Below are 60,948 nucleotides of genomic sequence, written 5' to 3' on the forward strand. Positions count from 1 at the left end.
CACTGCCTGGGACGGTGCAGATGATGCTGCAGTTTTCTGACATGAAAGGACATAATGACGATAATGATTTTGATGACGGTGATGTTGTCGCAGTTGTGGTTGTCCCAAAACTAGGCCTTTGGCCTGCTTATGAATGGTTAATGGCTATGATAATGGTACTGCTGATATTATCATTAGTGAGGTATTTAGAGATGCCTCTGTGACCCTTTCAGGCCCCTAGGCCTAGGACAATATCTATTTGTTACCTTTGTCCTCCTCTAGATGGCACAGCCTTCGCCTGTGGACCCATCCTGTGAAAGAAGCCTCACAGATCCTCACTGCTCAGTGTTGTGTCAGATGCAGTGCTCTGCTTCTGGATCCCTCCTTCCCTCTCCTTCTCTCGCTACACTGTTTGGCCTCTTTCGCAGGATTATGTGGATAGTTGGACTGATTGATTAAATGGACAGAGCTCTGCTGCTGTAAGCTGCTCTGCAGTGCAGTGACTAGGCAGGATTTTGAGATTCTTGGTAATGAAATGTTGTCCTGTCTAGAGGCCGACCGATAAATCGGTTGACCGATATTATCGGCTGGTATTAGCCTCTCACTGAAATATTTTATTTCACAGATCAAGCACTGTTGTCGCAGTTGTGGTGCCGAAATTTGGACTTTGGCCTGGTTATGAATGGTTAATGACAATGATAATGGTACAGATGATATTGCCAGTAGTGAGGTAATTATAGATGCCTCTGTGACCCTTTCAGGCCCCTAGGCCTAGTACAATATCTATTTGTTACCTTTGTCCTCCTCTAGATGGCACAGCCTTTGCCTGTGGACCCATCCTGTGAAAGAAGCCTCATAGATCCTCATAGATCCTTCAACGATTGCCTGAGTAGGGCGATCTACGAGCTGCTCATTGAACATCATTCAGTGGTGATATTACACGGCGTGAGAGAGTGGACATGGTGGTTTGACGGTGAGTAGCTTGACACAGCCGGCGACAGCATATTTGAACAAGTAAATCATCAAAAGTACACTTCAGCAAGCAAGCAGCCCTGTCCTGATCATATGCTTACTTAGTTAACGTTATCTGACTAGCTAGCCAGCAAGATAGTTAGGCTAGCTAGCGAGCTAGCAATCTGTGCTACTTTTGTGCGAATACTGGACGGGCGCGAAAGTAAACACTGACTCATCCTTGGTGCAAAAATAACACAGTTAAATACAGACGCTGATATCTAGTGGTAATATTACAAACTGCATCTTACTACATTTCAGCTGCATAGTTTGTGAAGTTGTCGACGTTGCAGTTTCAGATTTACTTTGAGACTAAGTTTAATTCATTCAGCCCTCCTTGTTTATTAGTGTGCTTGTGGCGCTTCAACACAAACACTTCTGCATTCTTATCCACTGCCTTAGACACATGTTTAAGTTGTACCTAAGAAGGTAAACTGAACACGTGTTTGTATTTCTATAGAGGAGATCGATGCCTTTTGGTGGTTATCATGTAAACCAAAAACGAAATGTTTTTAAATAATGTTAATTTTAATATTTAGTCAAGAAATCATAATTTTGAGTATTTGTTGACCTTTTTGGAGCACAATTTATGGAGAAAAAAGTATGTTTTTCATTGGGCATACCTGGAACCAGTTACAAGTTCTGCATTGGAGCTGTTGTGTCCTGTGCAGTCATATTGTCGGTGCTGAACCTTGCCTGTAGGATTGTAGAAGAGATGGGGGTCCTTCTTAAAGTTGTTTTGATAATTTGGTTAGGAGTATACTATCCTCTCACACATTTATCAATTTTGTCAGTGTGATAATAATGTTAGTATTTGTCGCGTTATGAGTTCTGGGCTGAGGCTGTGAGTGCATGGGGCCATTTCCCTAGCTTCTAACTGAGCGGGGTGGCCTGATAAGAGAGTGTGAGTCATAAGCTGCTGCAAACCGACTCATATATCTATTATTTAACTAACTCGGTGGATAATTATTCCACTGTGTTGTTCATGGGGAATGGGAGGACATCTAGGGCCTTGGATACTGTACATACTGTTACAAGATACATTGCTGTCAAAGTATTCATACCCCTTGACTTATTTCCCATTTTGTTGTGTTAGACTGCATTCAACATGGATTCAATATAATTTTTTTCTGACCCATCTACACATAATACCACATAAGTGAACATATGTTTTTAGAAATGTTAGCAAATGTATTGAAAGTGAAATCCAGAAATATCCAATTTACATAAGTATTCACCTTTGACAGTGATTACAGCTGTGAGTCTTTCTGGGTAAGTCTCTAAGAGCTTTGCACACCTGGATTATGCTACATTTACATTTATTTCAAAATTCTTCAAGCTCTGTCAAATTGGTTGTTGATCATTGCTAGACAAACATTTTCAGGTCTTTGCCATAGATTTCCAAGTAGATTTAAGTCTGAACTGTAACTCGGCCACTCAGGAACATTCAATGTTGTCTTGTTAAGCAACTGCAGTGTAGATTTGGTCTTGTGTTTTATGTTATTGTCCTGCTGAAAGGTGAATTCATCTCCCAGTGTCTGGCGGAAAGCAGACTGAACCAGGTTTTCCTCTAGGATTTTGTCTATGCTTTCCTCCATTACATTTATTATTTATCCTGGAAAAACTCCCCAGTCCTTAACAATTACAAGCATACCCATAATATGATGCAGCCACCACCATGCTTGAAAATATTAACAGTGGTACTCAAACAGGATGCATGTTTTGAAATATTTCTGACTGTGAGTCAGAATCCCAGAGATTTTCACTGTTTCTTGTTCAAACACATTAATAGACGCATGTTTGTATGCTCAGCAGTACACACTTTTAACACACTTCTCAGACTCTCACTTGACGTACAGCAACATACATACTAGTGAGTGACGCAGGAAAGACACACTCTCGTATCTTTCTTCCTTTAACACGTGCTACAGTGTCCTGTACATGGAATTCCTGGGTGTATATGAGATTAGTCAAGGTCACCTTTCCTTGAGAGAGCAGGGACATTCTGTTTCCGGAGTGTGTGTGTGAGCGTGTGGATGAGCGAGAGACCATGCTGAGGTGTGACAGTGTGTGCATGTGCAACTGTACCGGTGTGTGCGTGATATACATAACCATGGGGTGTGTGTGTGTCCAAGGTGTTAGATTCCATCAAGGATGTAAAGAGCTTTTACTGTGACTCCCACAAAGGTGCAAATTTATACAGGCGGTCACTACAGATGCTAGACATGAGAAGGATAGATAAGCATATGAGGCTTGATGGTAGATTAAGGTTTTCCCTACTTCTCTGTCTAGCTTCCTCTCTCGCTCACACTCCATATCTGCCCTCCCTTTCTCCCTCTCTTCCCCCTCTGTCCACATGTCTCTGTCCCCCTCTGTCCACATGTCTCTGTCCACATGTCTTTGTCCCCCCGGATAGCATATGAACACATCATAAGCCATGGCAAAATGTTTAGAATTACAGGAATTATCTTTAAAACGGCAATATTTTATCTTTGCCTCATGGAAAAATATGTAGAATAATTGGGGGGACCTAATGGTACCTTGCAGGGGGACCTCATGAAATTGCGGTACGTCATTGTCTCTCTCATCAGCTTTGAAGCTGCTTGCGAGCTGCTGTACCTGTCTGATGCTGCCCGTACTTTTGGCTGAGGATGGTGTTATATAACAGGGCTCAATAAATCCTGTATGAAAGCCTTGTGATGTACACACAGATATACACTTTTAAAAATATATATAGTATGTGGACACCCCTTCAAATTAGTGGTTTCGGCTGTTTCAGCCACACCCGTTGCTGACACGTATATAAAATTGAGCGCACAGTCATGCTGTCACGTCCTGACCTTAGTTCCTTTTTTTATGTCTCTATTTTAGTTTGGTCAGAACATTCTATGTTTTGTTCTGTGTGTTTGGCCTGGTATGGTTCTCAATCAGAGGCAGCTGTCAATCGTTGTCTCTGATTGAGAACCATACTTAGTCAGCCTGTTTTCCCACTATGGGTTGTGGGTAGTTGTTTTCTGTTTTGTGTGTCTTCAGCTTACAGAACTGTTTTGTTTCGTTCACTCTCTCTCTTTGTTGTTTTTTGGTTATTTTAGTGTTCAGTTTATTTGTTAAAATTAACATGGACACTTACCACGCTGCGTTTTGGTCTAATCCTTCCTATTCCTCATCCGAGGAGGACACGATCGTTACACATGCAATCTCCACAGACAAACATTGGCAGTAGAATAGCCTTGCTGAAGAGCTCAGTGACTTTAAACGTGGCACCAATGTTCCCTCTAAACTGCACAAGTGCTGGATGCCATGCAGAAGAAATATCAGCTCGTGCAGAGAAGCACAAGATTGAATTTCACTCAATTTAGAGATCTCTTTAGAACTCAATCAACATTTCCCTTTACTGTGGAAATTGTGATCGAATCAACACAATATTAGTCACTTTCAATGTAAAATACTGAAACAAAGCAAACAATGCCAGACTTGGTATGCAAAACTAACTATACAAGAGATTTTGTTAAAGGCAGAACGCATCGGATTAGGATTCTATTGCATTGACAGGCACGACTCAGACCCGTACTCTACACAGACCAGTGCGCCATAACCAATCAGAGCTGAAGTAGGCCTACTGTATATGCAACTAGACCATTGCCATATATGGATCTGTGTCATTCACTTTGAACTGGACTGTGTTTACAGCATGAGCGGTCGTGAGGAGATGCGCTTGTTTTGAGATCAAAGCTAGAGCTGCACATTTGTTCATATCCTTTGCTAGTGAGTTATTAGCCCAGTTATAGACAATTTGTAGTCAGCAATAGGGGAGTGATTGCTTCTTACAAGGGCCCAAAACGTGTGTATTTCTAGATATCTTTGAAAAGTGAGTCAGGTAAAGAGCTTTTTTTGTCTTTAAAGTGGCAGTGTTCTATTTTGAGACAGGCTTGAATAAGCTAAGTGACCAATAGGCAGAGGGTAGCATAATTTTTATGCTTCTCTGTAGTAATGGTATAGGAATAATGATGCATTTTATTTTGTAGAGTGGTTTCTTGAATCAAACAACACAACAACATTTCCAGTCACCTCCTTGTCTGAAGGACAAGTGGATGAACAGGTTAATGTCAAGCCCTGCATGTTTTTTTTACAAAAGTCTCATGGAATGTAGGCCTCAATTGAACACCACACATTGGCTGCTACTGTAGGCTGGACAATAGAACAGCTATTTCCATGTTAAAATATTATGGGAAACATTTTCTCCATTGTTTTTTAAAATCAAATCAAATTTTTATTTGTCACATACACATGGTTAGCAGATGTTAATGCGAGTGTAGCGAAATGCTTGTGCTTCTAGTTCCGACAATGCAGTAATAACAAGTAATCTAACTAACAATTCCAAAACTACTGTCTTGTACACAGTGTAAGGGGATAAAGAATATGTACATAAGGATATATGAATGAGTGATGGTACAGAGCAGCATAGGCAAGATACAGTAGATGGTATCGGGTACAGTATGTACAAATGAGATGAGTATGTAAACAAAGTGGCATAGTATAGTATAAAGTGGCTAGTGATACATGTATTACATAAGGATACCGTCGATGATATAGAGTACAGTATATACGTATGCGTATGAGATGAATAATGTAGGGTAAGTAACATTTATATAAGGTAGCATTGTTTAAAGTGGCTAGTGATATATTTACATCATTTCCCATCAATTCCCATTATTAAAGTGGCTGGAGTTGAGTCAGTGTCAGTGTGTTGGCAGCAGCCACTCAGTGTTAGTGGTGGCTGTTTAACAGTCTGATGGCCTTGAGATAGAAGCTGTTTTTCAGTCTCTCGGTCCCAGCTTTGATGCACCTGTACTGACCTCGCCTTCTGGATGATAGCGGGGTGAACAGGCAGTGGCTCGGGTGGTTGATGTCCTTGATGATCTTTATGGCCTTCCTGTGACATCGGGTGGTGTAGGTGTCCTGGAGGGCAGGTAGTTTGCCCCCGGTGATGCGTTGTGCAGACCTCACTACCCTCTGGAGAGCCTTACGGTTGAGGGCGGTGCAGTTGCCATACCAGGCGGTGATACAGCCCGCCAGGATGCTCTCGATTGTGCATCTGTAGAAGTTTGTGAGTGCTTTTGGTGACAAGCCGAATTTCTTCAGCCTCCTGAGGTTGAAGAGGCGCTGCTGCGCCTTCTTCACGATGCTGTCTGTGTGAGTGGACCAATTCAGTTTGTCTGTGATGTGTATGCCGAGGAACTTAAAACTTGCTACCCTCTCCACTACTGTTCCATCGATGTGGATAGGGGGGTGTTCCCTCTGCTGTTTCCTGAAGTCCACAATCATCTCCTTAGTTTTGTTGACGTTGAGTGTGAGGTTGTTTTCCTGACACCACACTCCGAGGGCCCTCACCTCCTCCCTGTAGGCCGTCTCATCGTTGTTGGTAATCAAGCCTACCACTGTTGTGTCGTCCGCAAACTTGATGATTGAGTTGGAGGCGTGCGTGGCCACGCAGTCGTGGGTGAACAGGGAGTACAGGAGAGGGCTCAGAACGCAACCTTGTGGGGCCCCAGTGTTGAGGATCAGCGGGGAGGAGATGTTGTTGCCTACCCTCACCACCTGGGGGCGGCCCGTCAGGAAGTCCAGTACCCAGTTGCACAGGGCGGGGTCGAGACCCAGGGTCTCGAGCTTGATGACGAGCTTGGAGGGTACTATGGTGTTGAATGCCGAGCTGTAGTCGATGAACAGCATTCTCACATAGGTATTCCTCTTGTCCAGATGGGTTAGGGCAGTGTGCAGTGTGGTTGAGATTGCATCGTCTGTGGACCTATTTGGGCGGTAAGCAAATTGGAGTGGGTCTAGGGTGTCAGGTAGGGTGGAGGTGATATGGTCCTTGACTAGTCTCTCAAAGCACTTCATGATGACGGATGTGAGTGCTACGGGGCGGTAGTCATTTAGCTCAGTTACCTTAGCTTTCTTGGGAACAGGAACAATGGTGGCCCTCTTGAAGCATGTGGGAACAGCAGACTGGTATAGGGATTGATTGAATATGTCCGTAAACACACCGGCCAGCTGGTCTGCGCATGCTCTGAGGGCGCGGCTGGGGATGCCATCTGGGCCTGCAGCCTTGCGAGGGTTAACACGTTTAAATGTCTTACTCACCTCGGCTGCAGTGAAGGAGAGACCGCATGTTTTCAAAAAAGTTATTTAGTCTGCCTGGGAGCAAGACATCCTGGTCCGTGACTGGGCTGGGTTTCTTCCTGTAGTCCGTGATTGACTGTAGACCCTGCCACATGCCTCTTGTGTCTGAGCCGTTGAATTGAGATTCTACTTTGTCTCTGTACTGGCGCTTAGCTTGTTTGATAGCCTTGCGGAGGGAATAGCTGCACTGTTTGTATTCGGTCATGTTACCAGACACCTTGCCCTGATTAAAAGCAGTGGTTCGCGCTTTCAGTTTCACACGAATGCTGCCATCAATCCACGGTTTCTGGTTAGGGAATGTTTTAATCGTTGCTATGGGAACGACATCTTCAACGCACGTTCTAATGAACTCGCACACCGAATCAGCGTATTCGTCAATGTTGTTATCTGACGCAATACGAAACATCTCCCAGTCCACGTGATGGAAGCAGTCTTGGAGTGTGGAGTCAGCTTGGTCGGACCAGCGTTGGACAGACCTCAGCGTGGGAGCCTCTTGTTTTAGTTTCTGTCTGTAGGCAGGGATCAACAAAATGGAGTCGTGGTCAGCTTTTCCGAAAGGGGGGCGGGGCAGGGCCTTATATGCGTCGCGGAAGTTAGAGTAACAATGGTCCAAGGTCTTTCCTCCCCTGGTTGCGCAATCGATATGCTGATAAAATTTGGGGAGTCTTGTTTTCAGATTAGCCTTGTTAAAATCCCCAGCTACAATGAATGCAGCCTCCGGATAAATTGTTTCCAGTTTGCAGAGAGTTAAATAAAGTTCGTTCAGAGCCATCGATGTGTCTGCTTGGGGGGGATATATACGGCTGTGATTATAATCGAAGAGAATTCTCTTGGTAGATAATGCGGTCTACATTTGATTGTGAGGAATTCTAAATCAGGTGAACAGAAGGATTTGAGTTCCTGTATGTTTCTTTCATCGCACCATGTCACGTTAGTCATAAGGCATACGCCCCCGCCCCTCTTTTTACCAGAAAGATGTTTTTTCCTGTCTGCGCGATGCGTGGAGAAACCTGTTGGCTGCACCGCTTCGGATTGCGTCTCTCCAGTAAGCCACGTTTCCGTGAAGCAAAGAACGTTACAGTCTCTGATGTCCCTCTGGAATGCTACCCTTGCTCGGATTTCATCAACCTTGTTGTCAAGAGACTGGACATTGGCAAGAAGAATGCTAGGGAGTGGTGCGCGCTGTGCCCGTCTCCGGAGTCTGACCAGAAGACCGCCTCGTTTCCCTCTCTTTCGGAGTCGTTTTTTTGGGTCGCTGCATAGGATCCACTCCGTTGTCCTGTTTGTAAGGCAGAACACAGGATCCGCGTCGCGAAAAACATATTCTTGGTCGTACTGATGGTGAGTTGATGCTGATCTTATATTCAGTAGTTCTTCTCGACTGTATGTAATGAAACCTAAGATGACCTGGGGTACTAATGTAAGAAATAACACGTAAAAAAACAAAAAACTGCATAGTTTCCTAGGAACGCGAAGCGAGGCGGCCATCTCTGTCGGCGCCGGAAGTAGGCCAATCTGGTAGGCCTACATTATGATCAAATAGCCACAGTAGCCAACTGCTAAAACGAACTTAAAGCGGGTACAGCCTCAGTGTTCACAGTAAACGCACACCGGAAGTTGTACAGAATGTTTACAACGCTCAAGTTTGCGTTCAGCAGACCTGAAATTTGCTCAGTGATGCAAAAGATTTGAGGGAACATTGTGTGGCACCACCATAGGACGCCATCTTTCCAACAAGTCAGTTTGTCAAAGGTTTGCCCTGCTAGAGCTACCCTGGTCAACTGTGAGTGCTGTTATTGTGAAGTGGAAACGTGTAGGAGCAACAATGGCTCAGTCACGAAGAGGTAGGCCACACAAGCTCACAGAACGTAACCGCAGAGTGCTGAAGCACGTAAAAACAGTCTGTTTGTTGCAACCCTCACTACCGAGTCACAAACTGCCTCTGAAAGCAACGTCAGCACAACAACTGTTCGTCAGGAGCTTAATGAAATGGGTTTCCATGGCCAAGCAGCCGCACACAAGCCTAAGATTACCATGCGCAACGCACAGCTTCGGCTGGAGTGGTGTAAAGCTGGCCGCCATTGTACTCTGGAGCAGTGGAAACGCATTCTCTGGAGTGATGAATCACGCTTCACCATCTGGCAGTCCAATGGATGAATCTGGGTTGGCGGATGCCAGGAGAACATTACCTGCCCAAATGCATAGTGGCAACTGTAAAGTTTGGTAGAGGAGGAATAATGGTCAGGGGCTGTTTTTCTTTTTTGATCTAGGCCCCTCAGTTCCAGTGACGGGAAATCTTAACGCTGCATTGTGCAATGACATTGTAGACGATACTGTGCTACCAACTTTGTAGCAACAGATTGGGGTAGGCCCTGTCCTGTTTCAGCATGACAAAGCATGCATGGGGGCATTGTCCGGCACCGACAGAGATGGCCGCCTCGCTTCGCATTCTTAGGAAACTATGCAGTATTTTTCTTTTTTTTATGTATTATTTTTTACACTGTTACCCCAGGAAATCTAAAGTCTTATTACATACAGCCAGGAGGAACTATTGGATATAAGAGCAACGTCAACTTACCAACATTACGACCAGGTATATGACTTTCCCGGAGCGGATCCTCTGTTTGGTCCACCACCCAGGACAATGGATCAGATCCCAGCAGGCGACCCAAAACAACGGCGCCACAGAAGGTTTCAGGCTTCTGGTCAGGCTCCATAGACCGGCACATCGCCCACCGCTCCCGAGTATACTACTGGCCAATGTAGTCTCTTGACAACAAGGTAGACGTCTCTCTGGAAGGCAACCCTTGCTCAGATTTCATCAGAGATTGTAACAGTCTCTGTTTCACGGAAACACGTTATCAGAGTCGGTACAGCCACCTGGTTTCTTCACGCATCAGGAACAAACATCTCTCTCTTAAGAAGGAGGGCGGGGATGTATGTCTTATGATTAAGGAGTTGTGGTGTGATCATAACAACATACAGGAACTCAAGACCTTTTATTCACCTGACCTAGAGTTCCTTACAATCAAATGCAGGCCGCATTATCTACCAAGAGCATTATCTTTGATTATAATCACAGTCGTGTATATCTCCCACCAAGCAGACACCTCGACGGCCCTGAAAGAACTTCATTGGACTCTATGTAAACTGGAAACCTCATATCCTGAGGCTGCATTTATTGTAGCTGGGGATTTAACAACGCTAATCTGAGAACAAGGCTCCCTAAATTTGATCAGCATATCGAATACACTACCCGGGCTGGCAAAATTCTGGATCATTGTTACTCTAACTTCCGCAACGCATACAAGCATTCCCTCGCCCTCCTTTCGGAAAATCTGACCACATTTTGTTGCTCCCAGCCTAAAGACAGGAACTAAAACAAGAAATGCCCATGCTCAAGTCTGTTCAATGCTGGTCTGACCAATCTGAATCCACGCTTCAAGATTGCTTCGATCACATGGACTGGGATATATTCCGGATAGAGTTGGACAACAACATTGATGTATACTCTGATTCGGTGAGCAAGTTTATTAGCAGCTGCAACGGTGATGTTGTACCCACGGTGACTATTAAAACCTTCCCCTAAAAGAAACTGTGGATTGATGGCAGCATTCACACAAAACTGAAAGCGCGAACCACTGCTTTTAATCAGGGCAAGGCAACCGGTAACATGACCGAATACAAACAGTGTAGCTATTCCCTCCGCAAGGCAATCAAACAAGCTAAGCGTCAGTATAGAGACAAAGTAGAGTTGCAATTCAAGACACAAGAGGTATGTGGCAGGGTCTACAGTCAATCACGGACTACAAAAAGAAAACCAGCCCCATCGCGGACCCCGATGTCTTGCTCCCAGTCAAACTAAACAACTCCTTTGCTTGCTTTGAAGACAATACAGTGCCACCGACATGGCCCGCTACCAAAAACTCCTTCACCGCAGCCAACGTGAGTAAAACATTTAAACGTGTTAACCCTCGCAAGGCTGCCAGCCCAGACGGCATCCCTAGCCGCATCCTCAGAGCAAGCGCAAACCAGCTGGCTGGTGTGTTTACGGACATATTCAATCAATCAATCCCAGCCTGCTGTTCCCACATGCTTCAAGAGGGTCACCATTGTTCCTGTTTCCAAGAAACCTAAGGTAACTGAGCTAAACGACTATCGCCCTGTAGCACTCACTTCCGTCATCATGAAGTGCTTTGAGAGACTAGTCAAGGACCATATCACCTCCACCCTCCCTGACACCTTAGATCCACTCCAATTTGCTTACCGCGGCAGGGTAGCCTAGTGGTTAGAGTGTTGCAAGTTCAAGTCCCCGAGCTGACAAGGTACCAATCTGTTGTTCTGCCCCTGAACAGGCAGTTAACCCACTGTTCCTAGGCCGTCATTGAAAATAAGAATTTGTTCTTAACTGACTTGCCTAGTTAAATAAAGGTAAAATAAAAATACAAAATAAAATAGGTCCACAGACGACGCAATCAAACTGCACACTGCCCTAGCCCATCTGGACAAAAGGAATACCTATGTAAGAAAGCTGTGCATCGACTACAGCTCAGCATTTAACACCATAGTACCCTCCAAAATCATCATTAAGCTCGAGACCCTGCGTCTCGACCCCGCCCTGTGCAACTGGACTTTCTGACGGGCCACCCCCAGGTGGTGAGGGTAGGAAACAACATCTCCACCCAGCTGATCCTCAACACTTGGGCCCCACAAGGGTGCGTTCTCAGCCCTCTCCTGTACTCCCTGTTTACCCATGACTGCGTGGCCATGCACGCCTCCAACTCCCTCCCTATCCACATCGACGGGACAGTAGTGGAGAAGGTGGAAAGTTTTAAGTTCCTCGGCGTACACATCACGGACAAACTGAAATGGTCCACCCACACAGCGTGGTGAAGAAGGCGCAACAGCGTCTTTTCAACCTCAGGAGGCTGGAGAAATTTGGCTTGTCACCAAAAGCACTCACAAACTTTTGCAGATGCACAATCGAGAGCATCCTGTTGGGCTGTATCACCGCCTGGTACGGCAACTGCTCCGCCCACAACCGTAAGGTTCTCCAAAGGGTAGTGAGGCCTGCACAACGCATCACCGGGGGCAAACTACCTGCCTTCCAAGACACCTACAGCACCCGATGTCACAGGAAGGCCAAAAAGATCATTAAGGACAACAACCACCCGAGCCACTGCCTGTTCACCCCGATATCATCCAGAAGGTGAGGTCAGTACAGGTGCATCAAAGCTGGGACAGAGAGATTGTAAAACAGCTTCTAGGCCATCAGACTGTTCAACAACCATCACTAACATTGAGTGGCTGCTGCCAACATACAGACTCAAATCTCTAGCCACTTTAATAATTAAAAATTGGATGTAATAAATGTATCACTAGTCACTTTAAACAATGACACTTTATATTATGTTTACATACCCTACATTACTCATCTCATATGTATATACTGTACTCTATACCATCTACTGCATCTTGCCTATGCCGTTCGGCCATCGCTCATCCATATATTTATATGTACATATTCTTATTCATTCCTTTACACTTGTGTGTGTATAAGGTAGTTGTTGTGAAATTGTTAGATTACTTGTTAGATATTACTGCATGGTTGGAACTAGAAACACAAGCATTTCGCTACACTCGCATTAACATCTGCTAACCATGGGTATGTGACCAATCAAATTTGATTTGAAGTCCATACAAAAATGATTTATCAAGATCGGTGTGGAGGAACTTGATTGGCCTGCACAGAGCCCTGACCTCAACCCCATCGAACACCTTTGGGATGAATTGGAACGCTGACTGCCAGCCAGACCTAAATGCCCAACATCAGTGCCCAACCTCCCTAATGATCTAGTGGCTGAATGGAAGTCCCCGCAGCAATGTTCCAACATGTAGTGGAAAGCCAGAAGAGTGGGCTTTTATAGCAGCAAAACGGAGACCAAGTCCATATTAATGCCCATGATTTTGGAATGAGATGATCGACAAGAAGGTGTCCACATACTTTTGGTCAAATAGTGTAGGATTTTAGTTTGAGCCAGTTTGCTACAGCAGGAAAATAATCCTGCAGCAACAGGAAATGTCAATTATTATGTGGATTATAATTAATGGACATTTTTTGGGGGGGTTGGTATGAAAAATGTAAGGGAAAAACAAGTCTGAAATTTCAAAGTGGAAATTACAAACTTCAGAAGCCTTTTTTGAAAACTCAAGTACACAAGTTTTTAATTTCCTGCATTGCAGGACAATTAAGATCCGACATCTGTAGTAGAAAGTATTGCCTCTGCCTCCCTCCCAGTCTACCTGCTCCCGTCAGACCAGGGATAGGTCTAGGCTGTATCAGAGAGGAAGAAGATAGGAAAGGCTTTTCCAACATTCCACAGAGTTCCTATTGTTATCTTTGCTCTATTATTTTGTGTGTGTGTGTGTGTGTGTGTGTGTGTGTGTGTGTGTGTGTGTGTGTGTGTGTGTGTGTGTGTGTGTGTGTGTGTGTGTGTGTGTGTGTGTGTGTGTGTGTGTGTGTGTGTTCCATATTTAATCATGTTTTCCACATCAGAAGGCCTTGATTGCCCCAGAGGGTTTGATGTTGCTTAGTGACAGCCATTAACAGGGAAGCCATCATGGACACAGGTGTGTCTTCCTTCTGGGTGGCACTGATTAATTTCTTCCTTTGTTTCTACGATCTTTGATTGTTCTTTGTCTGTTGTTTTCATATCAGCTTTACTTTTATAGGGCTACTCTTATTTACACAACACATGAATGGATGAAATAGCGATTTGTATTTCTCTATTGAATGCCACATAATTAACATGTGATAGAAGGACCTTGTTAGAGCAATGCTTAGTGCAACAGATAATTCAAATATATCACATCAGAGCATTAGGCCAGTAACCAAAAGGTCACTAGTTTGAATCTCCGAGTCAACTTGGGGAAAAATCTGTCACTGTGCCCTTGAGCATGGCACTTAACCCGAATTGCTCCTGTAAGTTGGATAAGAGCATCTGCAAAAAAAAAATGTTTTTTACATTTATTTAACTAGTCAAGTCAGTTAAGAACAAATTCTTATTTACAATGACAGCCTACCGGGGAACAGTGGGTTAACTGCCTTGTTCAGGGGCAGAACGACAGATTTTTACCATGTCAGCTCGGGGATTTGATCTAGCAACCATTCGGTTACTAGTCCAACACTCTAACCACTAGGCTACCTGCCACCCCTAAATGACTCAAATGTAATAGAAATGTTTGCGTAACTGCACTGTTTGAGGTAAGTACCTGGTTAGGCAGCGGCGTAGGTGAAATTGTTGTCTTCTTTCTATGTTGCGTGCTGCTCTCCTACGTGTGTATTAACTGTATTCACAAGAGTTAACAGCTGTTTCAACCACTACGTCACACTCTGTGGGTGTTTATAGGGTTATCAGTGATGAGGTGAGGTGATAACCAGCTGGGTCTCTCTCTGTAACAGTTTCTCTGTCTCTCTGTAACAGTTTCTCTGTCTCTCTGTAGCAGTCTCTCTGTCTCTCTGTAGCAGTCTCTCTGTCTCTCTGTAGCAGTCTCTCAGTCCCTCAGTCTCTCAGTCTCTCTGTATCAGTCTCTCTGTAGCAGTCTCTCTGTCTCTCTGTAGCAGTCTCTCTAGCTGTCTCTCTGTCTCTCTGTATCAGTCTCTCTGTAGCAGTCTCTCTGTCTCTCTGTAGCAGTCTCTCTGTCTCTCTGTAGCAGTCTCTCTAGCTGTCTCTGTCTCTCTGTAGCAGTCTCTGTCTCTCTGTCTCTCTGTAGCAGTCTCTCTGTAGCAGTCTCTGTCTCTTTGTCTCTCTGTAGCAGTCTCTCAGTCTCTCTGTAGCAGTCTCTCTGTCTCTCTGTAGCAGTCTCTCTGTAGCAGTCTCTCTGTAGCAATCTCTCAGTCTCTCTAGCAGTCTCTGTCTCTCTCTAGCTGTCTCTCTGTAGCAGTCTCTCTGTCTCTCTGTAGCAGTCTCTTTGTAGCAGTCTCTTTGTAGAAGTCTCTCTGTAGCAGTCTCACTGTTTCTCTGTAGCAGTCTTTCTGTAGCAATGAGACAAGTGTCTGTCTGTCTGTGTCTGTCGCAGTGGACACTGAGTTGGTATCTGTCTCAGGCTGTCTGTCTCTCTGGGTGGCTGGCTGGCTGACTCTTTGTCCGTCTGTCTATATGACTTGCCTAGTTAAATAAAGGTAAAAAAATAAATAATAATAAATAAATGAATATATAGCATTGCAGGCTGAGTGGGCGTCTGTCTGGCCAGCTGGCTGGCTGGCTGCTGAGGGGTGATTCAACATGGTTACTCACTCTACACTGCAAGGTTGGGACAAACAGTACACTGCTGCCCAACCCTGTCAGGCAAGGACAGAGGAAATGGGGACAACATAAACTACAGCGTAGCGTTGTCTTTGAGAGTCTGAAGGACTGGCTTTTCTCACATAAGGGTAGGGACATTTTTCATGATCAGAAACGCAAAGCAGAGGGACAGAGGAAAAGTAAAGGAATATGGGAGTGTGTTTTAGGAGAGGGGATGACAGATGAGGAGGAGGTCAAGGAGAGAGCTCTGTGCCCACACAGACAGAAGGATGGGTGGGTTTATGGAGAAGCCTGAGGGAGGTTTAGGGGACAGGCTTATGGTGCACACTTGGCTCCTGAACTCACTAAATCCTGTGTTCTATTATTAATGGGATTAATCCCCTCTTTCCCTTCATGCACTCCCTTCATGTACTCTCCCTCATCTACCTCTCCTATCATACCTGCTACCTCCCCAATCAGGTCTGTCTCTCTCAATCATCACTGCTTATCTCCACTGACTGTGCAGGGCCAAGAGGTTATGAGGAATAGACATACTGGCACATTGTTGACCTTGAGACCCATATCTTATTTTGCAATCGGCATTTGCGCAACATTGCAATATATTTAAACTTGAGCTTTGAAAGCATGTTAATTAGATCGTTTCGAAGGACCGCAACAACTGTCGCAGGGCTTTTCTCACTTAGATTGTTATTTATCACTGAATCAAATCCATAAACCATTTGCTGTTGAAGCACAAACACTGCTCTCTACCGTCTCCGGCCTGTGGCCAGACTAGCAAGTGGTGATTGGCTGACTCTCCATGCTGCTCTGTCTGGCTGGGCTGATCCCAGATATGGCCATCCCTGGCTCCTGTCAGCTTGTCAGCACAGAGCACGAAGCTGAAACATCTATAGTTATCACCAAGGTAGTCAAGCAGGTGTGTGTGTGTGTGTGTGTGTGTGTGTGTGTGTGTGTGTGTGTGTGTGTGTGTGTGTGTGTGTGTGTGTGTGTGTGTGTGTGTGTGTGTGTGTGTGTGTGTGTGTGTGTGTGTGTGTGTGTGTGTGTGTGTGTGTGTGTGTGTGTGTGTGTGTGTGTGTGTGTGTGTGTGTGTGTGTGTGTGCGCGTGCGTGTGCGTGTGCGCGTGCACGATTTACTAGTCAAAAGGATAGTAAAACAAGGGAAATGCTCCCACATGAGGACAAAGGCTATTTTAAGTTTAAGGGTTAGAATTAGGGGTTAGGGTTTAGGGAAAATAGGATTTTGAATTGAAATTGATTTTAGGTCCCCACGAGGATAGAAAAACAAAACGTGTGTGTGACCTCACTGACTTATTCATACTTGAAAACAATTGCATGATTTGTTGGTTCAAAACAGTGTGTCATGCCTGGTCCACAGTGACACAGAGTCAGTGCCTGTTTGTGTGTTTGTATAGAACTCACTGTGTTCATTTGTCTGTTTTCCTCTCTCAGGCTGGCTGTCACTGCAGAGCTGAAGCTGCAGAGTGAGAGAGAGACACAGAGATATACGAAAAGAGAGGGCGAGAGAGGCTGTCTGGCTCCATGTCTGCCCCTGCGCCTTCCACCCGGAGGTCTGTGTCGGGCTCACGCAGGTACAGCACCGCATACACACCTACACATCTGAAACTCCTACTCTCTCCCCACTGGGCGCAGATGTCAATTCAACGTCTATTCCACGTTGGCTCAACGTGGGTGGCAGGTAGCCTAGTGGTTAGTGTGTTGGGCCAATAACCGAAAGGTCACTGGTTCGAGCCGCCAAGATGAGGAATCTACTGATGTGTCCTTGAGCAAGGCACTTAACCCTAATTTGTTTCCGTGGTGCTGTACTTCTATGGCTGACCCTGTAAAGCAACACATTTCACTGCACCTATGTGGTGTATGTGACAGTCAAAAACATAATTGAAATGACGTGGGAACAATGTTGATTCAACCAGTCTGTCCTCATTTCTCTAATTCATCCTCTATCGCTCTCCTTTCATCTTCTTTTTAGATTACCTTCACACTCTTATGTTCTCCACTTAACCCCGTCTCTTATATAAGTACACCCTCATTTATTTTTGACTCATCTGTTTAAAATCCCTCGTACTCTGTTTTACTAATCTCCCTTTTCTATTGAACAGCCCTATTTTCCTCTAAATCCTTCTCTTTTTAACTTTTTCAGTCAACCTCTTAGTCAACCTCTCTCTCTCTCTCTCTCTCTCTCGCATCTCTCTATTTTGTTCTCCCTACTTCATCCATTTTGTCTTCTTATCATCAGCCACAAGAAATGGTCAGGGGTGAAGAATGTGGGTATGTCCCTCCCAGAGAACCCGTTTAATGATGTGATGTCTCGCTGAGTATTGAATGCTGTGTGTGAACTTGTGTCTGTCTTTATTGCTACAGGGGATTATCATCTCCTGGGAGAGCTGAGGCTCAGTTTTGCGTCAGTCCCATCAGCTGCTGAGCTCCATAAGTGGTTACAGGCCAATTTTCTCTCTCTCTCTCTCTTTCTCTCTTTCTCTTTCTCTTTCTCTCCTCTCTCTCCTCTCTCTCCTCTCTCTCCTCTCTCTCTCGACACAGTTGTCAGCACTTTAGAGCTTTGCTTTTCTTTCTTTTTTTTCCAACATGGTTGGTTTGACCATGTAACTGCTTTGTCGGCTAAAAATGAATGCAGGGGTGTGTTGGGATTATGGTAAGAGTTGCTATAAAAGGAGTGAATGATTGGATTTAACACACTGCAAGTATATTGTGAACTTGCACTCTGTCTATTTAAAGTTGTCTTTATGTTGATACTGTATTTCACTTCAATGAATTACTCATGTCCAATGTCCTAGCTACAGCGCAAGAGTAGCATGAACTCTATTAGGCTTGGAAAACTGGAGCAAAGATAGAACCCAGCTCTGGTCCTTTCTGTCGTCTCTCTCCCTAGATTCAACCCTCTGAAGGCTCTGCAGCCCAAACGGCGCTTGCAGCAAATGCTGTCGTCCTCCTCCTCGCCCGTGCCTGTACCCGTGCCCGCGCCCCCTGCGTGAGACACCCTTCAGTTATACTGTCCCAGAGAGCATGCTCATGTGCCGTAGTCATAGCTGGACAGACCGGCACAGACAGAGATCCATTGATCTTTGACATTCACTGATAAACCCTCCAGATGCACCAAACAGAATTGCTGGTACAGTGACGTACTGTATGCCAATATTATAGCCAATAGCTTGATGAGGTGATTGACTGATTTAACAGAGCATTTACTGAAGAGTACTGCTGTTAAAGTAGTAGTGCTGGCTGGTCAGTCACACTGGACAATCTCTCAAACCATCTTCAAATCTGACTGTAGTTATTGTGTGGTAGTTTATAAGAGCAGGTCTCTCTGTCCCACCACATTCTCGTCTCACTTCTTGCAACCACTCTGTATAGGAGTATTCCTCACACAGCATCAGCACAGCCTGCATACACATCATAACACCAGCTTGGCCCACATCAGGCACGTTCACACCAGGGTCCAACTCAAAGGAGAAGAGATGTAATGATGAACTGAAATTGTGCCGAACCTTATTTAGCCCACATATTTTACATTTTCTAGACCTTTCTTTCCAGGCTTGCTTCCCCTGCATTTTTTCAGCTTGGCCCTTTTCTGTTTGTATGCTGATGGCCTTTGTCATAACCTGACATAACCCTTCCTAAAATAAAACTGCTCCCAACAGCTGGTTCTATCTGTTTGGCACTGCTTATCTCCTCCCACCCAGTCTGGAAGCCAGTGATTGGGCAACACTACTGTCCTCCTGTCATTGCCTGTCATTAGTCAATTTACCAATTTGTCAACAGACTAGTACAGGACAGGAGTTGCCCATCACAGTGCCCCTTCCCATTCCTTCACTAATAAAATGTAGAAACTACATGAATATGACTTCAACTGAATTTCATTCTACTTTCTTTCGTTTTCTTCTTCTCCCAGTTGTTAATTCTGCTGACTTTTTTTTTTGTTTCTTGCTCTGATGTTGTTTTTAAGGGTTATGTGAGGTAGGAATTTCCCCAGATTGCAGGCTGTAATTGTGCATCTTTTTGGTGTGGGCTCTGATGCCACTGCTCACCTTTCGTCCTGAGGGGGACAGAAGGGGGACAGAGTAAGAAGGCAGAAATGTGTCTGGTCCACATGTCAGCATCTTAATCATGGTTGAATCATTTCTTTGTTTAGGGGAATGATGTTTAGATGAAGTCATCTTCAGATGCCCTGTTAGCCTATATCAGACCTCAACAGGGCAAGTTCATGTCTCGTTAGTAGTTGTAATCTGCCTATGCTCTCTCTCATTAAAGAACAAATCTGCTGTATTTACACACATCAGCGTAGAGGGATCTCCCAGAGCCAAGGATTAAGTTCTAATGAGCCAGTTTTTAAGGAGAAGTAATATTTTAATCCATTTCATTCTAAATTAATTTCTCATTCATCATTAGCCAGTGTTTCTGCTCTGAACAATCCAGGCTATGGTCTTTATTTCAATTTAAACAGTCTCACTATCAAACTAGATAGGTACTCACTTTTCTTATCCCATGATTACCATTGTTGATGTATTTGGCCAACACCAACCTGACAACAAGCCCTAAGTACTATTGATGTTTGTCACTGGGTTCTAGTCTGACAGACATCACTACCTCCTCACTGTAATAGCTTGTTGTCTTTGGTCAGGTTTGACTACTGCAGGTTCATAGAACTAGACTACATTCCAATGGAGACAGACTATATGGTTTCAATGCGCCCAACGGAACGAGGATATCTCACTACCAAGTCTCCGGAGCGGCACTGTCGGTTAGCACAACTCTCCTTTTATCCCTCTCTCTCCGTCAATGTTTTGTTGTTGTATCTCTCTGACTTCGTGCCGTAGGCATGTGCAGTGCATTCAGAAAGTATTCATACCCCTTCCCTTTTTTCTACATTTTGTTACGTTAGACTTCTTCTAGAATGGATTGGATAATAGAATGGATAATAGTTTTTTCCCTCATCGTTCTACACACAATACCCCATAATGACAAATCGAAAACAGGTTTTCAGGTTTTCAGAAATACCTTATTTACATAAGTATTTGGAATCTTTGCTATGAGACTCGAAATTGAGCTCACGTGCATCCTGTTTCCATTGATCATTCTTGAGATGTTTATACAACTTGATTGGAGTCCACCTGTGGTAAATTCAATTAATTGGACATGATATGGAAAGGCACACACCTTTCTATATAAGGTCTCACAGTTGACAGTGCATGTCAGAGCAAAAACCAAGCCATGAGGTCGAAGGAATTGTCAGTAGAGCTCCGAGACATGTTTGTGTCGAGGCACAGATGGGTACCAAAAGAATTCTGCAGCATTGAAGGTCCCCAAGAACAAAGTGGCCTCCATCATTCTTAAATGGAAGAAGTTTGGAACCACCAAGACTCTTCCTAGAGCTGGCCGCCCAGCCAAACTGAGCAATCGGGGGAGAAGGGCCAATGGTTACTCTGACAGAGCTCCTCTGTGGAGATGGGAGAACCTTCCAGAAGGATGACCATCTCTGCAGCACTCCACAAATCAGGCCTTTATGGTAGAGTGGCAAGACGAAAGCTACTCTTCAGTAAAAGGCACCTAAAGGACTCTCAGACCATGACAAACAAGATTCTCTGGTCTGATGAAACCAAGATTGAACTCTTCGGCCTGAATGCCAAGTGTCACATCTGGAGGAAACCTGGCACCATCCCTACGGTGAAGTATGGTGTTTTTCAGCAGCAGGGACTGGGAGACTAGTTAGGATCGATGGAAAGATGAACCGAGCAAAGTACAAAGAAATCCTTGATGAAAACCTGCTCTGAAGCAAAGGTTCACCTTCCAACAGGACAACAACCCTAAGCACACAGCCAAGACAACGCAGGAGGGGCTTCGGGACAAGTCTCTGAATAGCCCGGCCAGATCCCAGACTTGAACCCGATTTGAACATCTCTGGAGAGACCTGAAAATAGCTGTGCAGCGACGCTCCCCATCCAACCTGACAGAGAATGAGAGGATCTGCAGAGAAGAATGGGAGAAACTCCCCAAATACGGGTGTGCCAAGCTTGTAGCATAATACTCAAGAAGACTCGAGGCTGTAATCGCTGCCAGAGGTGCTTCAATAAAGTACTGAGTAAAGGGTCTGAATACTTATGTAAATGTGATATTTCATACACTTCTTTTGCTAACATTTCTAAAAACCTGTTTTTTTGTATTCTGTGTAGATTGAGGGGGAAAAAAACAATGTAATCAATTTTAGAATAAGGCTGTAACAAGATCTGGAAAAAAAATCTAAGGGGTCTGAATACTTTCCGAATGTTCTGTATTTAGTCTTAATGCCAATATATTGAATGACAAATGTATATTGTCATTCAATATGCGTTTTAAAGTCTTAATTGGACCTTCTGATAACTTGTTCTGTTGTTGAGCATCACTAGATGTGGGATGTTAGAGCGTTATGGTCCATGGCATGTAGATTGAATCCAGGTACTTTCTAAACTATCACATGCAAGCTGATCTGTTGTTGGCTGGGAGTAACCTTTCACCTTTTGGCATTCTCATGTATTGATGAGAATTATTTATTGACGATTGAAGTTCTACTTTGTCTTGGCTTTTGGTTTTCTTGACTGCTTTCATCTACTCAAAGTGCATGGCATCTTTGAGCCATCGTGTACTATCATCTATGTTGCAGAGCATACTGTATGTCCTCCTTCATCGTGGCCTTTTAATGTATGTCTGTCTTGGCACGTTTTGAGTCTGTGTTTTTTAGTGGGCATGTTTGCGGGTGAGTTTTTGGGCATGATTTAATGTTGGTTGAGTTTTATTGAGGCAGGATTTGTTCTGGTGTTTGATAATGTCAGTTAATAGTACTCTGTCTGTCTATATTGCCTGATGTATTAACGGTCCCTCTCACTCTGGTACAGAAGGACAGCTGCCCCAGTCAGCAACAGAGATCCCTATGGCAACGCCTCTCTCAGCAGCAGCAGCACTAACTCTGGCTCCTGCAAGGGCAGTGATTGCAGCCCCACCAAGGGGTAAGACAAAAATTGGCTACCCCATCTATCTATAAGACTAAGGGCTCTATTCAATCCGCATCGAGGAAATTCGGCGTCCCAGTGTGATTGAAATTTAAAGGCAATGTTTCCGCATTAGCTGAGACGGCATTCAAGGTAAACGCTGCCAATTTTCCGCTGTAGGAACTTATCTTTGCATTTCTTCAGCGATACAGATTGAATATAACCCTATGGCTAGCCTGCTACGCCCCATGTCAGTATCATTCTCCTACATGGGAGAATGAGTGCCTACTGCAAAGTAGCCTACAAAGTGTTATGTTTTGTATTATAAGGACACGTAATTAAAAGGTCTTATAACTTGTTAGAAGAATGTATGAGCCGTAGCCCTTGACACTGATCAGCGCCTACATTGGAACGCAGTGGCTGTACATGTCGTCAGAGTTCAGGGTCTCCGCTTCACAGCTCTGTATGGGTTTTGACTGACAGCCGTTCTGAACTTCAGCACCGCGCACGACAAGGAGTTGCCCCCATCCCTCCCGCTAATTGGGCAACTTCTGAAAAATGCTTGTTGTCTGAGTGAGAGAAGGTGTAAATTACGAGGACTCTCTGTATTTTGAAAGATGAGATGTTGAAGATTATAATAAATACTGCTTTGATGTCATGCAAGCAAGCTGAACACACGTGAGGCCAAATGTGCACTCCACATTTACATATCATAAAACTCATGTCGTATACAGCGTCAACATTTATGATCACTATGTTTGATGTACAGTTACAAGGTAACATGGCGTCGTTATACCCTGGGTTGTCCTGAACAGAACGAGCCTATGTTTGTTGTACTGTGAAGAAAATCTGCGGTGGACCTCGCATCTGAATACACTCATGACTCTATTCTATTTGCACCAAAATTACGATCCGCTTCTCTTAATTGCCTTGTGAAAACCTAACACTGTAAGAACGTATTTCGACGGGACAGTAGTGGAGAAGGTGGAAAGTTTTAAGTTCCTCTGCGTACACATCACGGACAAACTGAAATGGTCCACCCAGACAGACAGCGTGGTGAAGAAGGCACAGCAGCGCCTCTTCAACCTCAGAAGGCTGAAGAAATTTGGCTTGTCACCAAAAACACTCACACACTTTTACAGATGCACAATCGAGAGCATCCTGTCGGGCTGTATCACCGCCTGGTACGGCAACTCCTCCGCCCACAACCGTAAAGCTCTCCAGAGGGTAGTGAGGTCTGCACAACGCATCACCGGGGGGAAAACTACCTGCCCTCCAGGACACCTACACTACCCGATGTCACAGGAAGGCCATAAAGATCATCAAGGACAACAACCACCCGAGTCACTGCCTGTTCACCCCGCTACCATCCAGAAGGCGAGGTCAGTACAGGTGCATCAAAGCTGGGACCAGGAGACTGAAAAACAGCTTCTAGGCCATCAGACTGTTAAACAGCCATCACTAACATTGAGTGGCTGCTGCCAACATACTGACTCAAATCTCTAGCCACTTTAATAATTTAAAAGTGGATGTAATAAATGTATCACTAGTCACTTTAAACAATGCCACTTTTATATTATGTTTACATACCTTACATTACTCATCTCATATGTATACACTGTACTCTATACCATCTACTGCATCTTGCCTATGCCGTTCGGCCATCGCTCATCCATATATTTATATGTACATATTCTTATTCATTCCTTTACGCTTGTGTGTGCATAAGGTAGTTGTTGTGAAATTGTTAGATGACTTGTTAGATATTACTGCATGGTTGGAACTACAAGCACAAGCATTTCGCTACACCCTCATTAACATCCGCTAACCATGTGTATGTGACAAATAAAGTTTGACATGAATATTGGAAAGTCATGTTGGAAATAAAATTATGCCCACCTGACCCAGATTGCAATTTTATAATGGAACATTTTTGGATTGTTTCAACAACAACAGTAATTGTGTGAAGTCTGGGACACAGGGCTGTGTTCCAAACAAAATAAATATAAGTCTGCTTGCTCTAGAACGGCACCACTAGGAGAGTAAAAAAAAGAGCACCTTATAGTTGAAGACTCTTCTTTGAGTCATAAAGGTGCATTGAAATGACTTGAGAACTGTGCACACTTTGGAGAGGTGTGTGGCCACTTGGAGACGCCAGTTAGACCTCTCACTCAAGACAACAAAAAATGACAAGGGTTTATGTTGTACCTACCCCCAAAGTATTTTCAGATTTCATTATCAACAAATGTGGTGAAAAGTACAGTAAATGTAAAATGTTAATAAAATCAACCGTGTAATGTTTGGATTCGGTCTTGTGTTACATGAGCTGTTGTGTCCTCAAATTTAGTCTAATCATTTCCCCGTAATCTCTAAACGGTTCCCTTTTTAATTGCTACCATGGGTATGCATATGCTTTCCATATTTCTTCTGTAAGAAACATTTCAATCTATCGCTGTCCATATAGGCCAATTCCAACGAGTGTAAGGGGTTTTAATAATGTCTTATAATTCAGCTTATAGAAGATAATGGATTCCAATACATCTTTGTCTCTCCTGTTTCCTCTCTCTCTTTCTCCAAGGCGTCACATGAAGGCATACGCCTCATGTACAGATAACCATGGCATCCGCCCCCCTCCCCCAGAGCAGTACCTCACACCCCTGCAGCAGAAGGAGGTGTGTATCAGACACCTGCGGGCCCGCCTCAAGGAGTCAGTCGACAGGCTGCAGGACAGGTGAGACACAAAAGGACACACTGGAATGATTCTCTAGCCAAAAGGAAGATCTGGACTCGGACCATTACATTTTCCCATTTACTCTGGTCTCGTTCAAACAAGTACATTTTCATTTGAGCCTTTTTTGTTTTGGAAATATTATGCTCTTTGAAATATAGATTTGAATGTCAACTTCTACCCCATTTCCATCAAATTACCCTCATAACGCTTTTCATTTCGTAATTATGTTGATATATAAACAGAATTTTTTGGAGGCAAATTACTAAATCGCCAAACATTTTTACTAAATCTCTCTCTTTAAACCTACCTTGTTCACTCCCTCCCTCTCGCTCAACCTCCCTTGTTCACTCCCTCCCTCTCGCTCAACCTACCTTGTTCACTCCCTCCCTCTCGCTCAACCTCCCTTGTTCACTCCCTCCCTCTCGCTCAACCTACCTTGTTCACTTCATCCCTCTCGCTCAACCTCCCTTGTTCACTTCATCCCTCTCGCTCAACCTCCCTTGTTCACTCACTCCTCTTCTCTGTCTGTCTCAGGGACTCTGAGATCGATGCATTGAAGACCCAGCTGTGTCGGATGCAGGAGGACTGGGTTGAAGAGGAGTGTCACCGCGTGGAGGCCCAGCTGGCCCTGAAAGAGGCGCACAGGGAGATCCAGCAGCTCAAGGAAGTGGTGGACGTGGTGCGCACCAACCTCAGCTCCAGTGACTCCACCGACACCGGCGTCCAGAAATACTTCCAGGACATCAACGCCCAGAACCTCAAGCTGGAGAACCTGCTGCTCAGCATGGAGCTGGCTCAGAACGGGGTGGCCAACGAGCAGGAGGCTGCTGCAGCAAGAGGAGTGTCAGGGGGGTCTCGTGCTGGGAGGCCTGGGACTGCGGGGTCATGGCCTGGGAGTAGTCCCGCTGCATCAGGGACTGGGGGGGGTGGCTCCAAGAGTCTGTGTGGGTCCTGTGACGGCTCCCCCGCCCGTTCTCTGACCCATAGCTCTACCTACACCAAGCTGAGCGACCATGCGCTGGGGGATAAGAACGGGAATGGCCTGTCAGGGGAGGAGAACCATGACAGCGGCTTTGTGTGCTGTGGGGAGAGTCACAGTCACAGTGCAGCCAGCAGTCACAGGGCAGACAGCAGTCACAGGGCAGACTTACTCCTGGAGGCAGCCTTCCTATCTGAAGAGACAGCCTCACTGCTCAGCACCTACTCCCACCTGCCACAGTCCTCCACCTACGAGAAGCTGTGCACCGGGCAGGACAGGGTGGTGCCCCTGCGCTGTGCCATGGGTGGGGCGGGCAGCACCAACCACTCCTGTCTGTCCCACCACCACCTGTACCTGCACCACCTCAGGGAGCAGGCCGTCCAGACAGAGAGCTGCCCCGTCCCGGTGGGGTTGGGCTACGCCTCTGACCTGGACACCATCACCGAGCGCACCTTCCGCTCTCAGGCCTGCAGCCCCACCTCCACCTGGGTCTCAGATGAGGGAGACGACCTGGACTCGGTTACCATGACGTCAGTCACCATGACAACTCTCACAGCTACAACAGCTGAGCCCGCTTCTGCTACTCCTTTACCCAGCTCTGCCTCTGTCTCCTGTGCAGTGGATATGGCCTCCCTATCAGTGAAGGAGGATGGGAAGATGGTGGGAGAGTTGGAGAGGCATAGAGAGGTAGTGGGGGAGCGCGCAGTGGGGATGGTAGAGGTAGGCAAGCAGCAGGAGGAGGAGGAGGTGGGGTTGGTAGAGTTGTGTAAGCAGGAGGAGGTAAAGGTGCTGGGGTTGGTGAGGGAGGGGAAGCTGGGGGAGATCAGGGAGTTAGATCTATATAATCAGAGGGAGGAGGTTTTGGAGGTGAAGAATCAGAGAGCGGTTGAGGAAGTGTGGTCAGTGGAGGTGGAGGAGCGGCCCCACACCTCCCAGCCCAGGAGCAGCTCGCTACAGGAGATAGCTGGGGTGACAGTGGTGGAGGTTGATGATGATGAAGATGATGAGGTTCAGGGAGCAGTAGGGGGAGCAGAGGAGTCTACCTCTTCTGAGTCTGGACCCGCAGTGAAGAGCTACTGGAGCCGCCACTTCCTGGTGGACCTGCTGGCAGTGGCTGTGCCCGTGGTTCCCACGGTGGCATGGCTGTGCCAGGGGGCACGGCGCGATGGACTGCCAATTTACCACTTCGGCTCACTGCTGCGTGGCTGCTGCACAGTGGCCCTCTCCTCCCTGCGCAGGGGCGGGGGAGTCAGGCACTACCCCGCGGGCACAGGTGGGGGAGCCATGGGGGGCACAGAGATCTGAGACAGGCCCCATGACAGTCTGGGAACTGCACACACACAGCACTGCCCTCTCTGGTCCTGGGTCCTGGGTTTGTCCTCCACCTGAAGTACTGGGTAAAGAAAGGAGGGGAGTGATGATTTGAATAAATTATTCTGAAGACAGGACATCCCCAGCAAACCATATAACCCTCTCTGTGGTGGCCTCTTCCACCTCTTCTGCTAGACTGAGAAGGGACACCAGGATGTGTTGAACTGACACTAAATGGTAGAACTGAACGATTCAATGGAAACTGAATGGCCGGAGTGTGACTGATGGTGATTGTAACCACTCTCTCTTGTGTGCAGGGAGACTGAAAGGTCTGTCCGTCACTGTGGTTCCCTTTATTGGTCCAGTTCCGTTTTGACTCGTGTGTAAGAAATGTGTGTGATCACACGACATGTGTGTTGTGAGTGTGCAGCATGTGTGTTCTTCTCTGTGTTGTATTGCGTTGTGTAGCCAAAGCACCTAGATGTCTGGAGGCAATCGCAGCCATGGCTGTGCAGTAGTTGGTATGCTCATTTACGAGTGAATGACTGAAGTCTTGACACATGGCAGTTGCCCCCTAAAGGTACCAGGCAAGCTGCTGCTGTACATTTCTGCTTCCTGTCACTGGTGTCCTAGATTAACAATCACTCTTGTAGCATTCAGTCCATGTCCGTCGTCCAAGTGTTAGTCATTCCAGACCCATGAACCAGAAACATCTCAAGAAGGAAGCAAATAGAGATATAATAATTGAAACTAAGTTTATTTTTCTTTCAAAAATAGGAAAGGGATTATGGACTTTGTTGTTCTTGGGGTGTTTGCAGTGTCATGCCTGAGTTGGAAGAATCTGAGTGTCTTATTGTTTAGGGCTGTAATGGATGTAGTCATTGATGTGAAATAGTTGAAAGGCTGAGCAAGGACTGTACTGTAATGTTTAAATATAAGTCTTTGTTAGCGATTCCTGAGCCAAACAAGTGCTAACTGATGTCCACAAGATTGTGATGCAACCAACAAGAACAGTCCTTTGAGTGGAAGTACATTGAGTTCTTTAGAGAAGAAACAGGATATATCTTATTTCTTTAGTAATTTATTAACAATGTTTTGCACTATTATTCACTTTATGAGGCTAAGCAACTACTTGAAGTCAAGTTTGTGTGTTTCCAAAGTCGAATGCGGCCACAGTTTTGCTTCTGAGGTTTTTTTGTGTTCACTATACTTTCTCACAGGTACAAATGTCTAATGAAATATGTTTCAAAGTAAAGGTGCCATTTTTCTTTGAACACTGAAAACTGTTGTCTTCCGTCCATAACGTTCTTTTCCTGTAGTGTTTTAGCCGTAGGGAATATCCTTCTCAAAATGTTTCGCTGCTTTCTGGAAGGTGCATTTGTGGTGTTGTTTCTTCTATTCCTCTTCATTTCTGCTGCTTGACAATCCCTTCTGTGCGTGTTTCTGCAGATTTAACCTCTTCACCGTGACTTCCAGCACCTATGAATAGTGAAACACACGAGCAGCACTGACAAAATAGATTGAGTGGTGAATTAATGAAATGCTTGGGAGTTGTCTTACACACTTTAACGTCGTCATGTGCTTTAGATTTTTTGTATTGTGTCTTGATATTGTGCGTTGCTGTAGTTCTTCCCCGTCATGTTTCATCATCATGACCTGTGAATGGTCCCCCTGCCATTTGTAAAGCCTGCTTGGTGTAAGTGGTTCAGGAAGCCTCTGCATTTTTTTATTAAAAGCCATACTCCTTCCTGTAAGGTGAATGTGTTTGAGAATGTCTCTAGCAGAAACACAATGATGAAAATAGTGTGATTGATAATCATATTGATCTGCATTTGTAGATGACTCACCTGAAGTCTCCCCAACAGTACATGGGGTGTTTTGGCCAATAATTGGAAAAACGTCTGATCTGATTGGTCAAATGACAAATTAGTGGCAATATATCAGAATTTGGCTACCTGTGTAAACAAAGCCATCGCTTGTTAAACCTGTACTGGACTATTTTATATTTCTCAAGCAATTTCATTGGTGTTTGAACAGTAAAACAACGCCTCTTCATTATGTACCTCTACGCACAACAAAACAAGCTTAACAGTAATGTGTGTGTCTGTGATGTTAAGTGAATTACTAAAGGCTAACGGGTCATGCTTATGTTATAGTTACCGTCTGCTAATTGCATAATTAGATTTCTGATGTTCTGGTCTTGCCACCATAGTACTTTAACAAGCCCAGCTCTCTCCATCGGATGCTTGATTTGATTTGGTAATGCACTGCTATGATGTTAGTGTGTCTGTCCTTTGGGATAATTCCCTTTCCCCAAAGTGTACTGTTTTTGTGTGAAATGCTTTAAGCATCAACAAAGATGATCCGGGTGATGGGTTTATTTATAGCTCAAAATAACTACCAAAATCACATTGGTAGTCATTGGACTTTGCATTTGGACATACCTGTAGGTCATTGGAGCTTACGTTAGGACATACCTGTAGGTCATTGGAGCTTACGTTAGGACATACCTGTTGGTCATTGGAGCTTACGTTAGGACATACCTGTAGGTCATTGGAGCTTACGTTAGGACATACCTGTAGGTCATTGGAGCTTACGTTAGGACATACCTGTAGGTCATTGGAGCTTACGTTAGGACATACCTGTAGGTCATTGGGAGTCATTGGAGCTTACGTTAGGATATACCTGTAGGTCATTGCTATATATATATATATATATATATATATATATATATATATATATATATACACAGTGCCTTGCGAAAGTATTCGGCCCCCTTGAACTTTGCGACCTTTTGCCACATTTCAGGCTTCAAACATAAAGATATAAAACTGTATTTTTTTGTGAAGAATCAACAACAAGTGGGACACAATCATGAAGTCGAACGACATTTATTGGATATTTCAAACTTTTTTAACAAATCAAAAACTGAAAAATTGGGCTTGCAAAATTATTCAGCCCCTTTACTTTCAGTGCAGCAAACTCTCTCCAGAAGTTCAGTGAGGATCTCTGAATGATCCACTGTTGACCTAAATGACTAATGATGATAAATACAATCCACATGTGTGTAATCAAGTCTCCGTATAAATGCACCTGCACTGTGATAGTCTCAGAGGTCCGTCAAAAGCGCAGAGAGCATCATGAAGAACAAGGAACACACCAGGCAGGTCCGAGATACTGTTGTGAAGAAGTTTAAAGCCTGATTTGGATACAAAAAGATTTCCTAAGCTTTAAACATCCCAAGGAGCACTGTGCAAGCGATAATATTGAAATGGAAGGAGTATCAGACCACTGCAAATCTACCAAGACCTGGCCGTCCCTCTAAACTTTCAGCTCATACAAGGAGAAGACTGATCAGAGATTCAGTCAAGAGGTCCATGATCACTCTGGATGAACTGCAGAGATCTACAGCTGAGGTGGGAGACTCTGTCCATAGGACAACAATCAGTCGTATATTGCACAAATCTGGCCTTTATGGAAGAGTGGCAAGAAGAAAGCCATTTCTTAAAGATATCCATAAAAAGTGTTGTTTAAAGTTTGCCACAAGCCACCTGGGAGACACACCAAACATGTGGAAGAAGGTGCTCTGGTCAGATGAAACCAAAATTGAACTTTTTGGCAACAATGCAAAACGTTATGTTTGGCGTAAAAGCAACACAGCTGAACACAACATCCCCACTGTCAAACATGGTGGTGGCAGCATCATGGTTTGGGCCTGCTTTTCTTCAGCAGGGACAGGGAAGATGGTTAAAATTGATGGGAAGATGGATGGAGCCAAATACAGGACCATTCTGGAAGAAAACCTGATGGAGTCTGCAAAAGACCTGAGACTGGGATGGAGATTTGTCTTCCAACAAGACAATGATCCAAAACATAAAGCAAAATCTACAATGGAATGGTTCAAAAATAAACATATCCAGGTGTTAGAATGGCCAAGTCAAAGTCCAGACCTGAATCCAATCGAGAATCTGTGGAAAGAACTGAAAACTGCTGTTCACAAATGCTCTCCATCCAACCTCACTGAGCTCAAGCTGTTTTGCAAGGAGGAATGGGAAAACATTTCATTCTCTCGATGTGCAACACTGATAGAGACATACCCCAAGCGACTTACAGCTGTAATCGCAGCAAAAGGTGGCGCTACAAAGTATTAACTTAAGGGGGCTGAATAATTTTGCACGCCCAATTCTTCAGTTTTTGATTTGTTAAAAAAGTTTGAAATATCCAATAAATGTCGTTCCACTTCATGATTGTGTCCCACTTGTTGTTGATTCTTCACAAAAAAATACAGTTTTATATCTTTATGTTTGAAGCCTGAAATGTGGCAAAAGGTCGCAAAGTTCAAGGGGGCCGAATACTTTCGCAAGGCACTGTATATATTTATATATATCTCAAAAAAATAAAGGGAACACTAAAATAACACATCCTAGATCTGAATGAATGAAATATTCTTATTAAATACTTTTTTCTTTACATAGTTGAATGTGCTGATTTGGAGTCACACTCAAAATTAAAGTGGAAAACCACACTACAGGCTGATCCAACTTTGATGTAATGTCCTTAAAACAAGTCAAAATGAGGCTCAGTAGTGTGTGTGGCCTCCACGTGCCTGTATGACCTCCCTACAACGCCTGGGCATGCTCCTGATGAGGTGGCGGATGGTCTACTGAGGGATCTTCTCTTCCACATGAGTTTTAGCATTGTCTTGCATTAGGAGGAACCCAGGGCCAACCGCACCAGCATATGGTCTCACAAGGGGTCTGAGGATCTCATCTCGGTACCTAATGGCAGTCAGGCTACCTCTGGCGAGCACATGGAGGGCTGTGCGGCCCCCCAAAGAAATGCCACCTCACACCATGACTGACCCACCGCCAAACCGGTCATGCTGGAGGATGTTGCAGGCAGCAGAACGTTGTCCACGGCGTCTCCAGACTGTCACATGTGCTCAGTGTGAACCTGCTTTCATCTGTGAAGAGCACAGGGCGCCAGTGGCGAATTTGCCAATCTTGGTGTTCTCTGGCAAATGCCAAACGTCCTGCACGGTGTTGGGCTGTAAGCACAACCCCCACCTGTGGACGTCGGGCCCTCATACCACCCTCATGGAGTCTGTTTCTGACCGTTTGAGCAGACACATGCACATTTGTGGCCTGCTGGAGGTCATTTTGCAGGGCTCTGGCAGTGCTCCTCCTTGCACAAAGGCGGAGGTAGCGGTCCTGCTGCTGGGTTGTTGCCCTCATCCACATCTCCTGATGTACTGGCCTGTCTCCTGGTAGCGCCTCCATGCTCTGGACACTACGCTGACAGACACAGCAAACCTTCTTGCCACAGCTCGCATTGATGTCCCATCCTGGATTAGCTGCACTACCTGAGCCACTTGTGTGGGTTGTAGACTCCGTCTCATGGTACCACTAGAGTGAAAGCACCGCCAGCATTCAAAAGTGACCAAAACATCAGCCAGGAAGCATAGGAACTGAGAAGTGGTCTGTGGTCACCACCTGCAGAACCACTCCTTTATTGGGTGTCTTGCTAATTGCCTATAATTTCCACCTGTTGTCTATTCCATTTGCACAACAGCATGTGAAATGTATTGTCAATCAGTGTTGCTTCCTAAGTGGACAGTTTGATTTCACAGAAGTGTGATTGACTTGGAGTTACATTGTGTTGTTTAAGTGTTCCCTTTATTTTTTTGAGCAGTGTGTATAGCACTTAATGTTGTGACATTGTTAAGAGGTAGTCTAGAGTGTTTTGTTTGGAAAGCAGTGTTTTAACAGGGTTGTTACTGTATCCTACATCCATGTCACTCATCTTTTTTACAATGTGATTGGAAGATATCTTAGTACCTCAGATATTCTGTTTTTTATACATTCAGTCCAATTCAGAGCACTGTATTGTTGCTCTGAGGTAGGTTGTGACAGTACATGTGCATTAATGTGGGATATGTGAGATTGTGTGGGTTTCTCTGGGATATACAGTACAATCTTGGTGGAAATCATGACATTTTCTCTTTGAGGGTATTGTATTGAATGTGCAGTATCATATGTCTAATTGTCAGATTATTTGTTGGATGTAAAGGGATCTATATCAAAGATGGTTATGAGACATATCTTTACCTGACGGACATTTTCCCTCCTAAATGCCTTGTATGGGGATCAAGTAGCCATCATTATTAATAGCTATAGATCAATTATCTTAATGGCAATAGTGTGTACAGTGCAGACATCACAGTTCATGAGTACAGATGCATTTTCACTCCCACCATACTGTATAAAGCAAAACCAAAAGGCCCCATATTAAACCGCATGATGTAAAACTGACACTTGTGTTTCTGTTCAGTTATCCACAAAGTACTTTCAAATGTTTTCACTAAAAGGAGGTAATTTAAAATCGCTGTGGAAAAGGAATTTAACCAAGTTGTTGTAAAATGATTTTTAGGTTTGAGTCTCATGGGCATTCCCACTATTGTGTTCTGGCAGCCTTTAAAGGATACCTTCTCAACAGGTGACGTTATGAAACCCGATATGAAGGAATGTGGCCCGAATCCATCCATACTTTAGAGCAATACTGTCAAGATTACCTAAGCGCTATGGCTGGTTATTAGTAGTCCAAAGGCCAATTTAAAGGGATTAAATCACCTAAAATTGTACAAGGCAGAAGACGGGTGTTCTAAACTAGAGTAAATAGGTTGATATGTGGCGGCAGGGTAGCCTAGTGGTTAGAGTGTTGGACTAGTAACCGGAAGGTTGAAAGTTCAAACCCCTGAGCTGACAAGGTACAAATCTGTTGTTCTGCCCCTGAGCAGGCAGTTAACCCACTGTTCCTAGGCTGTCATTGTAAATAAGAATTTGTTCTTAACTGACATATACTCTGAGTAAAGGGAGGGCACACACTGAGTGGACAGCAGAATGAATGAACAGAAGGATTATTTATTTGTTTTACAGTTATTTTGTATATAAACTTTTAGATTCTAGCATTCAGAATGATGGCTGTATGATTTATCAAAGATTACAAAAAGAAAGCAACCAAACGAACAGCAAAGGAACATTCAGAGAAACGCTGTGCACATCAATCACGGAATATATGCACTAAACATGATTGAACCCTAGATATGCTTTATTTGTTGATTACTTTGTGCATCAAACAAATCAATTCCCAGAGTTAACTTCTCCATACTTGTTGACATACTTCCTAGTTTATTTTGACTCCACTTGAACAATAACAAAACACTGAAATGGTTAGAGGAAAGACTACCTCTAACAGGAAGTGGAAAGTGCACTTAGTGGATCCGCCCAGCGTAACACCCCAGCTGCATAGGGGAACGATCAACAACCATGGGGGTCATTGGCTTTTACAGCATTTTGACACAAAGGGTGAAAGTTCACGAGCCAATGATCCATTTCCATGCTATATTTGAGGAAGCTCTGGACTCGTGGTAATGTTCATGTCTTTAAAATAAATGTGTACTCAATGCAATGCCACATACATGATGTAATACTTGACTACAAGAATTATCATATAAAAAGATGAAATGTAAATATAGACAGAGGGATGAAGTATAAAAGGAACTACATTGAATAACTATTGTTACGATGAAGGTGATTGTGATACAAGAGGTTTTTTTGAAAGAGAAAGAACCCCATTGGACGTTTAGGGGCCCAATGGGAACCATCCTGCAGGAGAACGTGGTCACGTTCTGGTCCTCACACCTCTGGCACAGAGTGGTCCATGGCTGATCGCAGGAGACCGCTGGACATTCTAAAAACAAAAACGCATTCTATTAATCTAAATGGCTAAGTATTTTACCAGCGTTACTGATCTGAGGAAACCCCTTAGACACTCAGCTCCTGACCGGTTACCTCTTGATCATGTGTTCGTAGATGAACTTGGGCATGATGGTGATGGTCATAGCTGTAGGGGAGGTGGTCAGGATGTCCTTGATCTGAGCGTCCTGCACATAAACAGAGTATTAGCATACATTAGACAATTTTGACACATTCATCGTTATGGAGAAGTCTCCGTCAACAGTTACAAGTCAAAACTCACCTTGAGGCCGATAACATTCTGGCCGTTGATCTCACAGATGTAGTGGTCGGTCAGAAGGCCATTGCGAGCGGCCGAACCATCCTTGACCAGCGAAGTGATGTTGCCCGACTTGAAGATGAACCCAACGTGACCCGAGCTGTCTTTGTGCATGGTGACAGTACGCTGGAACGGCCTGAAGTCAGACCACAAACAAAGACAAATTAGGTACTCAAATGCTCAAGAAGGGCACTTAGTAGTAGCGCAGTCCACTTTCTCCTAAAATCTCTCAAATGGGTTAGGGTTGGTAGTGGCCTAAAGCTGCTTGTCTATCAAGGACAATTCTTTTTTTTTTTTTAACCATGTCCTTTGATCAGAATGCAGTTTCTCAAAAGATGATACAAATTAGCCTAACAGCAAAAATGTACATCAAGTGTGGTGATATGTCCAGCAGGAGGAGCCAGAGCTACAGTGTGTCAGATTTTCAAAGCACAGAGCATCTCCTCATCTATTAGCATTCCCCCTAATGGCCAGACATACTGATAAACACCAAAACCCCATGACATAATCCAGGAAACTGATCAAACTGGACTACACTGGTTCCTCTCTGGAGGTCTTCCTAGATTCCTGCTTTCTAGGGAGTTGTTCCCAGCCATTGTGCTTCTGCTTCAGCTGTTTCAGTGTTCAGACCAGGTATTTGTGAAGCACTTTGTGACAACTGCTGATGTAAAAAGGGCTTTATAAAATACATTTGATTAAAATGTTGGTCGTCATTCATTTGGTATTCATTAGGATTCCCATTAGCCGCTGCAAAAGCATCAGCTACTCTTCCTGGGGTCCACATGACATTGTGCAGAACATCATTAGTCAAGGACTGAAATGCATACCTTTAAAACATCACACATAGCCTGCATATCAGTACATACATCTGGGTCTAATACATAGTACAGTGCAAATTATAATACAACAAAAGTCTCTTCACAGTCCCCTTTGTACAGTAAGGTGTTCTTTTAAAACTGGTTTTATTGCTAGATTGGGGTGGCAGAGAGTTCCATGTAGTTAATACAGACCTGGGGACTGTGAAGACACCTCTGGTTGCATGTCTTGTGCTGTTCCGATGGGTGTCCAAACTGTGTGCCAACTGATTGAACAGACAGTTCGGTACCGTCAACACATCAACACCTCGCACAAAGACCAATAGTGATGCAGTCAATCTCTCCTCAACTTTGAGCCAGGAGAGACTGACATGCCTGTTACTGACACTTCCCCTCAGTCTACATCTAAGTGCAACACGTGCTGCTTCATCTCCTTACCTGTCCCGGACGATGAGCTCGATGCGGGTCTCGGCCGCGGCCTTCAGGACTTTGTGGGCCTTGTCCAGGCTCCAGCCAGCACAGTTCTGCCCGTTGATCTGGAGGACCTGGTCCCCGAAGCGCAGACCCCCCAGGGCGGCCGGGGAGTTGGCTTGAACCAACTGGATAAACACTCCCTGAGGAGGAGAGGAAATACAACATGTTCCACTAAAGTTAACAACACACTGCATAATCTCCCCTGCTGGAATAACAGATTCCTCTTAGGTCTGCAGTGGAAATTAGATACAGTGCATTCGTAAAGAATTCAGACCCCTTCCCTTTATTCACATTTTATTACGTTACAGCCTTAATCTACAATTGATTAAATAAAACATTTCCCTCAATCTACGCGAAAACCGGTTTAGACATTTTAGCAAATGTATTTAAAATAAAACACTAAAATACATTTGTATTCAGACCGTTTGCTATGAACCTTGAATTTGAGCTCAGGTGCATCCTGTTTCCATTGATCATTCTTGAGATGTTTCTACAACTTGGAGTCCACCTGTGGTAAATTAAATTGGACATGATTTGGAAAGCCACACCTGTCTATATAAAGGTCCCACAGTTGACAAAACCAAGCCATGAGGTCGACGGAATTGTGTCGAGACAAATCTGAGGAAGGGTACCAAAAGAATTCTGCAGCATTGAAGGTCCCCAAGAACACAGTGGCCTTCATCATTCTTAAATGGAAGAAGTTTGGAACCACCAAGACTCTTCCTAGAGCTGGCCACCCGGTCAACCTGAGCAATCGGGCGAGAAGGGCCGTGGTCAGGGAGGTGACCAAGAAACCGATGGTCACTCTGACAGAGCTCCTCTGTGGAGATGGGAGAACCTTCCAGAAGGACAACCATCTGCAGCACTCCACCAATCAGGCCTTTATGGTAGAGTGGCCAGACGAAAGCCACTCCTCAGTAAAAGGAACATGACAGCCCGCTTGGAGTTGGCCAAAAGGCACCTAAAGGACTCTCAGACCATGACAAACAAGATTTTCTGGTCTGATGAAACCAAGATTGAATTCTTTGGGAGAAACTCCCCAAATATAGGTGTGCCAAGCTTGTAGCGTCATACCCAAGAAGACTTGAGGTTGTAATCACTACCAAAGCTACTCCAACAAAGTACTGAGTGAAGGGTGTGAATGCTTATGTAAATGTGATATTTTCAACAAAAAAATAATAATCCTGTTTTTTGCTTTGTCATTATGGGGTATTGTGTGTAGATTGATGAGGGAAGAAAACGATTTAATCCATTTTAGAATAAGGCTGTAACGTAACAAAATGTGGACAAAGTCAAGGGGTCTGAATACTTTCCAAATGCACTGTACATTTATATAGGCTAGACTGCTTATTTAATAAATATTCAGCGATTGCTTTAGGGGGGATTTAAGTTTCTTAGACAGATTTAGAGCAAGTGCCTGCGGCCCAGATATAGACTGGCCTGAGGATAGATAACCCCAAGCTTTAGTCTGGTGGTAAGGCTATCATGATGACTCACATTGTCGATGGCCCTCAGCCTCAGGCCGACCTTCTTATCCTGGTCCTTACAGAGAATGATCTCACGCAGGCCGGGTCGGATCTCTGCCCTCCTGATCCCCACGTCTGACCCAGTCACAGGACTCACCATGCCACCGATGCCCATGCCTGAGGGCACTGCCACCTGCTGTAGAGGGAGGGGGGAAGAGACAGGAAGATAAAATTGAGAGAGAATTCAGAGATTGGAAGAGAGATGGCAGGGGTGGAATTGAATGCTACATTAATAAGCAGTTGGAGATGGAATGTCCATGGGAGGAGGTATACTGAACAAAAATATAAAAAACGTAACCCAACAATTTACAGGATTTTACTAAATTAGAGTTCATATAACAAAATATGTCAATTGAAATCAATTAATTAGGCCCTAATCTATGGATTTTACATGACTGGGAATACAGATATGCATCTCTTGATCACAGATAGCTTAAAAAAACAAGGTAGGGGAGTTGATCAGAAAAACAGTCACCGCCACCATGGGGAATTCTGTTCACAACGTTGACATCAGCAAACCGCTCGGCCACGCAATGCCATACACGTGGTCTGCAGTTGTGGTCTGAGGCCGGTTGGACATAGTGCCAAATTCTCTAAAACGACGTTGGTAGAGAAATTAACATGAAATTCTCTGGCAACAGCTCTGGTGGACATTCCTGCAGTCAGCATGCCAATTGCACTCTCCCTCAAAACTTGAGACATCTGTAGCATTGTGTTGAGTGGGGAAAAAAAATTACATTTTAGTGGTCTTTTATTGTCCCCAGCACAAGGTGCACCTGTGTAATGATCATGCATTTTAATCTGCTTGTTGATATGCCACACCTGTGGTGGATGGATTATCTTGGCAAAGGAGAAATGCTAATTACCAACATTTGAGAAAAATAAGCTTGGTGTACATATGGAACATTTTGGGGCTCTTTTATTCAGCTCATGAAACATGGGACAAACACTTTACACGTTGCCTTGATATTTTTGTTCAGTGTAGATTCAATTCCCAGCATCACCTGGAAAACTTCCACTTGCTAAACCAGGAGGATTAAACCACCTAGAACTTAATAAAGATGATAAGACCTGCTTTTGACATGACTTCTTGTTCCCTCACTCATGTTAGAAGACTAAATCTGCATTGTTTATTTGGCATTTTCTTGAATCTTCTTTTTGGTGTTCTAAAGTGAATAAGAGAACTAAATGTGAGTGGACATAATACTGGGCATTATGAGAGCTCACCCACACACACTAGCTTACACACTGAGGGGGAGCAGAGGCCTCACCCACTCATACTCCAGGCTGCTGCCGAGTGAGTCAGTGGTGCTCTTGGAACACAGTGCTACACAGCACTCTGGTTTCTAAAGAGTATTCTATGACTCAGTCTCATAGCGCCTTCAAAACCAATGTCCCTCCTGCCTCCCCCTCAAAAAACTAGGCTACACGTCTCATTCTTGTACAACTCTTGACAAAATATGTACCGGGGGGTTTAGTACCATACATCTCTTGTTGAAGCCTTGTGGTTTGCATTTACTAACTACATCCGCTGAATTTACTAGCTGCACTTCCAAATACCCTTTTGAATGCAACCTATTCTGTGAGGCGGAGGAAGCTTCAGTCAGGGCCGTGCTGTCTTCACTAGAGACGAACAGGATGTGTTGTGTGAGCTGGCCTGATGGAACTGGGGTCCTCTGTCTGACATCTAAGCATCAGATGTAAGGTCTATATCTATTGCTTCTATAATATTCAGGCATCCACAGACAACTCCTCTTATCCCTCACTCAGCCAATGAGGAGAAAACACTTCTGACCGAGATCACCACTGACATCCTTCACACAAACGCGTCATCTGACATACATCAACAAGAGGTGGGCTCTCTTTCTCGTAGTGCTTGGTGGATTAAAACTACCCACAATACTTACATTGTCTGCCATGGGCACCAGGGCCATGTTCCTCTGCACCTCATCACTGTTGAGGCTCAGGCCCATGTACTCTCCCAGATCCTCCAGGTTAGGGTACAGGGCTAGAAGAGAACACCACATGAATACAATAATGCATTTGGACGATGCTAATTATGACTCCTGGCTGTGGCAAAAAATAATCAATGGATTAATGTGGATTTTGTCCCTATGGGCCTTCAGACAATTCAAGGTCAGGGGAATTTGACTCAATATACATTTTGCATCGACTACCCTCTTAAAATAAAACATGCGATATTCAGAAGTCAACCAATCAGAACGCAATACTGACAAAGAACATTTTCTGTATGTCTCTCGTTACAATATTTACATAATGAGCAATAAGAGGCATTGAACACTCCTACATTGTGATGGGTTGTATTCAGTCACACTGACCACTAAAGCAGGGTTAGTCTTGAGCTGCTCTGGAGGAATGCTACTAATAACCTGGCTGCTGTGCTGTAGCAAATGTATTTAAAATAAAACACAAAAATACATTTGTATTCAGACCGTTTGCTATGAACCTTGAATTTGAGCTCAGGAGCATCCTGTTTAGACTGATATGATAAGACAGAGACAGTCAAACAGTAGACAAGCATAAAAGTCATACTGGCTATAGGGCACTATTTTTGGTTCAAGCAAAGGAACACAGAGACCACCACCCACACAGACCACAGATGCTGTGTGTGAGAAGGATTTGCAGACAGCGATTCACCCAACCACCGCCTACACGCATCATTACAACCTCTTCCTATGAAGAGGGAGGGGACGAGGGGGGGCAGGAGTGGGAGCTGTGTTTGGGCTGTAGTCCAGTGATGATGCCAGGGCCATTTCCTTCACCTCCTTTCCAGTCTGTCCCCTTCAGGCCTGAGAAAAAAGCACCCCTCCCCCCTCCTCAGCCCTGCTGCTCAGCCAGCCTTCTCCATGGCAACCCTAAACTAGCTCCACTGGAAGAAAACAAAAGCCCAGAGGACATCCCATCCTGAGAGAGAACCGGCAAGAGAGAGCAAGAGTGAAAGAGGAGAACAAGTGAAAAAGAGCAGAAAAAACACATTTTCCTCCCCCTGGGCCCCCTGTCCATCTTCTACTTTCCTTTTCTCTTGTACTCCAGCATCATCCTCCCCCATTCGGACTCATGCATTGAGGGACTACTCACTGCAGTCTCCCTGCCCATTTCACCCTCACTCAAAGACCCTGAGGCTGAGAGGAGTGAGAGCCACGGAGTAGGGGCTGAGGGAAATTACATTCACTCCCCTGGTAGGCCCAAGACCCCATCTCACTCCCATTCTCTCTCTATGCATTTATCTATTTCCCCTCAATACCACAAAACACGATAGAGGGCAAATGCCTGCCTGCTCTAAGAATAGACTGATTCAGGGAAGACCACCAACAGAGACAAAGATGGAGAGGGAAACCAAGTGACAAAAGAGTAGGGAGAAAGTGAGAGATCAGGGCCCGTGTTCACAAAGCATCTCAGAGTGCTGATCTAGGATCAGGTCCCGCTCTTATTATGATTTAAAAGACAAAACAGATGCTAAATAAGCACTCCTACTCTGAGATGCTTTGTGAATATGGGTCCTGGTCTGCAGGAAGGCAACAAACAGGGAATCTATAAAATAAGGTATGTGATCTTTAACGTGTGATACAGGCCTCACAGAGCCAGGGACCTACTTGTTGATGGCATCCCCAGGCCAGCAGCCTGTGGCTGGTAGGTCCCCTCAGCGATGGCTGGGGTAGCAGTGGTATGGGCAAATTGGACTTGGGCCTAGGGAGAAAGACAGTAGAGCAGTGTATTAAGTTGTCATACTGAAACTCAATACAACTCTTACAGTATAAGAGGACTTCTCCCCCGGCTATCCATCCACACACACAAACAATACCATTAAGCTAGCAAATGCAAATCAGTACAAATCTTTGTAAGAACAACCACTTCATTCTTCTTGGAAGTGAAAAAACAGGAAAGGTAATAACGTTGTCCCACCTTACAATAATATGCAGCTGGACTGATATCCATTAGAACATTTATTTGGAAGACAAAACGTCACTAGAAAGTGTAATGGACCCTAGAACACCTTGGCGTAAACTTCAGAGTACTGCTCCAATTTGTCTTCCTCTCTTTTTAACAAAGAGCAAGGCCGATTTAATTAAAATGTTTATTTTGGTTTTAGCCTCATTGTTATCAGGAAGAGAACTTGATCAGCCGAGAGGAGCTCAGAGTAGGCTACTTCAAAATGGTTGAATATTCTGTCTGATACTTGGTTTGCCTTACCTTCATGACCTTGTCCACCTTAAGATCCTCGAGAGATGGATACAGCGACATTCTGTGTGGGGAAAAAAACAAAATAAACTGTTTAAGTGTTGGCATGTGAGGAGTAAAAACTGCATCAATACAAATGGGAGCTCACCCATCAACTGCTAACACTTTGATGAGAATCAATAGATGAAATTTAGGGTGAGGACAGGTCCAGAGGGGGAAAGCCTATTTGAGATAACAGCCCGATGGAGTCTCGACCACACAGACAGAATTGTTGGGAGGGCACAGCAGTTGGTCTGTCTGTCGATAGACCGTGACCATACACAGCTCTGACCGTGTGACAGACATGGAATGGCATTGGGACTCCAGAACCATAAAGTTCTTAATGAGATTCCTGTTTTTCAATTAAGTGTTTCACCACTAATCCACCATGATCCGTTTCTGCCCATCCAGCACCCATTTATCATTGCACATCCTTTCATTATTGTGAGATGAAAAATAGAGAGAAAGGTAGCTAATGGCAACAGAAAGATGTGATGTAGGCTAAGGAGTAGATGGGTGGTCAGAAACCTCACAGCCTACAAGACCAAACAAACAAGTCAGAGAAAGCCTTATTATCCACATAGTTTCTAAATGGTTAGTTCTAGAACTAGCCCAGCTTGACAGTAGCCTATAAGCTAAGGCTAAAGCTAACAGTCAAAACATACACAGCAGGCAGAATGTGTCATCGTTCACACACAGCCATCCCTCAGGCACTTCCTTGGTTAGAAAACATGTTATGCAAGCCTCAGCCTGCTATCTGCCTTGTCCCCACTGAACGAGCACACTGCCAAAATATCTCAATGAGCCGCGTTTGATCTCTGGTCGTCTACAATCAAGAAAAAAAAACATTGACGGGCATAAAAAAAAGTTGATAGCAACTGTACTAAAACCAAGAAAGGTAAACTGAAACCTATTAGCAAACACTGAAAAATATGAGGAAGCTTGTTGTGGTATCTGCTTGGTATGTGAAAGGCCTGATGTGTGGTCTGGGATACAACATACTGAGAGTGAATAAAGACAAAGTACTTGCGCTCTCAAAGCTGGAAAACAAATAACACAGAAATGATCATGGAAAACCACCATCACATGGCTGAGGAAGACAGAGCTAAACTAATGGATCTAGGCCTAATTGAATAGCGAGGGAAACAGGATGACAGTGCAAATTCCCTTTTACTAGAAGTGGTACAGCCAGAGGTAATGAGCAACTAAGAGCTCACTTATATTACACTCATTAGAAAGAAAGGAAAAGGTGGGACATGAAACTCAGAGAAAGAGGGAATGACATCATGACTGAGTACACACTTTCAGTATACAGAGTAAATAGAGATCAGCTGTAGCACAGGGCATAGCAGAAACTCAACAAACCCTGAGTTTAAGGCAGATACCATGCCCAAGAGTGCGAGCCCTGTCACTTATGAATGACTAATCATCATGCAACGCAACACACACACACACCTTGCCTTTAAGGACAAAGGCTTAACGCTGGGCCAACTGTGCGACGCCCTATGGGACTCCCAATCATGGCCTGATGTGATACAGCCTGGATTTGAACCAGTGTCTCCCGACCCATCCTGTCTCAGCCTCCAGTATTTATGCTGCAATAGTTTGTGTCGGGTGGCTAGGGTCAGTCTGTCATATCTGGAGGATTTCTCCTGTCTTATCCGGTGTCCTGTGTGAATTAAAGTATTCTCTCGCTCTCTCGGAGGACCTGAGCCCTATGACCATGCCTCAGGACTACCTGGCCTGATGACTCCTTGCTGTCCCAAGTCCACCTGGTCGCGCTGCAGCTCCAGTTTCAACGGTTCCGTCTGCGGCTATGGAACCCTGACCTGTTCACTGGACGTGCTACCTTGTCCCAGACCGGCTGTTTTCAATTCTCTATAGACAAGAGGAGCGGTAGAGAAACTTTAAATGATCAGCTATGAAAAGCCAACTGACATTTACTCCTGAGGTGCTGACCTGTTGCACCCTCTACAACCACTGATTATTATTTGACCCTGCTGGTCATCTAAGAACATTTGAACATCTTGGCCATGTTCTGTTATAATCTCCACCCGGCACAGCCAGAAGAGGACTGGCCACCCCTCATAGCCTGGTTCCGCTCTAGGTTTCTTCCTAGGTTCCAGCCTTTCTTGGGAGTTTTTCCTAGCCACCGTGCCTTCTACACCTGCATTGCTTGCTGTTTGAGGTTTTAGTCTGGGTTTCTGTACAACACTTTGTGACATCACCTGATGTAAAAAGGGCTTTATAAATCAATTTGATTGATTGATTTACTATTGTGCTTTTCTGATGGTGTTGGTGTATGCGTACATTGAACAACTTATTCATTAGAATATGGTTGAGAAAGGAAAAGTCCAAAAAGTGCTGTTCCTTTGTCACTTCTCTATTACTGACAGTGACACCATCTTTTGTGAAAAGATCACAAGATCTGCTGTATGCTAGGAACAGGAAATGGGAACTTAGAGGTAGGCAATGATACACTTACCATGACCACAGATCACACACGACTAAATGAAGAAAAAAAACGATACAACACACAGCTTACTTAGAAGGAAAAAAAACACTCCTACACATGTATAAACCATATCCCACAACATTGATGCAAATTACACTTAATCCTACATGCATAACACTGCCAAATGAATACAACCAAATCCTTGTTCCGCTAAAAGACCATTATACAAAAAGAACACAATTGTGAAAAGACATAACCCTACTAACTAGTTGACACTACTACACAGTAATACGGATACAAATAAGCACAACAATGTGAACATTCAGCACAATCCCAGAGCCAATCTAAACATGCCGACCACAATTACATTACTGAGAAACTTCCTGCTCAGGCCCAGACTACACTACGCATCCCATTCACAGACGAGGGAGACAAACACTCCATTATGTCATTGAGCACCAAGGCACTTTCCAGGTTTTCATCTCAACTGTTCCTTTTATCTCCTTCGCCCATTCAGAAACATGGCCTGGGTTATTCCCAGGTAAGCTTGGAAAATAACATTTATCCTCCTCAACTAGGATCTACAAGGTTTTTTTTAGGACTGATTTGGGTGGAATTCCTTAACAAGAATAAACTAACTTTGAGACTCAAATAGGGACAGAAGAGCAATGTGTTTCTGACAAAAAAATATCCTGAGTGATGCAACTTCCGTCGCTCTGCAGGAAATACCAACATCCATTTTTGTAAACTGGCTTTTGGTCTAGCCACTACCCCGATATGTCCAGCAGCAGCAACAATCAGAGGGGTAAATTTCAGCACTTCCTTGAGCCTGAACGAATTGGCAAGATACATGAGGAATGGTATCCCCTTGGCAACGTATTCTGGTCTATTGACATGGTTGAGAAAGGGAGCTGTGGTAATCATGGCTAGAGAGAGCAGGGATGGTGGGGGAGGAGGAACACTATGACAATGATCACAAGGTCTGTTATAACTTATGTTTGAACTGTTATGTCCAGTGCACCACTATGGCAGCACTCACCCTCTTTTTCAACCAGTATATACCAAATCTTCTCCTTCAAAGCACTACTGCACCATAGCATAAACATATCAATAAACCTGTTTCAGTGTCTAGAGGGTGGCTGATATTATTCTAAAACAGAAGGTAGACATTGTGCCAAACTTGAACCTATTATTAACCACATTTTCCTAAACCTGGTTACAGCTAGCTCTAGTTAGATCCCTGTAATATATGGATATGTAGAGTTAGAGTTGGGACAATGCGGTTTCTGGATGATACATTTCAACATTTTATGGCAGCCATGTTAGCTCCCCATTAACATTACATGGGGGATATTTAAACAATGCTATGGAACCGAATGTCTAGAATAAGAACAATATTCAACATTCTAAAAGTTGTCCCAACTCTCTTAACGATAATATGGCTCTGGAGCTAGGTTACAGCTCTACACACATCTCTAGTGTGACATTTTATATTCTCCAGAATGTGCCAAGAAATCAGATAATATCACGAATAGGGGATTGAAACATTGAGTTGAACAGTTGTAAACATCCAGTTATCGTTAGCTAACTAGCTAGTTATCTAGTTTGTTAGCTAGCTAGTTAGTTAGCTACTTCACTGGCTAGGCTAACTTTAATAGCATTACTTAATATGACTAACAATTTGACACCATATAGACGGCACATATATTAGCTGGCTAGATAGCAAACGTGGTTAGTTATAGTTAACTAACTGTTATATGCTAGCTAAACTATAGGACTTAATCAGCTAAAAAAAACAAAGTTGTGGCTAAACAGTAACTAGTAGTGACTAGCTAGGTTTGACAGTTAGCTAACTAAATCAACGTATCAAGACAACATTCTTTGTTCATCTAATCTTGGCTAACACATCGCTGGTAAACTAACTTGGCTATACCAATCACAACCTTGCTTCGATAACAGGTAAAGTTAGATAGGTAGCTCGCTATATTATCCCTTATTCATGATTTAAATTCGATTGCAATTACATTAGCTAGCTAAATTAGATACGTTAGCTAACGGGAGATGTGGTTAGAAATATGTAAACTCACCTTAAACGTTTTGGTTGTCAATATTTTAGAAAAATTTCCGAATATAGTTCCAATACACTTCTCCTTTTCTGCTGCGTACTTTGGACGACACCACTGCTGCTGAGAAGTGATATTCCTGAGCGATAGAGTGATATTCTGAGTCACCTCACCGCTCATTTCCTGGTCGACAAACGCAAGTCAATCACTTGTGACGTAAACCAATGACCGCCTAGCAGCTGCTGTTGATTTTGTCACAAGATTATTACTTACTCGACGCAATAGTTAGCTACATAATGAATGTATGATGAATATCTTTGCAAGTACAGCATGTTGAAATTGAGAAATCTGGGGAGGTTAGACAGAATATGTGCAGGAACTATAAATGGGTGAAAAATATGAGCATAGGCTAGAAATCAGTGGTGTAAAGTAACTAGCTAAGCAAAAAATACATTTAAGTACTACTTAAGTAGTAAGTGGTAGTATCTGTACTTTACTTTACTATTTAGATTTTTGACAACATTAACTTTTACTCCACTATATTACTAAAGAATATATATACTTTTTACACCCATGCCTTTTCCCTGACACCCAAAAGTACATGTTACATTCTGAACGCTTAGGCAGGACAGCAATATGGCTGTCCATAAAATTTTTAAAAACTAGAACATTGTGCCGTCTGGTTTTCTTAATTTAAGGAATTTCATGTATAGCATTGACTTTTACTCAAGTATGCCAATTGAGTACTTTTTCCACCACTGTACTTAAGTACATTTAAAACCAGATAGCTTTTTCCCACTTTTTCCTGACAACCAGATACCCAATATCCCTCTATGCCCTACCATTGACATCACAGAGACCTAAAGGGGGAAATATATATATATATAGTTTTTCCCAAAGCAGCTTAGAGATCACTGTTGCAACGGCACATTTTTTTTATTTCATCATTGGTTTTGCCTGCGTATGTAACTCGGCACACAAATAGACAATACATAGGATGACCATTTGTGCCACACACCTAGAAAGCTGTAACATCAAGAACAATGATGGCCAGCATCTGAAAAAGTGCTTTCTGAATAATAAAATTTACATTATTTCAACAGGCTTTATTTAATGTGATACAAAACATGGATGCCTCTGTCACCAGACTACAACAACACAGCATTTCATTTAGGCAGTGTGGTCAGTCTTACTAATGATTACTTGATTATGATTAAAATAATTACTTTACATTACAGGTACAGTATAAGTAATTCAGATGCCAATTAAGTTGGCACCGGAAAAATATAAAGGCAATTTGTGAAACAAAATAAGGTGGGGGAGGTGACAATCGATTCCGCAACCCCAAAATTCAGGCATTTCACTTCTAAGAAAAGCATAATCACTACTCCAACTAATGAGAGTATACTAGAGCCATTTTCTGTTGACCATCAAAGGTCACTTTCCCGACATATAAAAAAAAAACCTAGCAGAACAGCTAATGCCGATGTCGGGATCTTGGAAAACTTAACAGCGAGTCAGTGATGACCATGAAAAACACACAAGACTGATGCTTATAGCTGTTTAAGATTAAGAAGTATATTATTTTTCTGCCTTTATCTAGCTTTATTTGTGATATTTTACCTTGCCTCCCTGACTCAGTATTCAAGCCTCCAGATGACATCTGCAATGTTGTAGATGATAACCATCTAGTTACATGTTAACTTGCACTAGCTGCATTTGATCATATCCACTGCTAAGTAAACTAAGAGGTTTCTCTTCGAACTGCGCGCCCGAGAACTGGATCAATACAGTTCCCCCATCTTTGCATTAATATGTTTAAAGCTCTCAGTGGGTTTAAAGATTTGACTTGGAAAGAAAAAGTGATTCAAATGCAAGGCATTAACACCTATAGATCAGGATATTATTAACATGCAGACCAGGCTAGTTTGTGGTTGTGTGTCTGGTAAAGAGAGGCACACATAGGATACAAGAATTGTCTACTGTACTAGTTCCCCTGTGCAGAGTGCTCACTAGCTCCTAATAAAATTAACAATCAAAATCAAAGAATCACTATGAAAGGTCTGGATAAATTACGTATCAAACAAAGTTCTTATTTTAGGTATCCCACAACTCAATATTTTACTACACTTATGCCACTCAACATTACACTAAACCAAATCAATTAATATTTGTTCTACTTTCAGCTGGGAGAGGTGTGGATGCAAATATGTGCTTTTCATATTCTTTTAATTTTGTTCCTCAGTTAAAAAAAAAGAGAAAATCCACTCAAAAACAAATCTAAGCATTTTCATATTCATGATATGGCCAGTGACACTTTGTTTCTTGAAAGTCCAATATCTTGAAACTTGACGTGCAAAACATTTTTGGGACTGAATCAACAATGGACTAAAAAAATAAATACCAAAAGATTGTTTAAGTGCATTTTCCCCTTTAAGATTTACTCAAGCACCAGCCCTCCATGTTAGTAATAGGTACTCTTACAAACAGATGAATGTCGCTGCTAATATTTCATTGGTATTTTGTATTACTCATAACCATGCACAACCAATAATTTGAGAAACAAAGAAAAGTAAAGCACAATTCAAAAATTCAAGAATAAGAACATCAAGATTTTTAAGGTTATGGCTCATAGGTGTTTAAGAGGGTGAATTGAAAGAAAAAAATAACTGAGTAACAAGGTTTCCATCCAACCATTTTATGTCGGTTAGAAAATGTCACAGGCCTGGTGGAAACAGTACATTTTTCTGTGAACTTTCCAAATGTCGACAAAACAAAATACACTACACAAGGTGGGATCTTTATGTGTCAGTAAAATGTATTATGCGAGAAATGGCAATGGAATTGCTTTTATGCGCAAATATTGATAACTATCATCTCGAAGTCACGTGATGATATGTTGCGTGGTCCTCCCACTACGACTCGGGAAAGCATGCAGTTTATTAGGCTACAAATAAAATCAGTTATAATGAACTTCTCAGGGTGGTGAAAGTGCACGGTGATTAGCTTGATGCTCCTTTCAATAAATATTGAGGGTCTAATTCTGGTGACATGATGATCGATGCTTGGCTGCCGTTTGAAAAATATATACATATAATCTAGCTCTTTTGTAGGCTATACCCACATTGTATCTGTAAACTGTTGGCTAGAGCACATGTGCCAATACCAGAGTGGGCACATTTACTATAATGCAACATTTGTTGAAAAAAACATAATTAGAGTTACAAATGCATGGAAACCCATTTTTTTTCTTTAAAAAAAAAATTGGTATATGGGAAATTAGCTGCAACAGTAATTATGTGCACTACGTCATCACGCATCTCTGGTGAGTAAATCTAGATTTTAGAATATTCGCATGAAAATCTGTCACCAATTGGATGGAAACCTAGCTACTGACAAAAACACAGATTTTGTATACATGGATAAAACATTGACCAAAGTGTTGGAACTATAGACTCAAGCCTCTTATAGAATCAAGTGTAGACTCTCCTATCTTCTCTATATGTTTCCAAGGTAGGAAGTGACCTGCAAAGGCAGAGGAGAAAGGAATGAGATTGAAACCATTGCTAAAACCATACCAGATGTTTGCGTGGTTCAGTCCTGTATACTAGATGCATTTGTACTATTACCTCAACTGAGAATAACATAACAATTAGAAAATCTTCAAAAAGTACTTACAATATTTTTAAATAAAGAAAATAGGTAGTGGGGATGCTTCATTCAATGCTTAGTAGCTCAACATCAAAGAGGAGGGTGGCGTTGGGTGGGATGATCCCCGGGTGGCCCTTCGCCCCGTAAGCAAAGTCAGGCGAGCAGGTCAGCCTGGCCCTCTGACCGACGCTCATCTTCAGGACAAGGGAGAGAGGACATAGGCAGAGATAAGCTATGGTTCATTTTCGTGAGAAACATTCATTGACACTGTTGACAACTTTTTGCTCAAATCTTATTAATTATGCATCACTTTTTTGGTTGGACTTAAGCAGCAATTAGCCCAGATGCTCACTGTTTGAATACTAAACAGAGGATTGTGTGTGGGAGGTGTTTGTCATGCTGTAAGTGTGGTGACTCTGAAGAAAATGCCAAAGGCTCTTGTGGAAGAGTGCCATTGCTGGGAGAATACCTAGCCCCCACAACGAAGACTAATATGGGTACGTCTGAATCTGTTTCCCTAATCAACTTCCTGTCAAAAGCCCAGACGAAATGCGTTGAGGAACGCAAGGTCTCAGTCTCTCCCTCCTGTTGCACATATCTCCCTATTTAATCTGTTGCAGCTATACATCACATGGCTGTAAAACAGAGGGCAGACTGTGTGCACTGCCCCATGGTGCATGAAACTACTTCAGTGTTTTATAGACCCCACCAAGCATTGGTGTTCAGATAACACTATGTATCAGTGGTGGAAAAATTACCCAATTGTCATACTTGAGTAAAAGTACTTTCATAGAAATGAATCAAGTAAAAGTTAGTGTCCCAGTAAAAGTATTTGTTTTTAAATATAATTAAGTATCAAAAGTAAATGTTATTGCTAAAATATACTGTACTTATAATATACTGGAATTTCAAATTCCTTATATTAAGCAAACCAGGCAGCACCATTTTATTTATATTATTTACAAATAGCCAGGGGCACACTCCAATATAATTTACAAAACGAAGCATGTGTGTTTGAGTCCATCAGATCAGAGGGATGTTCTCTTGATGAGTGCGTGAATTTGACCATTTTCCTATCCTGCTAAGCATTCAAAATGTAACAAGTATGGAGGGAAAAAAAGTGATTTTATTTTAGGAATGTAATGAAGAAAGTGAAGTTGTCAAAAATATAAATAGTAACAAAGATACCCCCCAAAAAACTACTTAAGTAGTACTATCAAGTATGTTTACGCCACTGCTATGCATGAAAACCATCTTCCTACAGAAATGGAAGGCTGTACCTGGAACAGTTAAATGCATCAAGCAATTTCAAATGTGTTTCCTCTGGATAATCTATTCACACCCCTTGACATTTTCCACATTGCGTTACAGCCTGAATTTAAAATTGATGACGATTTTTTGTTTGTTACTGAGCCCCAACACACACACACAGAATACCCCATAATGTCAAAGTGGAGTTGTTTATAGAAATGTTTACAAATGTATTAAAAATGAAAACCTGAAATAAGTATTCAACCCCTTTGTTATGGCAAGTCTAAATAAGTTCAGGAGTAAAAACTTGCTTATAAACAAGTCACATAATTTGCATGGAGTCGCTGTGTGAAAGTGTTTATCATGAATTTTGAATGACTACCTTATCTCTGTACCCTACACATACAATTATCTCTAAGGTCCCTCAGCCAAGCAGTGAATTTCAAACATAAAGACCAGGGAGGTTTTCCAATGCCTCGCAAAGAGCACCTATTGATAGATGGTTAAAAAAAAAAAGCAAACAAATGTCCCTTTGAGCATAGTTAAGTTATTAATTACACTTTGGACGTACACCCAGTCACTACAAATATACAGGCGTCCTTCCTAACTCAGTGGCCGGAGAGGAACACCTCAGGGATTTCACAATGTGGCAAATGGGGACTTTAAAACAAACAGTTAGAGTTTAATGGCTGTGATAGTTCTCCTGAGGATGGATCAACATTGTAGTTACTCCAAACTACTATCCTAAAATGACAGAGTAAAAATAATGAAGCCTGTACAAAACAAATATTCCAAAACATGCATCCTGTTTGCAACAAGGCACTAAAGTAAAACTACAAAAAAGATTTGGTAAAGCAATTCACTTTTTGTCCTGAATACAAAGTGTTATGCTTGGGGCAAATCCAATACATTACTATCACTCTCCATATTTTCAAGGATAGTAGTGGCCGCATCATGTTATGGGTATGATTGTAATCGTTATGGACTGGGGAGTTTTTTCAGGATAAAAAATATATATACGGAATGGGGCTAAGGCAAAATCCTAGAGGAAAACCTGGTTCGGTCTGCTTTCCACCAGACACAGGGAGATTAATTCACTTTTCAGCAAGACAATAACCTAAAACACAAGGCCAAATCTACACTGGAGTTGCTTACCAAGACAGTGAATGTTCCTGAGTGGCAGAGTTACAGTTTTGATTGAAAACCTATGGCAAGACCTGAAAATGGTTGTCTAGCAATGATCTTGAAAATTAAAGAGAGCCGCACACTCTAGGAGCTCAGATGCAAAAATGTAATTACCAACGTTTCGACAGCCAAGCTGTCTTCATCAGGGTATAATCACAAACACTGCGGGATGACTTGTTAATGTAGTGTCAAAAGACACAGTAGTCTAATCATGGCCAAGATTGGCCTAATATCATTGGTTAATTATCAAATATTAATAATATCAATATTAAAATGAACAGCATACAAACAACAAATGGATAGCATACGATCATAAATTAATTTGACTACAAAAGCTTACAAACAATTAGAATGGCACAATAATCACAATAATTTTTATTTTACTAGGCAAGTCAGTTAAGAACAAATTCTTATTTTCAATGACAGCCTAGGAACAGTGGGTTAACTGCCTGTTCAGGGGCAGAATGGCAGATTTGTACTTTGTCAGCTCGGGGGTTTGAACTTGGAACCTTCCGGTCACTAGTCCAACGTTCCAACCACTAGGCTGCCGCCCTGGCAGAATGACTTCAGATCAAAGTCTACGTTGAGACCGAAGGGAGCAAGGGTCTTTAAGTTGAAGATCCAGGCAGCCTCTCGTTTTAACAATAAATTATCAAGGTCACCCCCTCTCCTAGGGAGCAATGATCAACAACCAACAACCAATTTGACAGATCTTGACATTTTAAAAACAATACAAATGTGCAAATATTGTACAATCCAGGTGTGCAAAACTCTTAGATTTACCCAGAAAGACTGACAGCTGTAATCGCTGTCAAAGGTGAATCTAATATGTATATATTGAATACTTATGTAAAATAAAGATTGTGTTTTATTTTTTATGTTTTTTTTTTACAAAATGCTACATTTTTAACTTTGATAGAGTAGTATGTAGATCATTGACAGACAATGACCATTAAATCTATTTTAATCCCACCTTGTAACATAAAATGTGGAAAAAGCTAAGGGGTGTGAATACTTTCTGAAGGCACCAAGTGACTGCATTGCAAATACATATGGGATTTTCTGTGTTACAGTATGTCTAAATGGAAACCTCTCAGTTACAAGGAGATGTAGTCATTTCAACACAAAACCCTTCTCATGTACTTCCTAGAATTAGAGGCAGACAGACACCAGAGACATCTGCACAGTACACCCACCTGCACGACTCCCTCGTCCCAGCCACGGATCACTTCCTGTTTTCCTATTTTAAACCTAAAGGGCTTGTCACTGTCACGGGATGAGTCAAACTTGCGTCCATCCGTCAGGGAGCCTGAACAGGAAGGAGGAGGAAATGAGAACAGAGCAGAAAGGATTTATTTTGACAGTCAGTAACAGAGGTCTGTCTATTACGTTTTAAAGCAATAACTTCAGGACTGCACTGGGGGTGCAATTCCTGTACTAAAACCGAAATGAACTTGAGCTTAAGCAGACAGACAAATACTGTCCCCCAATGGAGATCTATCATTGTTACAGTTGTAAATGTTTTTTTTTTAAATTAATTTCTCTTTTTGACCTGCACTGTTGGAGTTCAGCACTTACAAATGTCACCGTACCCTGCAATTACATGCTCCCGAGTGGCGCAGCGGTCTAAGGCACTGTGCAAGAGGCATCACTACAGTCCCTGGTTCAAATCCAGGCTGTATCACATCAGGCTGTGATTGGGAGTCCCATAGGGCAGTGCACAATTGCCCCAGCGTCCTCCAGGTTTGGCCAGGGTAGGCCGTCATTGTAAATAAGAGTTTGTTCTTAAGTGACTTGCCTAGTTAAATAAATAAAAACAAATCTGCGACTGACAATCTAATCAGGTCAGTAGAAGGGATTCCAAGTATTTCAGAAATAGCCCCTGCAGCTGTCTGAGGTGGGCAGAAAAAAAAGACCTGCACATCTCTCTCTATTTAATGATCTATTAGGAATGGAATTCAACAACATTTTCAGTTGTATTTTGACTTAAAAAGTAAACTCGGGGACATGAGGTTGCCACAGCAGATATGTATCAGATGAGTATCAATGAGTCTACCTTTAACATAACATGAGGGTACAATTGATGAAAAATAAACGATGATTCAATAAAATGGGAACTCAAATTTACTATTGTTGCTATAGCAAAGTAGAACAGGTGTACTCTTGACGATTGCTTACACATTTTGCATTGGCATGAATCCGAGTATAATGTCAAAATTACATAATCCCATTTGTTACAATATCAGCTGCCAATTGAATAGTCTCAATCGTATGAGAACATGTCAAGCAAGTAGCAATGTCAATCTAACTGAAAATAAAATAAACCAACCCCTGTAGCTATTATCCTATTGGGTTTGTAAAATTGTTCCATTAAACCAATTAGTAAACAATTAAAACGAAACGAGTCACTCCAGACAGCGATAATCCGTTCTATCCAACTTCAACAAAAGGTTAAAATCGCTCAACGTCTTGTCTGTGTCTGACTTAACTCTGTGGTGGCTGACGTCTGAAGGCATTCAAGACAGACACATTAAATTGCTTTTACCATACTATAACCACCGATGGTGACAGGTGGCAACAACGTAACAAAGTAGTCGAGACTTCTCGTACGCGATGTTACAGTGTTCCTATACAAGGAAGCAATACAAGGAAGCAGCCTCCATGTACAGAAAGCTGTAATGCAACACATGGATGGGTAGCAAGCTACAGTTCTACTTGCAATTGCATCCTAATGGAATTCCCTTGAATTAACAAAATATAGTATTCCTACACAGCCAAAAATACATCCATCCGCCAAGGCTACTGATACAATGCGGCCTATCAAAATTATGAATGAATCAAAGAAACGATTGGAATTTGCAGTGGTGCATGCATATGTCTCAGAAAATATCCAAACTCACCAACATAATGCACGACACACGTCTGTCCTTTTTTAGGGAAAGTCCTTCCTGTGGGAAAAAAAAGGCGCATAGAAAAACAGGATAACGGTTGAGAAGACGATGATTAATTCATTTGAAAGAACGGAAATCCACCATAAATCTGAAGCGAAGATATGCATAAAAACATTTTACCATCGCCAGGGGTTATTGTCTCAATTTCGACTCCCATTTGTTCGTTACACCCTGTCAAGAAACTCGCCTCCCGCAATATGGTACTTCAGTTGCTGTTCATAACTGTCTCGGTGCAGCGGCGTGACCCAGTGATGCCAACTCCTCAGTAAGGAAAGTAGCTATTGGCAGTCCCAAAAGTCGCTAAATGGCGTCATCGCCTAATTTGCATATTTTGCGTATAATTGTGATGCATGATGTAGGAGAGAGGAGTAAAGTCGTGGGTGAGACAAAAAAAAGTTAGTAAAAAACACCTTAAATATTTTTAGAACTACAAATAAACTTTCTTCTGTCGATTCTTGTTGGGTTTTTTTATGTCACAATTCCAACCCTTTATCTGGGCTTGGGTTCGGCAAACGTGACCCAAAAGAGACACTCTGGCGGAGTTACTTAGTTTTTTAGCTTAGTTTTCTTAATTTGGTTTGGTTTTTAACCTTATGGTTCATTTAGGAGCCTACAACAAGTCACAGTAAAAACATGAACATTTTTAACCATAACATTGTTAATGTAGAATGTATACAAAAACAATCTAAATGGACCAAAAAGAGATGATAGAAAAAACTGTCAATTGCAATGTGAGACAATTATGCTAACTAGTCTGGCCCTAATTCAGGTTAATTGTTTTTTTAAAATGTAAACCAGGGCGGGATCAGCCAGCGGCGGTTTCCAGCATGCGCGATTCATTTGTAGTCTGGAGGCGGAGGGGTGAGCATCTCCTGCTCTGACTGCAGCGCGAGGACTGGGCTGCCTGTTTGTGCTTTGGGACGGGGCCCACGGCAGCACTCGCTGCTCGTTGAGAAGAGTAAGAACGATACCTACTTTCACGTCAGTCTCCAATAACACCAGAAAAAGTAGCTAGATTTGTCGCTAGTCGCCTATTTGAAAATATGTCGCTAGACGAGTCTGAATACTCGCTAAATATAGCAACGAAGTCGCCAAGTTGGCAACACTGAGTCTACCATGTATGTGCACGTAGCCGTTACGGCGGAAAAAGTGGGGATTCTCGTCACATTTTGAGCGCGCTTTTTGCACACACCATACGATGGCCTTCGTGTTTTTTCTTTGCTCTGTTTAATTTTTTATCTACCCCATGTGTTCTTTAAAAAAATATCTAACGCCGTGTCAGCCTCCCACACTAGAATCAATAGCGTAGACCTGTAAACTAGGTTAAAACACTTAAAATAAAATGTTTTACTTGATCCCTTTGAAAATAAATCGTTTATTAAAAGCATGCAAACATATTACTCCTAGGTCTTTACATTTGGTACACAACAGTGATAAGTGGTGTTGACATCATAGAAAAAAAGTTTGATAAGAAAACTCACACGCATGCAAAGATATGTTCCCTAAACCTGTGTTTCCTCAACCCTGTGTTCCCTCAGTCCCCACTGAACAAATTTCAGTTATAGGGTTAAAAAAAAAAGCGGAATATTTCAGCATCTACACCAATATGTAAGGGTATATGGGACCTACTGAACATGTTCAATCACTGTGACCTTGACCTTTTAATATTAGCCTACAGCAGCGGGGTGGTATTTTAGGAAACAAAAAAAATGCATTTTAACATCTACTTAACTCAAGTAAATTTTATAATGATTGGCTCAAATAGTCCTTTGTAAAATGATTAAATATTGGTGTCCAGAAAAAAGTCTGAGTATGCTAACAGTCCCGAAAGTTAAAACAGTGCATGTCCATTTCATATTGTCAGTGGCGACTGTAGCATGTACATCTTGGTGGGGCAAACTAAAAAAATGTTTTAGATGCATGCCAGCAAAGTCACTACACTTCACAACACTAAACAATACACAAATTGGACTATAAGTGACAAACTGTACACACAAACTGTTAGGGCCTACATAAAGCTGTCCCAACAGAGTCCCAACACCTTACCACTGTCACACCTGGCAATCAGCAGAGTCTTGTTTGGCAGCAAAATAGTTCATTAAGCCTAATTTACTGCGTTTAAAAAAAACAACATCTATGGTTGACTTGTTAAACAAATGTGCTTCTACTGACAATTGAGATGTACAAACTATGGCATTAGGGGATGACGAATGGATAAGAAGCGAGCTAGGAAAGCAGTAGTCAATATAACAATTTGTTCAGCACTTTTGAAATGTACGACAGAATTCAGAAAATGGGCCGTTCTTACAATATTCTCCCTGTTAACCAAGTCAGAACTGTAGAGTAAAAAGGCGGCATACAAGCAGACAATGAAAGCTCTTACAATATTTGATGACATTTCTCTAGAACAGGCTATAGGCTATATGTGCACCACCAAGTCAGAACAATAGGATAAATAAGGACCAAATTATTAGGGTGAGGCACATGAGCTACTAACAGTTTACTACACAATATACTAGAGGTCGACCGATTATGACTAACGGCGATATCAATTATTGGAGGACCAAAAATAGCAGATAATCGGGCCGATTTTTATATACTCTGCTCAAAAAAAAAGGGAACACTTAAACACAATGTAACTCCAAGTCAATCACACTTCTGTGAAATCAAACTGTCCACTTAGGAAGCAACACTGATTGACAATACATTTCACATGCTGTTGTGCAAATGGAATAGACAACAGGTGGAAATTATAGGCAATTAGCAAGACACCCCCAATAAAGGAATGGTTCTGCAGGTGGTGACCACAGACCACTTCTCAGTTCCTATGCTTCCTGGCTGATGTTTTGGTCACTATTGAATGCTGGCGGTGCGTTCACTCTAGTGGTACCATGAGACGGAGTCTACAACCCACACAACTGGCTCAGGTAGTGCAGCTCATCCAGGATTGAACATCAATGCGAGCTGTGGCAAGAAGGTTTGCTGTGTCTGTCAGCATAGTGTCCAGAGCATGGAGGCGCTACCAGGAGACAGGCCAGTACATCAGGAGACGTGGAGGAGGCCGTAGGAGGGCAACAACCCAGCAGCAGGACCGATACCGCCGCTTTTGTGCAAGGAGGAGCAGGAGGAGCACTGCCAGAGCCCTGCAAAATGACCTCCAGCAGGCCACAAATGTGCATGTGTCTGCTCAAACGGTCAGAAACAGACTCCATGAGGGTGGTATGAGGGACCGACGTCCACAGGTGGGGGTTGTGCTTACAGCCCAACACCATGCAGGACATTTGGCATTTGCCAGAGAACACCAAGATTGGCAAATTCGCCACTGGCGACCTGTGCTCTTCACAGATGAAAGCAGGTTCACACTGAGCACATGTGACAGACGTGACAGAGTCTGGAGACGCCGTGGAGAACGTTCTGCTGCCTGCAACATCCTCCAGCATGACCGGTTTGGCGGTGGGTCAGTCATGGTGTGGGGTGGCATTTTTTGGGGGGGGCCGCACAGCCCTCCATGTGCTCGCCAGAGGTAGCGTGACTGCCATTAGGTACCGAGATGAGATCCTCAGAGCCCTTGTGAGACCATATGCTGGTGCGGTTGGCCCTGGGTTCCTCCTAATAAAAGACAATGCTAGACCTCATGTGGCTGGAGTGTGTCAGCAGTTCCTGCAAGAGGAAGGCATTGATGCTATGGACTGGCCCGCCCGTTCCCCAGACCTGAATCCAATTGAGCACATCTGGGACATCATATCTCGCTCCATCCACCAACGTTGCACCACAGACTGTCATCAGGAGCATGCCCAGGCGTTGTAGGGAGGTCATACAGGCACGTGGAGGCCACACACACACTACTGAGCCTCATTTTGACTTGTTTTAAGGACATTACATCAAAGTTGGATCAGCCTGTAGTGTGGTTTTCCACTTTAATTTTGAGTGTGGCTCCAAATCCAGACCTCCATGGGTTGATACATTTGATTTCCATTGATCATTTGTGTGATTTTGTTGTCAGCACATTCAACTATGTAAAGAAAAAAGTATGTCATAAGAATATTTCATTCATTCAGATCTAGGATTTTATTTTAGTGTTCCCTTTATTTTTTTGAGCAGTGTATATATTTGTAATAATGACAATTACAACACTGAATGAACAATGAACAGTTTTATTTTAACTTAATGTAATACATAAATAATGAAACATGCTCAATTTGGTTTAAACAATGCAAAAACGCAGTGTTGGAGAAGTAAAAGTGCAATATGTGCCATATAAAAAGTTTAACGTTTAAGTTCCTTGCTCAGAACATGAGAACATATGAAAGCTGGTGGTTCAATATTCCCAGTTAAGAAGTTTTAGGTTGTGTTATTATGACAGGTCGACTATTTCTCTCAATACCATTTGTATTTCATATACCTTTGACTATTGGATGATCTAATAGGCACTTTAGTATTGCCAGCCTAATCTCAGGAGTTGATAGGCTTGAAGTCATAAACAGTGCTGTGAAGCAAGCATTGCTAAGAGCTGCTGGCAAACGCAGTAAAGTTTGAAAGAATGCTTACGAGCCTGCTGCCGCCTACTGCAGCTCAGTCAGACTGCTCTATCAAATCATAATATAATAAAACACAGAAGTACAAGCCGTTGGTCATTAATATGGTCAAATCCAGAAACTATCATTTCGAAAACAAGACGTTTATTCTTTCAGTGAAATACGAAACCGTTCCGTATTTTATCGAACGGGTGGCAACCCTAAGTCTAAATATTGCTGTTACATTGCACAACCTTCAA

General features: G+C 43.1%; 3 protein-coding genes across 3 annotated transcripts; 1 reads left to right on the forward strand and 2 right to left on the reverse strand.

Moving 5' to 3' along the window:
- Window positions 1–15,690: 15,690 nt before the first annotated feature.
- On the forward strand, window positions 15,691–29,659 carry LOC139417564 (syntaphilin-like). The gene is made up of 7 exons (XM_071166802.1): window positions 15,691–15,749; window positions 16,925–17,064; window positions 18,350–18,479; window positions 20,130–20,249; window positions 22,378–22,488; window positions 25,049–25,201; window positions 25,736–29,659. Exons 1-7 carry the CDS (start codon window positions 15,691–15,693, stop codon window positions 27,483–27,485), a joined length of 2,463 nt encoding a protein of 820 aa, XP_071022903.1. The 3' UTR covers window positions 27,486–29,659.
- A 4,732-nt stretch (window positions 29,660–34,391) lies between these two features.
- LOC139416466 (syntenin-1-like) lies at window positions 34,392–47,352 on the reverse strand. Its single transcript, XM_071165090.1, has 9 exons — window positions 47,161–47,352; window positions 42,592–42,643; window positions 41,994–42,087; window positions 40,287–40,387; window positions 38,351–38,515; window positions 36,818–36,993; window positions 35,529–35,700; window positions 35,342–35,433; window positions 34,392–35,240 (listed from the first exon to the last, which is right to left on the reverse strand). Exons 2-9 carry the CDS (start codon window positions 42,640–42,642, stop codon window positions 35,186–35,188), a joined length of 906 nt encoding a protein of 301 aa, XP_071021191.1. The 5' UTR covers window position 42,643; window positions 47,161–47,352; the 3' UTR covers window positions 34,392–35,185.
- Window positions 47,353–48,053: 701 nt separating this feature from the next.
- On the reverse strand, window positions 48,054–57,301 carry LOC139416472 (peptidyl-prolyl cis-trans isomerase FKBP1A-like). Its single transcript, XM_071165102.1, has 5 exons — window positions 56,295–57,301; window positions 56,124–56,171; window positions 54,420–54,532; window positions 50,815–50,981; window positions 48,054–50,661 (listed from the first exon to the last, which is right to left on the reverse strand). Exons 1-4 carry the CDS (start codon window positions 56,329–56,331, stop codon window positions 50,853–50,855), a joined length of 327 nt encoding a protein of 108 aa, XP_071021203.1. The 5' UTR covers window positions 56,332–57,301; the 3' UTR covers window positions 48,054–50,661; window positions 50,815–50,852.
- Window positions 57,302–60,948: the final 3,647 nt, after the last annotated feature.

This window comes from Oncorhynchus clarkii, chromosome 9, assembly GCF_045791955.1.
Source record: "Oncorhynchus clarkii lewisi isolate Uvic-CL-2024 chromosome 9, UVic_Ocla_1.0, whole genome shotgun sequence".
Taxonomy (NCBI): domain Eukaryota; kingdom Metazoa; phylum Chordata; class Actinopteri; order Salmoniformes; family Salmonidae; genus Oncorhynchus; species Oncorhynchus clarkii.

What these genes read in the sequence shown, in the direction of transcription:
- LOC139417564 (XM_071166802.1), top strand. Translation starts at nt 15,691, where the DNA reads ATGACAGATGAGGAGGAGGTCAAGGAGAGAGCTCTGTGCCCACACAGA. An exon ending in CCACACAGACAGAAGGATGG is followed by an intron (nt 15,750 to 16,924) that starts GTGGGTTTATGG and finishes TTCCTCTCTCAG; the next exon opens with GCTGGCTGTCACTGCAGAGC. An exon ending in GTCGACAGGCTGCAGGACAG is followed by an intron (nt 25,202 to 25,735) that starts GTGAGACACAAA and finishes TGTCTGTCTCAG; the next exon opens with GGACTCTGAGATCGATGCAT.
- LOC139416466 (XM_071165090.1), bottom strand. Translation starts at nt 42,642, where the DNA reads ATGTCGCTGTATCCATCTCTCGAGGATCTTAAGGTGGACAAGGTCATG. An exon ending in CCTGGGGATGCCATCAACAA is followed by an intron (nt 40,388 to 41,993) that starts GTAGGTCCCTGG and finishes GTTCTCTTCTAG; the next exon opens with CCCTGTACCCTAACCTGGAG. An exon ending in GGCTGAGGGCCATCGACAAT is followed by an intron (nt 36,994 to 38,350) that starts GTGAGTCATCAT and finishes TCTCCTCCTCAG; the next exon opens with GGAGTGTTTATCCAGTTGGT.
- LOC139416472 (XM_071165102.1), bottom strand. Translation starts at nt 56,331, where the DNA reads ATGGGAGTCGAAATTGAGACAATAACCCCTGGCGATG. An exon ending in GACAATAACCCCTGGCGATG is followed by an intron (nt 56,172 to 56,294) that starts GTAAAATGTTTT and finishes TTTTTCCCACAG; the next exon opens with GAAGGACTTTCCCTAAAAAA. An exon ending in GGGACGAGGGAGTCGTGCAG is followed by an intron (nt 50,982 to 54,419) that starts GTGGGTGTACTG and finishes CTTGTCCTGAAG; the next exon opens with ATGAGCGTCGGTCAGAGGGC.